The following is a 72,089-nucleotide window of genomic DNA, read 5'->3' as shown; positions in this document are numbered from 1 at the left end:
AATCTGAAATGTTCCATGGCTAAAACCCAATATTGCAATTGTAAAGCACCTACAGGCCAGAATCCCTATCCGTTTGTATTGAGGCCTCCCCCAGGAAAGTGGTTTCTCATAGAAGTCAATGTTATGCAAAAAAAAAAAATCATGGCAATATGTGATTGGCCAAATCACTGAAAATAGGTGGGCAAGGGAGGCCTGGCCTCACCATGCATTGAGTCCAGGGCTGAAAGATTGACATTTTGTTCGTCCAATCACATGAAGCCATTTTGAGAATTCGCCAGTCACTTCAGTCAAAGAAACACTCGCCATAGTGGCTACGAGTGTCCTATCAACTTGTCCTTTGCAGGACACGTCTAGAACACCCATGGCTATTATCCCTGAAAATAATAGCTCATTTGGCTTAAAATGACCTCGGAAGTCGGCGAGATTCTGGCGCGATTTATACACCGAATAGGTAGACAACATGTAGGATTTATTGAACAGTTTTATTTTTAATGTAGTCGATTTCGTTTTATTACAAGTCAATTTAATATTCTTCAATTTTTTCCAAGCGGAAAAAAATTGGCCTCCTCAATTCTGGAAGTCACCAGCCTCCACTGGTGTACAGGTGTGGTCAGAGTGAAGGTGTGGTCAGAGTGAAGGTGTGTAAAGGTGTGGTCAGAGTGAAGGTGTGTACAGGTGTGGTCAAAGTGAAGGTGTGTACAGGTGTGGTCAGAGTGAAGGTGTGGTCAGGTGTGGTCAGAGTGAAGGTGTGTACAGGTGTGGTCAGAGTGAAGGTGTGGTCAGATGTGGTCAGAGTGAAGGTGTGTACAGGTGTGGTCAAAGTGAAGGTGTGTAAAGGTGTGGTCAAAGTGAAGGTATGTACAGGTGTGGTCAGAGTGAAGGTGTGTAAAGGTGTGGTCAGAGTGAAGGTGTGGTCAAAGTGAAGGTATGTACAGGTGTGGTCAGAGTGAAGGTATGTACAGGTGTGGTCAGAGTGAAGGTGTGTAAAGGTGTGGTCAGAGTGAAGGTGTGGTCAGAGTGAAGGTGTGGTCAGAGTGAAGGTGTGGTCAGAGTGAAGGTGTGGTCAGGTGTGGTCAGAGTGAAGATGTGTAAAGGTGTGGTCAGAGTACAGGTGAGTCAAGGTGTGGTCAGAGTGAATGTGTGTAAAGGTGTGGTCAGAGTACAGGTGTGGTCAGATTACAGGTGTGTAAAGGTGTGGTCAGAGTAGTGATGGGGGAAACGAAGCTTTCGACGCAATTGACACGTTCGACACAATTGTGTCGGAAAAAGTGTCGATCTATCTATGCAGTCGATACAGCAGCTCCACAATGACATCTGCTGGTCAGGTCATGGTATGGCGGCTGTATCGACTGATTCACAAGTCAGGAATTTGAGGCAAAATACAATAAGCCTTGTTCAATAAAGGTGCTGTGATAAACTGTGTCAATGTGTGTGGCCATATATGCGATCTTAAATGTTGATGTGTCTAGTAGACTATAATAAATACATATATGAAAGAATAAATAAATAAATGCAAATGTTGTGTCCATTTATGATATGTAAAGATAAAAATCTGAACGACATTTAGGCATGTGTGGGACATGGCTGTTTGATAATTGGGGCAGATATAGATGGTCAACATGGCATAACAGGGGCCACAGTGTTGGGACGTGCTTGTGGAACAGGGAAAGAGTGCAAAACAAGGCTATATTGTGGGAACTGGACAGACATGTGCTTATGTGAACAATCAAATATGTATTGCTTGTTTACATGAACAGGCAAAGTGTGGGAGGGACATGGTTGTGTGGGACATGGTTGTGTGGGACATGGTTGTGTGGGACATGGTTGTGTGGGACATGGTTGTGTGGGACATGGTTGTGTGGGACATGGTTGTGTGGGACATGGTTCTGTGGGACATGGTTGTGTGGGACATGGTTCTGTGGGACATGGTTGTGTGGGACATGGTTGTGTGGGACATGGTTGTGTGGGACATGGTTGTGTGGGACAGATTAGTCTACACATTTTTATTAAGGAAAACGATTTGCTCCACAGTGCTGGGACTGAGACGGCTCCTCTTTTTGCTTACAATGTCCCCTGCTTTTGAGAAAACCCTTTCGCAGGGGACAGAGGTTGCTGGCATATACTGTATATTCTGTCCTGGAAGACCAACACAGCAGCCATCATTAAGAAGGCACAACAGCGGCTCTACTTCCTGAGAGTCCTCAGGAAAAACCACATCAGACAGGAGCTGCTTGTGACCTTCTACCGCTGCGCAGTGGAGAGCATCCTCACCTACTGCATCTGCGTGTGGTTCTCCAGCTGCACAGCCGCAGAGAGGAATGCGCTACAGAGAGTCGTGAGATCGGCCCAGAAGATCACCGGCGCTCCCCTCCCCTCTCTGGAAGAGCTGTACAACACACGCTGCCTCAGGAAGGCCTCCAAGATCTCCAGAGACCCATCCCACCCGGGGAACGAACACTTTGTTCGGCTGCCCTCGGACAGGCGGTTCAGGACCATGTTCGCAAGGACAAATAGACTGAAGCTCAGCTTCTACCCCAGGGCCATTCAGGCCCTGAACACAGCAAAGACCTAGGTTCTAGGCCCTGGACAATCTAGACAATTTGATGGCAGCTACTAGATTGTAATCAAGTGCAATACTGAAACACAACTGTGAACATTTCAAATCTGCAAACTGCGACACTTTAAATGAATGTGCAATAACACTATGTGCAATATGACAACCCTCGGGTACATAAGGTTCAGAGATAGGAAATGTTAGAATAGGTATAGCATAGCATAGAGTACAGCACAGTGTTTTATTTGTATAGTATAGTATAGTGGATAGTGTACATAGCCTTTATTTATGTAAACCAGCTCTTTTCCCTTCTTGTTTTTAGTTTTTTTCCTAGCACCAGGGGAGCCCCCCCTCCGAAATTTCGTTGTATGGTACCTGTACTATATCAATGACAATAAAGACCATTCATTCATTCATTCATATGTAGGTATTTGGTGGCAAGCTTGAACAAGTTCACATATATTGTCTTATGTGTGGCCCAGTATTTCAGCGGGTCCTCCCCTCCGGTGAGGTAGGGGTCGCTCAGGTACCGCTGCACCTCCACCTCTCCACGTCTGCTGTTGGGCTTTGGACATTACGGTATGTGCTGCACCTGCAGGGAACACAACGACAATTAGCCTAGTTGTCAAATTGACAGCTTTTTCATGTGATCCTCAACAATTGACTATGTTTTGCAACCAACCAACTCGAGTGTCCAGAAGCTCCCAAAAGTCGTCTGTCTCTTCGGCGGCAGGCATTTCCTGTCCCGAGGTTAGCTGCTGAGAGAAAGATAAAATAAATAAAATTAACTTTGTGGTCCTCTGGGAGGAATTTGTTCAGGACATACAATGTGCTGCTGTTGAAATACACAGTGCAAAGGAAAGGGTATTTACCTGTGAGGTTGAAGGTGCGTTCTGTGTGCTCTGAATAACTGATGCACACTTGCTAAACATCCAGTGCAATAATGCACAAACTAAGAAGTGCCACGGTTGCGCCTAAAGATGACTCCAGCCGAGACGAAGCGAACGAGGTGGCTGGCGCTAGTACTGGCCAAACTCACGATACAGCTAGTAAAGATACACGTGATGGCACCGTCCCTGGGGATGTACTCAGAGAGCTTGCCAAAATCACCGCACTAATCATGACCCACGATAAGAAGCTGGAGGCTATTCGGGTTACAACAAGTGCCACCGATAACAAATTGTCTGAAATCGTCAACCGCATTACTCAAGTTGAGAGCCGTCTATCTTTCCTGGTGGAGGCTAACGACCGCCAGCAGGCTAACCCCCCAGCGACAGCCACAGAAGTGGAGGCCCTTCGGCAAAACGTTGATGACATCGAGAACAGGGAGCGGAGGAATAACTTACGTTTCATCAGGTTTCCGGAGGGCTGCGAGGATGGGGATGCCCTCTCCTTCCTTGTTAATCGCCTACCGGAGATGCTGAACATCAACTTCCCAGGGGGACTGGAGGTCGACAGAGCACATAGGCTTGGGGTACTGCGCAAGAGTCCGGATAACCGACAGCTACCAGCGCGACCCATCATCGGCAAATTCCTGAGATTCCAGGATCGGAACCGCATCACCGAGGCTGCACGCAAGATGGGGACAGTCACCTGGAAGGACCACCGCGTTATGGTCTTTGCCGACTACTCCAAGCTGCTGATTGAGAAGCGCATGAAGTTCAACAAGTGCAAGAAGATGCTTCATGATAAACGCATCAAATTCTCTCTGGATTATCCAGCAATCCTCACTGTGAGATCGGAGCAAGGAAAGCGCCGATTTGACGACCACAAAGGGGCAATGGATTACATTCTGTGATGACTTTCGCCGCGTTTGTGTTCCTTTTTCCCTGGGTTCACGAGTAGTAACCTGCCTCAGAGAAATCACGGGGGTGAGGTTAGTAAACTCTTTATATGAGGCGATGTTAAGCTGATATCGTTACGGATTTACACTGTTAAATGTTAAATGTTAAATTCTGGATGTGAAACTTATCAACGTGTTTTATTTTACTTTATTTTTTTCTTCTCTTTCTTTTAATATATATACTATATACGTATATATAGGCCCATGCATAGAGTTATATAGCCTCTACTTTGCATACACAACAGGGTTGTGTGGGTTACCGTCTATGGATGTTAAACTTTGGATGTGAAGTTTGTTAATGTATAGCGTTATAGCCTATAGCCTATAACGGCGGCTCGCCCATTATACTGACTCCTGAGCAAGGGTGTTTTGGTTCCAGCAATTTGTTTTCTTCACATACCAGACCGTGTCAATGTTTAAAACCACCGCTATACAGTTTAACCCTTGTGTGATGTTCACTTTTTGGACCCTTTCGTACTGTTCGGGTCCAGTTGACCCGGGACATCATTGGGGTTTTAAAAGCACTTGTCTTGACACGGTGCTCCTAGTCCCAAGGGTGACCCGTACAAGGGGGTATACTCAGGGCGCAAGAAAGCCCCAAAATATCCCATAATATTAAAGGGCGCCTCCTGTGGGCACAAACAGGTACTGTACCCAATAATGCACAATAGGTACTGTGTACACATTCAAAAGTGCATATCTTTTGTTCTGGTGGATCTAGGGGGCTGCCCTTTGGAGAGGCTGGAGCAGAGGATGCTTTGTAACAACCCACAAAGTGTCAGACCCCTGGGCATAGGTGGGGCCGAACGACAGCATGATGAGTAGAAGCGTTTTTACGCACATGATGCCCCTAACTGAAAATGCAAAATCCACTATAATAAAGACCTGCGTGTCATAAATCATACTTATCTAGGAAAAATGTTAATGAAACAATGTTTTCATTGCTGTTTATTATTTTGAATTTATATTCTCAATTGAATTTCACATTTATCTAATTATAATCAAAGCTGTAAAGAAAATACAGGTGATGAACAAGAATAGAAATTAAAGAACCAAACTAAGATTGTTTTTGCCAATAGCTCTGAAATACATCTCTCAAAAATGTCTGCAAATGCTGAATCACAAAACACGAACGGAATGTACACTGTTTTCACTGTCACTGTCGAAATACAATATTATGTCTGAAAAATCCCAAATAATTCTGAAATACCACTGGCTACAATTGTGTGTGCATGGGTATGCTTGTCTACACAACACACGAAGCACAGAATGTGACAGTGCGTGTACCTCAAATGTACTTTTTGCAGTTGCTGCATACGTTCTGTACAGTGCAAGAAAATGTAAAAATGTTTACAATGTTGCACTTCAAAGGGTAAAAAGTGCGAGAGCAGACGGCTTCTTGGCGTGGGAAAGCCAGAGCAAAGGTGTGTGAGTGACTGAGTGAGTGTCAGTGTGAATGTGTGTATGTTTCTGTGTGTCTCTGTGCATCCGGGCCTAAATGACCCGAACATCCTATGAAGGACAAAAATTTGTTGGGGTATTGACGGATGTGTAAAAAAAAAAAAAACTTCACTTTTACATGTTTTTCATAGAAAATAAGCCAAGGCCATGGAGTTTCAGATTGATCAAATGTATTCTTGTACCATTTCTCTTTAAGTAAAAATGTAAAACGGGTCCGGTTGACCCGAACACCACACAAGGGTTAAGAGGTGTGTACTTTGTTATTATTATGACGTGTGATTGGGTTAGACAGGTAGAGAGGAGATGGGCTCGGCCACAAGCTTTGAAGCGGGGAGGGGCGGGGCATTCTGCGCAGCTGTTAGAGAGTCACGGACCAAAATGAGGGTGGGTTATGTGTCTGTCTATACAGACATGTATTTGTAGTGTTTATTGTATGTATAGTTTTATCCTGTTTGTTGTCTCTCATTATTTGGTGATGTCAGGAATAGAGTGGACATTAAAAAAGTTGTTATTATGGAAATTACAGCTGGACTTGTGTAACATTAACTTTTCATCATATCTAGGTTCTGGGCCCTGGACAGTCTGGACTGATTGATGGCAGCTGCTGGACTGAAAAAAAAAATCAGGTGTAGTGCTGAGGCACAAATATGTACATTTCTAGCCTGCAAACTGCGACACTTCAAATGAATGTGCAATAACACTATGTGCAATATGACAACCCTAGTCGTCTATCTGTACAGTATAGTATAGTGGATAGTGTACATAGCCTTTATTTATTTATGTAAACCAGCTCCTTCCCTTCTTGTGTTTTTTTTTCTTCTTTTTTTCTTTCCTAGCACCAGGGGAGCCACCCCTCCCAAATTTCGTTGTTTGGTACCTGTACTATAGCAATGGCAATAAAGACCATTCATTCATATCTGTTATAATGTGAGCATTATACCTAGGATTTATATTGAGATGCAATATCTATGTTTTCCCACCAGGGGGAGTTATGGGTTAAGGGATATTATTTCTAGGACTACAGAGATGTAGGCTGGATGTGTTTCCGTATCCGGTATTCAGAGATATAGCATTATAGGTGCGCAGTGTAAGACGCACAGACATGTATGTATGACTCCATGCTCCCGTTCTATATAAAGTACAAACCGAAAGGACATCAAGCGTCATGTGGCTTTATTACGTTTAAAGGTTACCACAATATCAGTTAGTAGTAAAAACGGTTTGAAGATCATGAGCTGGAATGTCAGAGGCCTTCATAATGCAGTCAAGAAAAAGAAAGTATTAACTTTTATTAAAACCAAGAAATGTGACATAGTATTTATGCAGGAGATCCACCTACTAGTACAAGAATCTCTGAGACTTTGTTGTGACTGGGTGGGCTATGTGGGGGCGGCTTGTGGCAGTAGTAACAGCAGAGGGGTGGCAATATTAATTAATAAGCAACTACAATTCAAATGTCTAAGAGAGAGTACGGATGAGGCAGGGAGAATTCTACTGATGCTATGTGAGATTCAGGGTAACTATATTATACTAGCAAATGTGTACGGCCCAAATATAGATGACCCTGCATTTTTTGGACTACTTGAAAAGAAATTGAATGACATGGGAGACTATCCCATTATTATGGGTGGCGATTTTAATGAAGTAATGGACCCGGTGTTGGATCGTAGCTCTTCATTAACCCGCACTTCTAGAGCGCATATGGTGCTCAAAGAGCAGTGGTCTCCACTATTTCTCTCCATGTGGGGCAAAGTAAATATAATAAAGATGACCTGTGTTCCTAAATTTAACTACCTGTTACAAGCTCTCCCAGTCCGAATCCCACTACACTATTTTAAACAATTTGATCAAATTTGTAATAAATTCTTATGGAACAACAAACATCCTAGAATGAGCCAGCAGAAACTGCAGAGGCCTGTAGACCGAGGAGGTCTTGGTGTTCCTAACCTGTTATATTACCATTATGCTTTCACTCTCAGGCACATGGCACACTGGACTCTGCCTCCAGAGAGACCCCCCCAGACTAGCCCGAGAATCGATCGCACCCAATTTTGTCCCATATACAATGGGTTTGGAAGAGAGTTGCTTACATTTTTAAATTTGACCCCTATCTTCACCAGTCTGCTGGGATCTGGTTAAACCCCAAGCTGTGTATAGATAAATCGCCCTTCTTTTGTGACTTTTTTTTTATGTACAAACACACAAAGGACAATGACAAAACAATTACCAAAATACACAACATTCATACCTACATACATTCCCCCTACCCACCCTCCCACACCAAGGTCTTACTCCGCCCAAAAACCCTCAAGAAGGATTTAAACCAGCTCAACATAAATGCCACCAAATAAAATAAATAAACATAATAGGATAAACATAAAACATTAAATACTATAATATTCAAATATCAATACCCACACCATTACAATTATTAATAGTAGCCTATTTAAGATTATTGTAATAGTATTTTAGTACTATAATGTTATAAACATAATGAATGGCCTTTGAAAGAAGAGAATAAATAAAGGAAAATGGAAGAGAAGGGGGAAAAAAAAAACGCCCTTCTTTTGGAAGTCCTGGTTTCAAAAAGGTATCGAAGTTCTAGGAGACCTATATCAGGATGGAACGCTAAAATCTTTTGATGCTCTTAGATGGGAATTTGATTTACCATACAATCACCTATTCTTACGGTAACTGTATACAGGCCGCCGAAACCAGCCCCTACCTTCCTACCTGACTTCTCTGAGTTCCTATCCATTATCCATCCCAACTATGATAGGATTATTATCACTGGTGATTTTAACTTTCATGTTGATAATGAGGCTGACTTGAGGGCTAGGGAATTTATTGACCTCTTGGAATCTATGGATTTTGTCCAACATGTCAATGAACCCACCCACAATCATGGCCATACCCTTGATCTTGTGATTACAAAGGGTCTTGAGGTCTCAATATCAGGTATCAGCGACCTGGCCCTCTCTGACCATTTCTGTATTTTCTTTACCATTGTAACACGTAAAGCTGAAAGCAATGCTGAACGTGTTGTTAAAAAACGTTATCTTACCCCTGCAGTGGCTGAACATTTCAAAGCTTTAATGAACAGTAATCACACAACTCCCACGTTATGTGAAAACGACTTAGTAATTACCTTTAACAATAAAGTAAAAATGGCCCTAGACTCCCTGGCACCTACCAAACTAAAAAAGGTTGGAGCCAAGAGGAGAGCACCATGGCGAAACAGTGAAATAAATCTCTTAAAGAGAACATGTAGAAAAGCTGAGCGCAGATGGAGAAAGAGCAAACTACAGATTGATCAGAATATTTTTAAAGAACATCTATCTGCCTTTAACTTGGCAATGCGAAATGCTAGGAAAAATCACTTCTCAAAGATAATATCTACAAACAAGAATAACCCCAGGGTCTTGTTCTCGACAATTGATTGCCTTGTAAACCCTGCTCCTAGGACTCTAGACGGCGCAGCCTCTGTCACCAAATGCGAGGAATTTGCAGCCCACTTCAGGGATAAGATAACAAATATTAGAATGTGTATTACTCAGGAAAGACTAGGTTTGTGTAGCACCACAGATCCGCCACCACAGAACATGACTATGAGCATGTTCACCATGATTAGTACGGAAACACTAGGTAAAATTGTGTCACAGCTTAAACCGTCTACGTGTCCTCTTGACCCTATTCCTACCACCTTTTTTAAGGACATTTTTGAATCTGTGTCTGATGACATACTAGGCATTGTAAATCACTCCCTACTTAAAGGGATATTTCCAGCGGCGCTAAAAACTGCCCTGGTTAGACCCACCCTGAAGAAAAGTAACCTAGATCCTTCTGATCCAAAAAACTGTAGACCAATATCCAATCTCACTTTTCTAAGCAAAATTTTAGAAAAGGCAGCGTATAGACAGCTTCATGAATTCTTAGTCCTAAATAATAGGTATGACCCACTTCAGTCAGGTTTCCGATCATACCACAGCACAGAAACCGCTTTGCTTAAGGTAACTAATGACCTTAGGATAAATGCAGACTCGAAAAAACTCTCGATTCTTGTACTCTTAGACTTAAGTGCAGCCTTTGATACGGTAGACCACTCCATACTTATTGAGAGACTTGAAAACTGGGTTGGCCTCTCAGGTCCGGTCTTAAACTGGTTCAGGACTTACCTGGCTGACCGTGATTACTTTGTAGCCCTTGGTGACCATAAGTCAAAAAATTATAGCACAACCTGTGGAGTTCCCCAGGGGTCCATTTTAGGACCGTTGCTTTTTAGCCTATACATGCTACCCCTCAGTTCTGTTATCAAGAAGCATAGCGTTAACTACCACAGCTATGCTGACGACACTCAGCTTTATATCTCAGTAACTCCCAACGACTACAAGATGATCGACCACCTGATAGACTGTATTGCCGATATTAATATTTGGATGACACAAAACTTTCTCCAACTCAATCAAGAAAAAACAGAGGTATTGATCATTGGCGAGAAAACTGGGAGAGAGAAATTATCTGCACACTTGAAAACACTAGCTCTTAACACTAAGTGTCAGGCCAGGAATCTTGGTGTCATAATTGACCCAGATCTAAATTTTGAAACTCATATTAATAACACTATTAAAACATCCTTCTACCATCTAAGAAACATCACTAAGGTACAATCATTTCTCTCCCAGGCAGACACTGAAAAATTAATGCATGCGTTTGTTACTAGTAGGCTAGATTACTGTAATGCTCTCCTGACAGGTCTCCCCAAAAAAATGATAAATAGACTACAAATGGTTCAAAATGCTGCTGCTCGTGTCCTTACTAGGACCAAACGGAGAGCGCACATCACACCTGTCTTGAGATCACTACACTGGCTCCCTGTCAGTCATAGAATAGACTTTAAGATCCTTTTACTAGTTTATAAATCACTTCACTGTGATGCACCCAATTACATGGTGGACATGCTCATAAGATACACACCAGCTAGACCCCTACGGTCTAGTGGCACGGAACTTTTAATAGTGCCAGAGGCTAGGACAAAGAGATTTGGAGGATCAGCTTTTAGCATATATGCTCCTAGATTGTGGAACACCCTACCTGAGGGCCTGAGGTTGTCTAAAACTCAGGACATTTTTAAGCGTGACCTCAAAACCTACTTATTCAATGTCGCCTTTTGATACTAAGGGAGACATTGGACATTATAGAACTAGGATCACTAGGCCATTACACCATACTCGTGTTTTTGAGATTTGTATTGACAGGAAAATGGACCCGGGTGCTGATGAGGCACTGTCAGCTCCAAATAGCACCTAGAGCAGTACTGGAACCGGTACAAGGGTGTACCAGGACCACCTTCAGGTTGTATTGCTGTCATCTTTACTGTCTCTATTGTGTTGTTGCATCATAAATGTGCTTAAGTTTCTCTTTTGGCAGGACCTGTGACCATACTGGATGCAGAACGATGCAAATACAACACAAAATTTATGGACAGTGTGTACGCCGATAATATGCAAGGAATTTTTCCTGGATACATGGTGTACAGGTTTTTGCCCTTGCTTGCTTGCTTTGTGCCGGTGGTCCTGGCCTCCCCTGGACCGCTGGGTACTGGTAAGCAAACTGGCTAGTAGTCGCTCTATTGGTAGAGGGCTGCAAGGGAATTTTTCCTGGCTACATAGTATACAGGTTTTTTTTACTTTTGCCTGCTCGCGGCTCTGTCAGTATTGATTGATTGATTGACTGATTGACTGAACATTTTAATTGTGTGAAGCGCATTGAGTTACATCTTGTAAGAAATGCGCTATACAAATAAAATTTGATTTGATTTGATTTGATTTGAATCAATTTTGGAAGTATTTACAGCTAAGACACTTATTGGTGCAATCATTTGGCTCCCCCACAATTGCCCCACCTAGTGGTGATACACTTGAATGGTTTCTGAACATTTTTGGACTAGGTCATGAAGCCTCTGCTTACTATTCGAGGATCCTTGTGGCCTCATACCCAAACATATGGTCCCTTAAACTAACATGGGAAACAGATTTAAATGTATCATTTAGAGGCAGAATGGGGAAGAATTCTTAAACATGGGAAAGAAATGTCAAGGGAACTCCGAACGAGATTGATCCAATTCAAGATTATATACAGAATCTACTGGACACCATCCAGGCTACATAGAGTAGGTCTGGTTGACAGTTCGGAGTGCTGGAGGTGTAGTGACAGGAATGGTACTCTAGTGCATATGCTCTGGGGATGTCCAAAAACCCAGGAGTTTTGGCTAGCCATACATGGTTTTCTGGAAAAAATTGTCGGCCTTGACATTCCGTTCACCCCTAGTCTTTTTATTTTGGGTGACCCCACAGCATTAGGTGAGGTGACTCCACCACTCGCCAATTGGATCCAGACTGCTTTAATGCTAGGACGGAAACTATTAGTTAAAGTGTGGAAGGCCTCATCAGCACAGTCTCTGTGGCACACTTCTCTTGGGCAGCTGGCAGCCCTAGAACAACTATCATATAGGCTGCTTGATAAGGTGGAGGAATACCGCTTAAAATGGGGGCAGTATCACTCATATATTGAGAAATAATGGCAACTCCAGCTCATGTAAATAGCTATATTTTTATTTTTTATAAATAGCAATATCCCAAATGTAAAACGTAAAAAATAAATAAAAAATAAGTAAACTGCTATAAGTATGACTGTTAGACAATGCTGTAGATCTACATTGCTGTACATCACCTTTATGTTTTGTTGTGTCTATTTTTTGTCTTTTTAATTTATTGTCCAATGTCAACTGTTACTTGTGATGGATGTCTGTTCATTGTCTGTTTATTTAAAAAAAAAAAAAAAAATATTAATCATAAAAAAAATAAAAACTGATGCACACTCAGCAGTCAACCTCTTCACCGCCTCCTGAGCGTGGGACGGGTTACCGAAGGCCAATGTTTTAAAACGGGGGTCCAACAGCGTGGCCAATGCCAGGACCCCAACGTTCTCCACACCGCACCTTGGCGTCAGGAGCCGGACCAGGTGCAGGCCCAGCTGTGAGGCAGCAGGGTTGGTCATCCGACCACACTTCTCAGACACCTTGTGCTGCATTATTCTTATTAAAGGTATCACCTTTGATGCAGACATGTTTGATAGGGAGGGGTGGGTGGAGGGGAGGGAGAAAAACAGAAAATATTCATGCATTTTTCAATGTACATGACATCTTCTATACTGGAATAAAAAATATTATAAAAAAATAAATATGGGGAGGGGATGGGGGAGATGGCTAGGGGTAGGGGAGGCTGTAGGCATGGGAGAACAGGTAGGTTTTGAGGTGGGATTTAAAAGTGAGGAGTGAGGGTGAGTCTCTGAGTGGTTGAGGGAGAGAGTTCCAGAGGCGGGGTGCAGCTCGTGAAAAGGCACGGTGACCGAAGCCTTTGAGTTTTGAGGGTGGGACAGTGAGGGGAACAATGGATGAGGATCGGAGGGTACGGGTAGGGCGGTGGGGGAGAAGGAGGTCAGTCAGGTAAGGGGGGGCCAGGCTATGGAGGGCTTTGTATGTGAGGATGAGGACTTTGAATTGTATACGTTCTTTGATGGGGAGCCAGTGGAGAGAGTGGAGGACAGGAGTGATGTGGTCACGGGAGCGGGTGTTTGAGAGGAGGCGTGCAGCAGAGTTTTGGACCATCTGGAGTCTATGGAGGGAGCGGGAGGTGATGCCGGTGAGTAGGGAGTTGCAGTAGTCAAGGCGGGAGGAGATGAAGGCGTGGATGAGGGATTCAGCAGCGGGGGGGGAGAGGCAGTGTCTGATTTTTGCAATGTTTTGGAGGTATATATATAAATAAGGTATCACCTTTGATGCCGAGACTCTTTTCTCCTCGGACAGCTCTAAGGTTGCCCGATTAAATGGTGACAATACATCAAGGCACTCAGCCATCAAATCAAGTTCCCCACTAGTCAAAGAAGGATGTCTGTGGTCAGACAGGCGCTGCTCCTGCATCCTCTGTAGCATCAGGTAGGTGCTGTTCCATCTTGTGTCCACCTCCTGGATCAGCTTATGCTTGGGGACCCCCAACTGGCCCTGAAAGATGGATAGTCTCTCCTTCGCTGTGCTACTACACTTAAAGTAGGCTACAATCTTTTTGGCTCTCAAACGTACTGTATGTCTTTCAGTTCAGGTGAGGTCCAGGCCCTTCTTCACGACCAGGTTGAGGCTGTGCGCGAAACACGGGACATGGCGTACTCCCAGCAGCTTTGCACACGAAATCATGTTGGAGGCGTTGTCGGTGATGAGGCAGTGAACCTTGTCCTTCAGGCCCCATTCCCCCAGCAGAACACTCTTGGCCTCCTTTATATGCTCTGCTGTGTGCGTTTGAGGGAATTTGGCCACCCCCAGTAGCACGGTGGAGAGCTTGCAGTCCTCACCAGCGATGAAGTGGCAGGTGACGGCAAGATATGAGTCCATATTCATGGATGTCCACAGGTCTGACGTTAAGCTCACTAACTGGGCACAGGACACCTCAGCCTTGGCCTCCTCATATCTGGAGGCCAGCTTAATTTTCAGCACCTGTCTTGTGGGGAGGATGTAGGTAGGGTCGAGTTTCTGGACAAACCCTATAAATCCTTCATCCTCCACCACTGAAAATGGCTGGGAGTCCTTGACAATCATGTCCAGTAGGCACTCATCCAGCTCAGCTTGCCGCCCTTTAAAATAAAACCACATAAATACAGGTAGTTATGTTATTGCAGAGAGGAAAGTGCTACAGAGAGTCGTGAGATCGGCCCAGAAGATCATCGGCGCCCCCCGCCCCTCTCTGGAAGAGCTGTACAACACACGCTGCCTCAGGAAGGCCTCCAAGATCTCCAGGGACCCATCCCACCCTGGGAACGAACACTTTGTTCAGCTGCGCTCAGGTAGGCGGTTCAGGACCATGTTCGCACGGACAAACAGAAAGTTCAGCTTCTACCCTAGGGCCATTCAGGCCCTGAACACAGCAAAGACCTAGGTTCAAGGCCCTGGACAATCTAGACAATTTGATGGCAGCTACTAGGGCTGCAACGATTAGTCGACATAATCGACGACGTCGATCATAAAAACTCGTCGACGTGGAATGTTAGTGTCGACTAATCGTATAAAAAATTTGTTAAAAAAAATAACGTTTTTATTTATTTTTTTATTTTTATTTTTATTTTACGGGAGCCATGCAAGAATCAGCTGGGTAAGTTTTAGCTAACGTTGTTAGCCAACTGGCTAACGTTATATTGTTAGGGTCGTAATGTTTATGTTAGCTTTACTGTTACATGTTGGAAAACAACGTCTCATGGACAGGGCTGTACATGCTATGAGCGTTTGTGCTATTAATTTATTTGCCCTGTGGCACGCGTGTGACAGACAGAGGCGCTTGTATGTAACGTTACGTAGCAGGGGTTTTCCATGTTGAAGCCAGGAGAACGCGAGATGAAATGAAGTGAGGCGTGGTCGCTATTAAAATACCAGGTAGTCATGGTGGATGATCATGAATGATGCTTGATAAGTGAATGCTATTTCAATTATGTTGAGTCCACCAGCGAGCTGTCTGTAAGATAAACAGCGCCATGCGTAGCCTACTAACGTGAGCTGTCTGTAGTCTAGCCAGCAATGCTAGCTAGCCAATCAACTAGCTCTGTGAGCAGCTGTCTTGGCGTAACGTTAGGTTAGATAGCTAGTTAAGCCGGATTTATGCTTCTGCGTCGCCATTTACGCTCAGCGAAAAGCCACACGACTAATCGCGACTTACCGAAAAATAATCGACAGATTAGTCGACTACCAAAATAATCGTTAGTTGCAGCCCTAGCAGCTACTAGATTGAAATCAAGTGCAATACTGAAACACAACTGTGAACATTTCAAACCTGCAAACTGCGACACTTTAAATGAATGTGCAATAACACTATGTGCAATATGACAACCCTCGGGTACATTTCTCTGTTGTGCCTTCTTGATGCTACAACCCTCGGAGTGAGTTTCATGTCATTTTATGCAGTACCAAACTTGGAACACTGCCACGTTTGCGGAACGATTGACGCACGCATCAGAGGTGCTTGTGTGACGTACGAAGCTTCGTTCGAGTAGTCACGTGGTTTTTGCCAATTTGACACGAGCATCGATACATTTGTATCGACGCACATTGTGTCGGAAGATCGACGCTGTGTCGTGACTACTGCGTCGAGCGTAACATCACTAGGTCAGAGTACAGATGTGTAAAGGTGTGGTCAGAGTGAAGGTGTGGCCGGTGGCGGGAATTGCCTAAAGGTTAGGGAGACCGGCTAACAATCGGAAGGTCTCTGGTTCGATCCCCAACTGAGGAGGGAGCTGCATGTGAACTGGTGATGGAGGGCTGCTGGCATTTTTGCTCAAGGCACAGGGTCAGCCATAGTCAGAGCAAGTGCCTTGCTCAAGAGCACAACAGCAGTGGTAGGCACCTTAGATATGATGCTGGTATCATCTAAGGTGTCCACCCCTGCCGTTGTGCCCTTGAGCAACCCCTAACTGTTCCATGTTTTGTTTAGATAGTGTCGTATATTTTTACACATATTAATAGCCTTCTTATATGTCGTATATTTTTACACATATTAATAGCCTTCTTATATAACGTATATCTTACACATATAACACACAGATATAACGTATATTTTTACACATTACATACATATTAAATTACATATATTTGAGGCCTACAAGGGCATTTGAGGACAGACGATCGCGGGGAGATTTGAGCAATTGTCGCACATGCGCTGACACACACACACGAACATGCACGCCCCCAAGGGTATAGGCCAATCAGAGGCCTAGAAGGAAGGATCACGATTGGCCAAGAACATACTGTGATGTGATTGGCTGAGGGCCGCTATAAAACCCTGTGCTGAGGAGGAGCTCAGTCTGTTTTTCTGTCTACCTCTCCCCACGTCGTGACTGTTTTGTGTGCCTGTAATCTGAGGATCCGATCTTTTTTGAATAAATACTCTTAAACTTTGGCCAGGAGTTTTTACCTCATTTTTAATCACTGAACAGAGAAAATATTCTACAATAGCTGAGACATTGTGTCATTGTGCTGATTGGTTGCCAATAGCTCAAATTAGCCTACTGCATAATCCAGCTATTATCTCCCTCCTTCGTTCAAAATGAAATATACTGACCCTTTAAACTTGCAATTGCCTTTGACAATCTGCTGACAATTCTGCAGACTGTGGACTTGTGAACTCGGAAAAAGATCCCTGTCTAACATTTCAAAACACCCTGTAGCATAAAAACTCAAAGCTACTAGGAGCTGGAGAAGTTGTGGCACAGCAGAGTTCCTCTCACTTCCATGCTTGATAGCTGGTCCAACCTTCCCATTGAAGTAGCCTAAATGACAGACTCTTTTGTAAATCTATACCGCTGGGAAAACTCACTATTGTTATGCAATTAAATTGGGTTTAATCTGTCTTGAGTTTTCCTACAAGAAACTCCCATCCAGCAAAGATATGCAGCCATTATTATTTGTCAATAAAACTGAAACACCCAACACCAGGGGAGGTTTACATTATTATTATTATTATTATTATTATTATTATTATTATAGTTTACATGATATACATACACTGTTAATCCATTTTCAGACTAGGTTTAAAACTACTGGTGCAACACACTTGAATTCAATCTAGGCTAGGTTGAAATGGAAATTACACTGAGACTGCCAAATGTTTAGATTTATCCAGGATTAATTGTAAACTACATTTAACATAGGTTTAAAGTTCAGTGCAACAGGATTAGTAAACCTGGATTTAACCCAGTTTAAAAGTGAAACCATGTTGATGCAACCCTGCCATAGTCTGCCATATTTCATATATGTATTTAAAGTGTATAAATATAAATGTATCTAGGCTATACTTAATTGTATGCATTTGCCTATGTGCACAGGAGAGCCCTACAACAATGCTTACCATGAGCTGCCTCAACAGACCACTGACATATACCAACAATACAACAGATATATCAAGTAGCCTAATAACAGAGCAGTGAATATAATACCAACAAAACAGGATATATGTAGCCTAATAACAGAGCTGTGAATATAATACCAAGGCAACAAAACAGCAGATATCAAGTAGCCAAACAGAGAAATAAAACGGCCGTTGGCTTCAACTAATCGCGCTAAATCTCTTACCTTCGGTCAGCACCTGCTAGCAGACCTGCTAAAACTCCTCAACTCCTCTTTCATGCCAAGCCTCTCGTAGTCTCCCCGATGTCTGACAGAAGTAGCCCCATAGTCTATTTACTAGTGATGGCGAGATGAAGCCGACGCTTCGGAGCGTGTATCGAGTAACAGAGGCAGAATTTTGTGAAGCGCGTACCGAGGCGTGTGTTGATGACGTACGATTCGGGAAGTGGCTCGGATTTGGCTCCTCCTCCTCCTCCTCCTCGTCATCACAGCCCCCCATATCAGAAGCTTCGCAGCCTGTGACTCAAGGTAATGTATACTGGATACATTCTAATTGTCTTATTGTATATATTCACTGACACTGACAGCCTGTTTGTCTGTTTTAGGTAACAAACTGTGGCGTCGTTTAGACACCACAGTCCTGCAGGCGAGGACCCAAAATGTAACTGCAGATGCAACAGTGGAGGTCCATACCTACCTGGCTGAACCAAACATCGAAAGGATGCAGAACCCCCTACAGTATTGGGAAGAACACAAACATGTGTATCCTAATTTGTATAAACTTGCCGTTAATTATCTATGTACCCCAGCTTCATCTGTGCCCTGTGAAAGGATATTTTCAAAAGCAGGTGAAATCGTCTCAAAAAAAAGAAACCGCCTGAAGCCCAGCACTGTGGGGAAATTGTTATTTTTTAAATAAAAATGAATAAAATGTTGTTGTTCCTAGTAACACAAGCACATTTATTCAATTCAAAGCTTCACACACCAAATCCACGGTGTCATTATCACTCTGCCTGCTATACATTTATTGTCCACTTGATGGCGCAGTAGAGCAAATGAAGCAACATGAAGCTTCGGTCCAAGTGTGACGCAATTTGATGGAAAGCTTCAACAGTTCAAGAAGCTTCATCTCGCCATCACTACTATTTACTGAAGGCTGAATGTTATTGAAAAGTTTACTTTTTCATGACAGAAGGCATAAGGCAAGTTTGTAATGAGGTCTGAGAAGAACAAGACACAGGCGGGACGCAGCTGCCTCTAATGTAAACCTGAAACAGCTGAGAGGTAATTAGTCTCTTGTGTAGGTGTGGCTGATGAATCCTATTGGTTGACACCTTAAACGACCGTCCTGATTGGATATCAATAATGATTGGTAAACAATTAGAATCGACCGTTGACCGAGGCTCAGTGTCCTCACAGCTTCGTATGCTAATATAATGGAATATAATACTTAACATTACTTGTAAAAAAAATAAAAATAAAAATAATTATCATCATCATCCTTCCTTCTTCTATAGTGACTGCCACCTTACATTAAAAGTAGTCCTAGGCTACTTTATACATGCATGTTGTAAATGTATTAATACATGGACAGCCTACATTAAGCAGGGCCGGCTCTAGGCATTTAGGTGACCTAGGCGAGAGTATGATTTTACCACATACAAACGTCCTATGTGCCACACACGTAACTTTACCGTACTTCAACTGTTGACTCTTCCCTGGCCTGGTGGGTTGGTGAAATGGCTGTGATTGGCTAGGTGGCCGTTCAATCAATCTAACTTGACCAATAGGTTTTCATGTGTGGGGAACTCACTTAGCTTTGCAGCTCATTTCATTTAAAGTAGAACCACTATCAATAATAATAGGCTTACGCAGAATTAATTTATACATGTATATATTCATTAAGTAATGTATAAATTCAATTTTATTATAATATGCATGACATGTTTATTTACAAAAAAATGTAGTCATTAATTTATACAGTCCAATCAAACATGCTTAACAAAAACATCAAACAGTCATCTTGACCATTTCCTGTAATATCTTAGCATAGACAGTCCTATCCTATCGCCACACACAACACGAGGCCTCTCTCTCCAGTGACTACATGATTGTCATCTCAAGCACAGGATTGCATTATCATTGCACATGTCAAGTTCAAATAACACAATACCAAGCATTCATATTCAAGTATAATTCCCAAATCGATGCACACAATAATAATAACAATATAATTTCTCAGACATGCATGACTGCCATGTTCTTGTGCTGGGGACGAAAGAGATTTCTTTAACCTTTCACTGAAAGTTTCACCTAATGCTGTTTTAGTTTCAGCAAACCCTAAACCGAAACTTGTCACAAAACACATGTAAACTGACAATAATGGAACAAAACAACAGCAAAACTTTAGCATGCCGCCATTTTGTCAAATATAACCCAACATTGAGATGGTTCTAAATGACATCAACAGACCAACAGTCATTGTACATCCATTGCACAATTCAATCAAACAATTATGGAGTCTTACCCTCGGTCCGAGAAATGAACAGATATATATATATTTATATATATTTTCATTCATAATTTTTAGGAAAACAAGACATTAAAGGATGACCCAGAGATAAAATAAAGATTGAAGGGAAAACATTAAGAACATCAGGAAAAGTGTAAAGACAGTTTCACGTTTCTTCACTGTTGCCTTTTTATTCCCTTCTGAAAATAACTAGTGCAACCTTTGCACTTGGTGGGAGTGTTTAAGTTAATCCAGCACTAGTTGCAATTAGAAATACAATCGCGAACCACATATTTGTAACGCTATCATATGTTTTACACCAACAAATGAGTCTCTGGAGTTACGATCTTGAACAGTTTTTGACGTGCCCTTGACGTCACATCTCTCTCCCATCGCTCCATGGTTGGGGAGGGCTGCTGTGCCCTTCATACAGTACCTATCTGGTCAGACCTATGCATGTATCCAGTAAGTGTGCTATTCAGTTACATGCACAGGCAGGTAAGTCACTCCTGTACTCTTCTATATATTTCGGTGTCTTCCAAAATCTTGTCTTCTTTCTCTTCATCACATCTTCATCACAAACTTTCTCCTTCCTGCTCCTCCTCCTCCTCCTCCTCATCTTCCCTCAGTGAGTGAGAGGAGTGGAGGGGATTGGCTCTTTTAACTGTGGGTGTCACAGTGTCTCCCTCCCCCCCCTTCAGTGGTGTCACAGTAAATATGTCCCCCCCCCCCCTCTGCAGAGGGGTCAGTAGCGTCCGCGGGTACTTCTGGACATAGTTAGCGGTAGCGTGACGGAGGAGAGAGAGGAGACCTCCCAGTACAGACTCCGAGACAGGAACAACTGGTAGAGGATCACCACCGATATGGACTGGCACAGAATCACACCGATGGTTACCACCTACAGACACACAAACACCAACAAAAATGGAATTAAATGTCTTGTACTACTAAACATACAAAAAACATACACCAATTCTTCCTTCTCCTAGCACGACGACCGCCAATGGCCCCAGGCCTGAGCATAGATTGCTTCTTCCTGCTATGACTGGTGGACAGATGATTCACTTACTTAGTCAAATGTATTTGTTGTAAGTCGCTTTGGATAAAGGCATCTGTTAAATGGCAAAGGTACAGTCAGTGTTGTGTGTGTATAGTGTGTTTTCATCTCTCACCTTTTCTCTCTGATGCTCACTGAAGACGGCAGACAGGAGCACCAGGACAGGGTGGCAGAGGAACCAGAGGAAACAGCCCTGAGAGAGGACAGTCAGGCAGATTGCATTGTTTTTTTGTTTTTGTTTTCTGAGTGGGGCAGTCCCACTCATATTTTTAATTTTTTAATTGATAGATACAGTGAAGATTTAGACAGGAAGGATGGGTGAGAGTTAGAGGAGGGATGACATGCAGGATATGTCCCCGGCCGGAACCGAACCGGGGACCCTGCGGTTACATGGTCAGCGCATAATAGTGATGGGGGAAACAAAGCTTTCGACGCAATTGACACGTTCGACACAATTGTGTCGGAAAAAGTGTCGATCTTTCGATGCAGTCGATACAGCAACTCCATACTGCCACCTGCTGGTCAGGTCATGGTACTGCCTATACTGCCATCTGCTGGTCAGGTCGTGGTACAGCAGCTCCACAATGACATCGCTGGTCAGGTCGTGGTATGGCGGCTGTATCGACTTATTCACAAGTCAGGAATTTGAGGCAAAATACAATAAGCCCACCGTCATCTGCGATGTCTTGTTCAATAAAGGTGCTGTGACAAACTGTGTCGATGTGTATGTGGCCATATATGTGGTCTTAAAAGTTGGTGTGTCTAGTAGACTATAATAAATACATATATGAATAAATAAATAAATGCAACTGTTGTGTCCATTTCTGATATGAATAGAATATAATTTGCCATTTAGCAAACGCTTTTAATCCAAAAGCTACTTACAGGGACATTCCCCCTGGAGTAATTGTAGTACTCAAGGGCACACTAGTGGTGGTGTTTCAGGCAGGATTTGAACTCACAACCTTCCGATCACCAGTCCAATTCACTCCACTATCCCCTTGACATGTAAGGATACAAATCGGAATGACATTTCGGCATGTGTGGGACATGGCTGTTTGACAATTGGAGCAGATATAAATGGTCAACATGTCATAACAGGGTCAACAGTGTTGGGACGTGCTCGTGGAACAGGGAAAGAGTGCAAAACAAGGCTACATTGTGGAAACTGGACAGACTTGTGCTTATGTGAACAATCAAATATTTATTGCTTGTGTACATGAACAGGCAACGTTTTTTTATGTGTATCTATCTGGCTAGCCTATGTGTTGCAATTATGAATCTATGACTATCTATCAATATCTACCAATCTCATGTCTATTTCTATCTCTATCTCTGTCTCTGTCAATAAATGTATTCTGTCTAGCGTCCGTATGTCTCCACTCTGACTACAACCCTCGAATATGAGTGAATATGAGAGAGTTCAACGTCATTTTATGCAGTACCAAACTTGGAACACTGCCCCGTTTGCGGAACGACTGACACACGCGTCAGATGTGCGTGTGTGACGTACGAATCTTTCTTCGAGTAGTCACGTGGTTTTTGCCATTTGACACAAGCATCGATACATTTGTATCGACGCACATTGCGTCGGAAGATAGACGCCGTGTCGTGACTACTGCGTCGAGCGTAACATCCCTAGCGCATAACCCGCTATGCCACCTAAGCGCCCCGATTGCATTGTTTTTATGTTAGATGTATGTTGTTGTTGTTGTTGTTTTTTAAATATGTTTTTACGGCATTTCTGCTTTATTGGGATAGAGAGGGTAGAGATTGATAGGAAGGATGGGTGAGAGAGAGAGAGAGAGAGAGAGAGAGAGAGAGAGAGAGAGAGAGAGAGAGAGAGAGAGAGAGAGAGAGAGAGAGAGAGAGAGAGAGAGAGAGAGGAGGGATGACATGCCGACGGCCAGAATCGAACCGGGGACCCTGCAGTTACATGGCTGACGCTTTAGTGTGCTACACCACCAAGCGCCCCCCTTTGGGTTAGAATGTTGGGTGCCTACAGTTTGCTTAACTCTGATCTGTGTCCCTAAATGGGTTCACCCATTTGTTGTGTTTACCTTGGCGAAGCTGAGGTAGAAGTCTCTCTTGAGGGCGCTCCTCTCTGAGCTGATGATGCGGTAGAGCACGGACGCCAGGAGCAGAGCCAGGCTGATACGTAGAGCTATGAGTAACAGCCCTGCTACGCTGCGCTGGGCGTGGTAGCTATGGTGCTCCGTCTCCTCATACTGCTCCCACAGCAGCAGCGCCCCCTGGAGGACAGACAGATGAACAGCCGGGGAGTCAAAAGGAGCATTGACCAATCACAAGAGTGCCCTGAGGAGGAACTAATCCAACTCACTGATACTTCAGAGGTTCACAACGGAAATAAATCCTAGGATTTTATTGTGTGGTCATTCCTCGACAGCCCATGTAAGAGTATGACATATGGCATTGATAATACCTTTTTATGATCTCATGATCGTCAAATAAAAACGAACTAACTACTAATCCTAATACTGATATAATAATATAATAATGTCCTTCCGGTCTTTTGGTTTTGTTAGAAATAATAATTTCTTGATGAGAGATTTTTTTTCCCCTCAGAATAAATGTACTTCAATTAAAGGTTGGATGTTTCTCTTACTCTCTATAACCCTTTTTACTCATCTTTACCAGGGGTGCCAATAATTGTGGAGGGCACTGTAGAATAATAATGATAACGGGGAGCATGTTGAGTGTGAGTGCCATGGATGAGAGTAGTATTAGAGTGTTGAACAGGTTAGGGTGTAAAGTGAGGGTTGGGGCTAGGGTTCAAAGGTCAGGGTCTAGGGTACGGTCTGACCTGTGTGGCGACCCCTCCCATGGCCAGGGCCTTGGAGGCGGGAGAGGAGTCCCACTGGAGGGGTCTGCTGTGGGGCTTCCTGCCCCTGCTGAGGGTCCAGCCCACGCACAGGCTCAGCAGCAGGTAGAGCATGGACACCTGGGACACCATGTCAGAGACTGCAGAGGGGGAACCACATCACATCACATTACATTACATTTACATGACATGTTTGGCATTTAGCAGACGCCTTTATCCAAAGAGACTTACTACATATACATTTGACTAAGTAAGTGAATCATCTATCCACCAGTCATCATAAGAAAAAGTAATTATGGGGCACTTAGGTGGCGTAGCGGACTAAGCGTTGACCACATAACCGCAGGGTTCCCGGTTCGTAAACGGTAAGAAAGACTCACACTCAGCCAAGCTGCCCATGATGGGTATGCCTACCCCGTCCCTGGCATACCTGTGAGGAGACAAGAGTGTGGTTATTCTCAACCTAGTCGCAAGGAGGCCCTAGAATGCATGTGCCTGGAATGCCTATGCCTAGATCCGGCCCTGAATAAGTCAAACAGTAGTCAAACAGTAGTCAAACAGTTCAACGCTTTCACTCAGTGACAGAAACCAAAGCAGGGCTGCTGTTACACGACCGTGTCTGTCTCTCTCTCACCTGGCCAGGTGTATGAAGTTGAAGAGGGAGGAGACCCCCTGCAGAGCCAGGGCCGTGGAGAGGACCTTCAGGACCGTGTGCATGGGACCACCCTTACGCAGCGCCTGCCATAGGGGCTGTACGTAGATACAGGACGCCACGAAGTAGGCCAGGATCAACAGGAAGTAGAAACTATGCAGGCCTGAGAAGAGAGGGGGGGGGGAGAAAGGAAGAAGATGGGATGGGGGGGGGGGGGGGTTGCAGAGTGAGGAGGGAGGACTCATACTTAGACTGTATCATACATACTATCCTATTAGCACAATTTTTTGGATGTAGTAGAATTGAGCTTGAAGCAAAACAGATCCCTTGCAATGTGAGGGATAGTGTGCCTAATTCCGAGTCAGTGTATGTTTGTTGTGTATGTATGTTTGTGGGCATCAGGAGGTTATTGGTTATGTTTGTGGGCATCGGGAGGTTATTGGTTCTATGTATGTTTGTGGGCATCGGGAGGTTATTGGTTCTATGTATATTTGTGGGCATCGGGAGGTTATTGGTTCTATGTATGTTTGTGGGCATCGGGAGGTTATTGGTTATGTTTGTGGGCATCGGGAGGTTATTGGTTATGTTTGTGGGCATTGGGAGGTTATTGGTTCTATGTATGTTTGTGAGCATCGGGAGGTTATTGAAGCCGGCAGGGTGTTGGTTAAGACTCTTGCTGACCTGCCTCCTCAGCGCTGAAGTGTTCCAAGGGGTTCCCTGCAGCGTCCGGGTTGAACAGCAGGAGGTCGAAGCTCAAGTCCCCCTGCGCAGGGATGACCTGACCCTCCTGGCAGGTGTAGCGGTCTGCGTAGAGGGCGTGCCAGGCCTGGGGGGAGGACTGCTGGGGGATGGTCTGGTTGTGCTCCTCCTGGCTCAGACGGACTGGACATAAAGAGGTACACTAGCTCATATAAGCATTATTTATACATCTGTACATACCATACTGTACATAGTCACCTTAACTGTACATAGCTCATAACTGTATACCTCTAACTTCCATACTTGCCATACTGTACCTATCACTATCAAGTTTTTATATCATGTTTTATCACTATTTGCACTTCTGGTTAGATACTAAACTGCATTTCGTTGTCTGGTAGTTGTACTCTGCAATGACAATAAAGTTGAATCTAATCTAATCTAACTGGGAGGGGCTGGTTGACACTGTGTTGTGTGGTTTCTGGTGAGACAGCTGTTACACACCCTGAGGAAGGCACTTGAGGTAACATAAGTGGTGAAGAAATGTCACAGCAACGTGAGAAGAGTGTGCGACTTTCACTTTCATGTCGTTTTAAGACAGCTGCTACTCACTGGATATAGGTGACAGCAATATCGTTCATGACAACATGCGTCAAAAAACACACACAAAGCAAAACAATATAGGCAAATGTGTGACTCCATTATGCTGCACACAACTCACTGGAAAGCTGAGCTTTGGAGAGGCGGTCAGGGCAGCTGAGGTTGTCGAAGCCTTCCTCCATGTCCAGGAACAGCAGCAGCCTAGACTCCTTCTCCACAGCCAGGGGAGCGTTCTCCAGCCGGCACACGATCAGCCCATTACCCCCTGGAAGAGAGAGGGAGGAAGAGAGGGAGAAAAACAAGAGATGAGAAGTGGGAAAAGGTTGCCTAGTATCATCAGACTTGGAAACGTATTCCTCTCAGGGCCACATTTGTATTTACTAGGCCTATATGATGGGACTCTGAACCATTGGTCTGGTCTGGACAGACAATTACTCCAATCACTGTGTGGTTTGAACTTTGAACTTTGATGTGTGGAATCTGCGGAATTTCCCATAATCTGTTCTTTTGCACGTAACGTGGATCACTCCACTTCCATAGTGAATGAGACTGTGGTCTGACAAGACAGGGTATGCTATACATACATATCAACTCTTGTAGACTAGAGCAGGTAACTCAAAGCAAGAAGATGTGCAAAAGGTGTGTTGCTTCTAAACTAAGCACTGACATCACAGATCCGAGCCTGGCATTTCTAAAATACCCTTCAAAGATCAGGCATCATCATCATCATCATCATCACAGCATTTCATTGATGTGTGCATATCTATCTCTGCTGTCGCCAGGCGCACACCTACCATGGTACATGAATCTGGTGATGTACTGCCCATTCTGCTCTCTCGCTGTGTCGCTCTTGAAAAGTCCCGAGACAGTTTTCCCCAACACACCCGGACTGCAGAGCAACACAGCTGTAAGTGTGGCTATTAACCGATACATAGTCCTACTAAATGCGTCTTAGCAATTTAGATAGAATAAACAAATATCATAGCTGAGATAATGAATCAATGGATGTGGGAAGAGTTCCTTCTGCACTGACAGTTTGATGGAATGAGGTTTTACCCAATCATCGACGGACCTCTGCCGTACGTCACACGCGGGAACCAATGAAAGTGAGGGGAAAAGCGGTGGGACCAACCCACCGCTGGCCTCTGGGTTGCTACGTGTCAACACTGCCGTATTACAGGGTGTGACTGTCGCGAATACGTGTCAACACTGTCGTATTACTAGGTGGGACTGTCGCAAAAGGTGTTCTAAGTTTGTCTGCCACCTAATCGTTAACGGTGCATCTTGTGTTTGATCTGGTAGGAATGACAAGATGACAACTTTGGTAGCTGTCTTGTTATGACATGATTATGTGTTCTCTCCATAGTCACTTTAGCCAGAAAGCTAGATAGCTATGTTTGGTTACTTGGACATGAAGCAAGGAAACAGACAGAAGACTGATGATCCTGGAGAAAAGTGCTCCATCTTCTTGTGCTGCTGAGAAGATGAACTTCAGTCAAACTGTCCTGGTGACTGGGGGGTCAGGCTTTATGTAAGTAACACACTGTACAATATGACTAGAATCATAAAACATCATGAGAAAAAATGTGATAACAATCATCATGGCATGTAAAGAGAGCAGATTGCATAACGGTCTCAACTCTTAATTAGAAGTTGTTATTAACACTGTTGCATAATATCATATTATTGTCTGGACAGTGGTTCCCACTTTGTCTGCTCCCTGGTCAACAGACACCCAGACTGGCACATCATCAACCTGGACAATGTGAGTGTTGTGTTGTTGAATCCTCGTATTGATCTAGATGTTCTATACCCACATGCCATAGTATTGATCTAGATGTTCTATACCCACATGCCATAGTATTGATCTAGATGTTATATACCCACATGCCATAGTATTGATCTAGATGTTATATACCCACATGCCATAGTATTGATCTAGATGTTATATACCCACATGCCATAGCCGGGTGCTGCTGGCCCTGGAACTGCAGGTACAACCAGTTGGTCACAGTGGAAAGGCGTGATTGCGTCTTCTTTTTTGTCAAATTGGATTACATGAAAATGTACGAGTGTAGTCGAAATTTGCGTGGTGGAGTTAGGCCAGCAAGCCATATCTTTCCTTGTTTTTCATTCAATATTGTGATTGTAAAATATATATATTTTGTTGGTTTTCAATTAAAAAACATATGGGATTACATGGTCCATTGACCACATAGGCTACTGTAGGAGCTACTGTAGGAGTGTAGGACTGATCTTGCACTCCAACATCCCATACACATCCGTTGTAGAAACAATTGACTGCATTAATTATGAGGTTTGTCACTACGATGTGGTTCTGCTGTGAAATTGCTTCATCCAGAACCTTTCCCATCCCTTACAGCTGGATTACTGTACCAATCCCAGGAGCCTGGAATGCGTTGAAGACAGGGAGAACTACACTTTCATCAGGGTGAGAACTGCCAAGTCATACACACTGTTGCGCAACACCGCTGTAGGCTATAGTGCCTATGTCAGTAATAATGTCAAGAGGGACTGACAGTGGCTGTAGATATGTCACTGGTGTCATGTTACTGAACATAAACAGAAATGTGGCCTGGGGTGGTCCGGTGGTCTAGCACCAATGTACAGTGCACACATATGCCCATGTCGGCATGGATTCGAGTCTGGCCCATTCCCTGCTGACATGCCCTCCTCTCTCCTTTCTTATCCTTACTTCCTGTCGGTCTTCAGTGTATCTGTCCAATAAAATGAAAAAATATGAGTGGGACTGCCTGAATAAAAAGAAAGTAAATAGAACACACCAAACACAGGCTGTTTTTTTTAGAACTCCTTCAGAGGTTGATTCCCACAACGCCCCAGTAGTCATTTGTATTCTGAGATATTATAATAATAATAATAACTTTATTTGTATAGCGCTTTTCCTGCAAACGTTGCAGCTCAAAGTGCTTTAATCATTATATAATCTGAATTTAATTATTTTGTCATTTAAATGCAATATTAAAAGGATGGGTTTTTATAATCTTAATTTAATTATTCTGTCATTTAAAGGCAATATTAAAAAGATGGGTTTTTAGTCTTGACTTGAACATATTTGCTGAGGTTGCATCCCTAATGTAAACTGGCAGTGCATTCCACAATCTGGGAGCATAAAATGAGAATGCAGCCTCACCAAATCTCTTCTTTTGTACATGTGGTACACAGAGAAAACCAGCGTCAGAAGACCTGAGAGCTCTATTGGGCTGATATGCTAGCAAAAGGATTAGACAAGATATGATCATATGATTAGACCAGATATGACTATGTAATGTAATGTGGTCTGTTTGTGTTCACAGGGGGACGTATGTAACCCTTGCCTGGTGAACCACGTCTTTGCTACAGAAAACATTGACATCGTCTTTCATTTTGCTGCAAAAACACATGTCGGTGAGAGGCAGTGGCTTTTAGTTTGTATATATAGTATATTATATTATTATCATGAGTATTATTAGTTTGTATTATAAATGTGTTGTTGTTACTACACCACACCTGTTGGAGATAAGATCAGTTGTCTTAAAATCACAATAGGCAGTGGCCAGGGGTTTGACAGTGTGTGAGCCCACCGGTGATCTATAGTACACTATACATATAGTACACTACACTATAGTTTCAAGTTTATTGTCACATTACATTATTAGTGTAAGAGAGTAAACATTTTAGGCTTCCGTTCCTGACACTGCAGCACAAGACAATAAGGCGAGATCAAAAAAAGTTACACTAGTACAGGACATAAGTGACAAATAAGACAGTATACAATTAGCAGTACAGTAAATAAAATAGATAGTTCAAGTAGTAAAGTGGCTGTGAGCTTAAGGTTTAGGTAGTCCGTATACATGGGGTGGGTGTGCTTGGGGATGATAGCCAATTCTACAGTAGGCTTGTTTATGAGCCTCTCTATGGTTGGATTGAGTTGTGTCTTTGCTCTCTCATCCAGAAACCTCCTTCATGTTCCCCTCCGTGTATCAGAGGGTGAACGTGGAAGGAACACGTGTGGTGCTGAAAGGAGCTTTTGAGGCCAAGGTGGAGAAGTTAATTTACATAAGCACAGATGAAGTCTACGGGGAGAGTCTGGATGAGGTTAGTTCTGTTTCCCTTCCACTGATTTCCTGCTGACAGAAAGGGGAAGTTGTGGAACATTCTTGGATCATTTATCTGGACAAAAGTCTGTCCTGTTCCCTTGAAATGAAGGTTTCATGATTTTAGGCTTTTTATAGAGTGTTCAGTGGTGTCATTGAAATGTTCCTCTCATAGGGTGGGATCCTAACGCGATATCCGCATGCCTAACTCCGACATTCACATAAATCTTGTGTTGATGTCAACAGGAAACGTGCGTGATGATTCAAGTTAGGATTCCACCTAGACTAGAGGGATGAAATCTAAAATATTTACTCCCACGTTTATTCACATAATACTGTAGATTTAAGTTCAACTAACAAACTTATCTAGAACGGTTTGTTAATGTGTAAAGTGTAAGAGACACAGCCTGCCGTCTCTCCAGGTGTTTGAGGAGACCAGTCCCAGGAGACCCACCAACCCGTACTCCGCCTCCAAGGCAGCGGCAGAGTCCCTGGTGCTGTCCTACTGGGAGAGGTACCAGGTAGATAATAATAATAATAATAATAATAATAATAATAATAATAATAATAATAATAATAATATATTATTGCTCCCCTGTACATGTGTTGATATTTGTTTTATTCTTTATTTCAGTTTCCTGTTATCATAACAAGGAGCAATAATATCTATGGGCCCAGACAGTATATAGAGAAGGTAATCCAACTTTCATGCTGTTTACATTTCGTGTGTGTGTGTGTGTGTGTGTGTGTGTGTGTGTGTGTGTGTGTGTGTGTGTGTGTGTGCGTGTGTGTGTGTGCGTGTGTGTGCGTGTGTGTTTGTGGGTGTGTTTTTGTGTCTGTGTGTGTGTGTGTGTGTGTGTCTTATGGATTTAATAAGACTCAAGATAGTAACCTTAACTCTAAGTATAGTATTTATTAAATGACTGGTCTTTTAGCAGTTTGCAAGTTGGACCTCAGCCTTCAAACCTCACACCAAAACGGGAAAGTTCTCAGACCGAAGTGCCAACTGCACACACAATCATCTCTTGTAGAGTGTCAAGATAGACACAACAGTGATAAGCTCACATTCCATAAAATGTTTATGCACAGCTAGGCACAGAGAAGAATTTCAACAAATCTCAGGGACAGTTTGCAGTCACTACATTATGAGCGTCTACATTCTATGGGAAATAGACATTTCCAGAATTCATACATGTTAATGTTAAAAACCTACCGCAGTGTCTCTACCCTCTTTAAGTTGTTTCAAAACCGTGTGTCCTGTGTTTATGTTTCCAGGTCATTCCAAAATTCGTATCCCTCCTTCAAGTGAACAAGAAATGGTAATGACCGGACTGCCTTTGATTCCTTTTTTTCACAAAAGATTTCTTATGTGAATTTTAATCTTGCTCTCGGCTACACAGGGATACCCTTTCCCCTTGATCTGAAGAGAGCAAGATAGCACTGCTATCATTTCAGACTATGCCCCCCCCCCCCCCCCCCCCCCACACACACACACACACACATTATCCCCTTGCCATTTTATCCTCATGCGTAACGCCTACATATCCCATCCTCCTCCTTGTCACAGTCCCATCCAGGGCAGAAGCCCTCAGTCTCGTCACTTCCTGTATGTGGATGATGTCATCGAGGCGTTGCTCATCATCCTGGAGAGAGGCGCCGTCGGGCACATCTACAACATCGGGAGCGACTTTGAGATTCCCATCGTTCAGCTGGCTAGAGAGCTGACTAAAATGGTAGGTTGTGTGTGTGTGTGTGTGTGTGTGTGTGTGTGTGTGTGTGTGTGAGACGCATAGTGGTTGCTTGTGTTTTTGCATGAATTTGAATGTATGCAGTCCTCCTCTGTGCTAATATCTGAGCCACTGAAAAATATCCACTTCTAGGCTGTGTTACCTTACCTTATACAGTACCTGTCTGTCTGTGTTACCTTACCTTATAGAGTACATGTCTGTCTGTGTTACCTTACATTATACAGTACCTGTCTGTGTTACCTTACCTTATACAGTACCTGTCTGTCTGTGTTACCTTACCTTATAGAGTACCTGTCTGTCTGTGTTACCTTACCTTATACAGTACCTGTCTGTGTTACCTTACCTTATACAGTACCTGTCTGTCTGCGTTACCTTACCTTATACAGCACCTGTCTGTCTGTGTTCCCTTACCTTGTACAGTACCTGTCTGTGTTATTGTTACAGGTTAGGAATGTACCTGACAGAGATTTGGACGACTGGTTAGAGTTTGTGGCTGAACGGTGAGTAAAGTAGAAGATCCTTGATACGGCGTCTCCGGTCCTACTCACATCCTTCCTCTCTCCATGCCCTGAGGGACTCACAGATCTTAATGTAGTTTCTCATATTTGTTACAGAAATGCAATGGGGTTTTTTTCTTCTTTATTTTCACCAATCAAATCTTGTTAGTTCAGTAAGAACTTCAATGCAGGAAGGAAGGTCGTTGGTTCAATCCCCACCTCAGGAGGGACCTACATGTGCCCTTGAGCAAGGCACTTAACCCCTAATTGGTCCATGGGCGCCGACTAATAGCTGACCCTGTGCCTAGAGCAAAAAAATACCACATTCCAACAATTGACTGACAAGTTGATTGCATGGTTGGTAAATAAAACATTCTTCTTGCCCTCCCCTCCCCTCCCCAGGCCGCAGATCGACCTCAGGTATCCTGTCAACTCTGAGAAGTTGCGGAGGCTGGGCTGGAAGCCTGCTGTGTCCTGGGCGGAAGGGATCAGAAGGACAGGTACATGAACCTCCATTTACTGTATAACACTGTTCCCTCACATACGTTTGTGACTTTTATTCAGAAAAATTAAAATAAATGTCAACGTTGTTGAAAATCAATGACACACTAGTCGCTAGTCAAGCCAAAACATTACAATGCAATGGATTTGGTGAGTAATCCCCACTACTCTACATTAACTAACAACGTCGACATTTATTGAACATTTTCAGAATAAAAGTCAGTTTTGATTTTTATTCCGATTGGTTCCCGCTTTCACCAGCTGTCGTCACATATTCAAGGTATCCGCGGTGTCTTGAAAAGTATTAAAAGTCTTATCACGATTTTATGAGGTCTTGAATTTTGTAGGTATTTTTCTGAATTAGACCCTGTCCAAAGAGTTTGAGTCCTAAAAACTTTTAGTAAAAGTTCGTGAATTTATTAGTTTTATTAAAAAACAAAGATGAACCGGAAATTCTGTTGTATGATAGTGGTCTAGTCTATTGCAAACTAAAACTGTTAAGTTAAAGGTGTCACTGATGTCAACGGTTACAGCTCGAAGTGGCGGTGAGGTCTGGAAAAATATTGACAAGGCCTTTAAAAAGTCTTAGAAAGGTATTGAAATTAACCTCAAGATTCCTGTATATACTGATATTGTTCTCTCACATACATCTGTGTAGTACTAGTGGTATACAGTGTGTAGTACTAGTGGTATACATCTGTGTAGTACTAGTGGTATACAGTGGCCTGAGAAAGTAATCAGACAGTGAAGGACACAAGTATTATAGTACTTGGTCGGAGTAACTCGAATTGAATTGCGGGGCTACTGTTGATGTCCGTTTCCCATATTAGTTTCACCTGTCAGAAATTACAACACTTTTTACATTTGGTTCCACCTGTTTCAGGGTAACCGTCAAATAGAAGCTGAGAATTTCTACTTTAACCTCACAGCAATTGTTCGTTTTCAAATCCATTACTGACGCAGGGTGTTACTGTATGTCGTCTAAATGGTCTTTTATATCTGTCTGTGTTACCTTACCTTATACAGTACCTGTCTGTCTGTGTTACCTTACCTTATACAGTACCTGTCTGTCTGTGTTACCTTACCTTATACAGTACCTGTCTGTCTGTGTTACCTTACGCAGGGTGTTACTGTATCTGTCGTCTAAATGGTCTTTTATATTTCCTAGTCAAGTGGCACCAAGAGAACCCAGACTACTGGGCCGATGTACCAATCAGCTACGACCCTGACCACAAGGACCAATAAGCACACAGGTCCCTGCAGAGTTGCTGTGTACGAACAGTCACACAACTCCGAGGGCTGGTGACCTCACCTCATCTACTCCAACAGTCACTTTTGTAATCATTTTTGTATTTATTCTTACGAAATGTAGCTTTTTTCCATTCTAATGTACGACCAATGTTGAATGTATGATGATATGTGCAATTGTTTACAGTCGTTGTGAGTACAATAATGTCGACTGAATCTGTTGATGTACTCAGATGATAGAGCATAATGAACAAATAAAAATTAAAAACCATTCCAAAGCCAGCATGGATAATTAGCTTTATTTGCTGTCATACTGTACAGTGCCTTCAGTAAGTATTCACCCCTCCTGGACTTTTTACAAATTTTATACAAGATAAGATATTTAATATGTATTTATTACTGATCTACACAAAACAGTGTAAATGTAAAAAGTCAATGTCAAAGGGAATTTTTTATAATTTAAAATGAAAAGCTTAAATGTATTGAGTCAATAACAATTATTGTTGTAACAACAATGTGGAAAAGGTCCAGGGTGGTTCATGGCCAGTACGTTGTAGCTAACATACTCCGTTTTTTGGATTGTCCACTTCATAGTTATTCCCTGGCAGCATTAAATCTGACAACAGCTAATACATTTCCTGGTTTGTGTGTGTAAATATCTGTAACAGAGCATCCAAATAACACAACACACAAAGTCAAGATAAAGAAAAAAACAGTTGGTTTAAGTATTTGCAACTTCAAACTTTTAATTTTGGTAAAATCATACAATAAATGCACAGATAAGTCTTTTCTCGTGCAGTGCACAGCCTCTAAACTAGTACATAAAGCAAATACTAACTAACTAACAGGCTTCTCACTGAGTTCAGGGGAGCGTTTGACAACCTGGAGCTCTCCAACTTCTCCCATCAGCTACAGGTTCCTATATTTCACCTTTAAAATTCATCCCAATGTATACACCCAGTCAACCAGTCTCTATTAAGGTCAGACCAACTGCCAGTTAGCCAAACACTCCACAAGAACAACACAGAGGCCCAAATACGCAAATACAACAAGAGCAGAACCACATGTTTTTTTTTTTTTAAGATTGCCATGTGCCAGACATTCGCTGGGGAAAGGAGTAGGAAAAAAAACTCAAAAACAAAGAAAATAAATGTAATTGGAGAGAATCTGGACACTTTTCACACTAGTACATGTTTTATTAGAAAATGGTTTTGATCATTTTTTATCCAAACCTTGGCATTGGTTTGTTTCAAATTTTGATCGCCAATTTAACGTTTTATCACTGTGATTAGACGTTGCAGGCCATGAGACCAGTATTAGTAGTAGTAACAGGTGTGGATTTTGATATTGAGTCCATTATGACTTTGACATTAAAAAGCTCACACTACCCCGAAAAATATAAATTTCCACGCATACCGGTGACATTCAACATTCAAGTGCCAGTGTTTTTGTACTGTCTTTTGGTCAAGTTTCTTAAACTATCACTTTAGGCTTATAAAAATAAATATTTCTCAAAAATGCTTAATAAATTACACAAACTAGCAGCAAAAGTAGAATCTAGAAATCTGTGTGCAAATAGCTAAATTCTGAGACTGCTACTGTACTAACCCCCTGGTCCCAAATAAATCCTGGTTTTAATAGTGATAACCCTTCCCCTTTCGTAAACAAGCTGCGTTTCACAATCTCCTCACACACAAAATTCGGAAGCTTTAAGGACACGCACTGAAGACATTTATATAAAACTAAATGTGCGATAAAATAATACCTTTTTTTTCTTCTGTAAAACTTGATGGGTGTTAAGTAACATCACAAAGGGGCCTAGACCTAACTTCAGTAGCACCATTCAATCTTTAAAGTTACCACAATACTGTCAGTGCATCTGCTTCACAACCAACCACCATGTCATCGTTATTCATTTAAATGTCAAGGCACGACACACTTCGTAGAATATATATTTTTATCTATCGCACTTAAAGTTAAATGCCATTTTTTTCCTGCCAAAGTTAGGCCTTCCTCGTTACAAGAGAAAGCCCTGGATGCCAGCATTAGAAGATTCTACATAATACACCAAGGCAGCCAACCTTGACCCACAGAGGGAAGAATAGCTGCATTTGTTCTGTCAGGAATAAAAGACAGAGCACACCCCCATCTTTGGCCAGGCTGCGTGGGAGAGACGCACCAGCCAACCCACACTGGAAACCTCATTGCCTCTTTTTTCCCCCAGTTAGTGTACTGGAAAATAAACAGCCCTTCCCATCACCCCTTGCTACATGTGTGCAGTTCTTCAGTTCGCTCATCTGTACATTACTGACCCTCTGCTGATCCCTGACCCTTGACCTACCCGCCCTACACTCTCTGAGGGGAAGAGCTTTGTGTCGTTAAACAGTTAAAACCCGAGAAGGTACTTTTCGGATTTGAACGCAGCTTGAAAAAGAGAAAGACGAAAATAAGGTGTAAGAGAACGACGTTTGTAATTAAATAAAAGCCTGCTGCAGAATTTCCGTTTGCTTATTTTAACTCCTTGACCAAAAAACAACAACACTTGCATGCGTATTTCGTCCCAGGACAGCCTTGACACGCAAAGCCACCCAGGTACTGTGTGGTCCTATGGCAACCATGGCAACCATTCCAACTTAACTTTCAATATGGCAAGTGTTGCTTGTTGAGAATTGAAATCAGTTCAATACGTTTAAGAAACATTCTATCAAAAGATTGATGGAGTTTATCCATATTTATCAATTGCCATCCTCCAAAATGGTTCAAGTAAAAAACTATATAAAAATCAAATTACTATTCACCCACTAGGCAGCTAGGATAAGTTGCTTTAACTAGCTGCCACAAAGTCAAGTCAGTTTTGCGAGTGGGATTTGAACTTCAAGCATAGAGTTGTCCAAATACCTTGCATGCATGGACTTTCCATTTAGATTTAAACATCCCATTTCCAAATATTAAGATTGTTGAACTGGAATGACTTATTTAGTGAAGACTACCATAATTCCTCTCCAGGATAGAGTGAGCGAGAAAATTTTGAACTCTTTTCTCCTTAAAATGCGCTTTGTCACACAAAGGTTTGAAAGCCTGTAGTGGAATTCTCCTTTGATGACTCAGACTGGCAGATGGCGCTAGTCTGAGTCATCTGAATACCCTGTGACAAATTTTAAGCTCAAATGGACGAACGACTTGCTAAAAGTCATGTCATCTCGGTGTTTGCCAAGGTTTGATTTAGTTCAAGCTTATTTTGTTTTCCTTCCAAATAAAAACAAAACAAAAACACGTTTAAATTCAAAACTCAACAAAGAAGAAAAACATAATTTAGTTCTTTTAGGCCAACTTTCAGCCAGTAATGATGTTTTTTTAAATAAAATGAAGAAAAAACAAATCTAATTGTTAAAGGCACAGTACATTAACAAACAAATGATCCTCAGTTTTGTTACAAAGAAAGAAAATGCAGTTGTAGTGAAGAAAAAACTACAAGTCCCAAGATTCTAAATTTCCTATTGTCGCTATGGGCGACCATCCAATAATTCTGGAGCCTGGCGTTGCTAGGATACGCTCTGTGGCCTTGGCTCTCCTTCGGTGTCCCCCCGTCTCTCTCTCTCTCTCTCTCACTCTCTCTCTCTCCTTCCTAGTTTCTCTCAGCTCCATTTTTGGAAAAGCGGTCAGAGAATCACAGCTGGTAATGTACTGCAGAGTCTGTTTGGAAGCTACACAGGGGTCTATATAGTCTGGCTTAAGTTACACATGTGGTTTCCATATCAGTGAGTTGGGTTGGGCGTGGCGCGACCCACTGCAATCGTGGGGTGGGGGTGGGAGGAGGTGTATGGGGGGGGTGGGGGGGGGTGTTTAGTTGCCCCACCAGTCCACCTGGGAATGGGAATAGTTGCCTCCGTAGCCGTCGCTGCTGTAGAAGTTCCCAAAGCCGCCTGTAGAGGGGGGAAGAGGAGAGGAGGGCAGTGTAAGGAACAGGGTTTGAGTTACACAATAACTATTAGGTTTGAGTGCTTTGACCAACGTTATTCCTTGTTTATATTGATGTCCATGTTACCCATTGGCTGTATATGAGAGTATATGAGCTGTATATGAGAGTGCTCAGGCAACAATGTAAGTAAAACCTTATTCACAGTCACGTGTGTTGCAAATATTTACATGCAGGCAAAGCAGTCTGGAAGTAACGGTAGTGATCCTCCATCCTTCTTCCTTGATCAATATTGATACGTCCTGTAAGGTCTTAGCCCATGTCTACATTCAATAGGTGAGCGAGGGAGAGGGGGAGGGCGAGGGAGAGGGACAGAGAGGTATTGAGAGGTACTGACCACCACCGAACCCACGGTTCCCTCCGTGCCCACCAGGGTTGCGTCCCCCACGGTTGCCGAAACCACTGGTGTTGTTGCCGCCACTACTCTGACGGTAGTCCCTGGCCCCGAAGCCACCAGAGAACCTGAGAGAGAGAGAGAAAGAGAAAGAGAGAGAGAGAAAGAGAGAAAAAAGAGAGAGAGAGAGACACACTGACTATCAGACTATTGAGTTAACGTTAGAATTGGATGCTCTGTATATGACGTGATGGTATGTGTTGTGTAAGTGCTCATACTGTGACCTATTAAATAATACTGTAAATACTGTAATACGGCGACCTATTAAATAATACTGTAAATACTGTAATACTGCGACCTATTAAATAATACTGTAAATACTGTAATACTGTGACCTATTAAATAATACTGTAAATACTGTAATACTGCGACCTATTTAAGTTATTTTCAGTACGCAAGATTCGAGAATCTGAGTATGTAGAAATACGTCACTTACTGCATACATTTAACTAAACAGTAGGCTCTGAATAGTGTGTAGTACGGCAGTATAAGCTTTTCAGTCACAGCCTAAGGGTGTGTGTGTGTGCGCGTATGTGTGTGTCTGCGTGCGTGCGTGCATGTACGTCTGCGGTTGGTGCTCTTGTGCTGGTGCTCGTATGCCAGAATCTCCAGCCAGGAGTGTGTGTGTGTATGTGTGGGTGCGTGTGTGTGTGTGTGTGTGTCTCTCTCTGTGTGTGAGTGTGTGTTTGTGTCTCTCTGTGTGTGTCTCTGTGTGTGTGTGTGTACCTCTTAGAGCGTCCTCTGTTGGTGCTCTTGTGCTGGTGCTCGTAGGCCAGGCTCTCCAGCCAGGACGGCACCTCCTGCTTGGCCTCCACCAGGATGTCCAGCAGGTCCTTGGTGATGTTCCCGTTCTTATCGTTGAAGAACGACGTGGCCAGACCTACACAGACACACACACACACAGACACACAGACACACACAGACACACACCACGCACACATACAGACACACGCATGCACACAGCGATACACACACAGAGATGCACACACGCAAAAATACATTAAATTCATTAACACAAGCTCGTATGAAGTTAAAGAGGTAGGTCCAGGGGTGCAGGTCTTATCAAAATGTTGTTGGATGTTGGATGGTGTCAGTTTCTTAGATTTGTGGTGTCATGTCAACACCAGTGGTCCTGGACCCTAGAGAGTAGTGTGTTGTTGAGCTCAGCTCGTCATCCTGGGTGCTCAGTCTACGGGGTCTTACCCAGGTTCCCCACGCGTCCCGTACGCCCGATGCGGTGGACGTACTCCTCGATGTCGCTGGGGAGGTCAAAGTTGATGACGTGCTTCACGTTGGAGATGTCCAGGCCACGGGCCGCCACCTGTGCAGGAGATACAAACAACATAAAGTTGTATATTTTAAATATTATATTTTATAACACTCTTTTTGGGGGGCAGTCCCACTCATATTATTCATTTTATTGGACAGATATATAGTGAAGACCGACAGGAAAAGTAAGGAGAAGAAGGGAGAGAGGGCATGTCAGCAGGGCACGGGCCGAATTCAAACCCATGCCGACATGGGCATATGTGTGCACTGTAGACAGCGGTGCTAGACCTACTGGACCACCCCAGGCCACTCAAGCGGTATTTATTAATTGTGTACTTTGTCGATGTTTCGTTTTGTCCTTTCCCCTTCCCAAAACCATTAAGGTTTAATGGTCACAAAATGTGGAACTTTTGAAAAATCATGTTCCATAACCGTTTCAGAACTGCCCCCCTTTGATTGTTTGGTTATGTTTAAATGATTTGAAAGTAGGGACTTGTCTACTGGCGGAGTAGGTTGCATTCCGGGAGAGCTCAAAGTTCAAATGTATACATAGTTGCTTTATTGCTACCAGTAACCTGTGCTAAAGGCTAATAATCATGAAGGAAAACCTTCTAAAAACACAACCTAGCCTACAGACGGACGAACAGTCTTCTGAAGGTAAATGATTTTGAAAGAAAAAAACTAAATGGCCGCTCACCGCCGTCGCCACCAGTATTGGGCAGCGTCCCGAGCGGAACTGGTGCAGAGCCTCCTCGCGGTCTCTCTGGGAACGGTCGCCATGGATACTGGTGCAGGCATAGCCCTCTCGGTAGAGGAAGTCCTCCAGGGCGTCTGCTCCCTTCTTGGTTTCCACAAACACCAGCGTCAGGGAGTCTTTACCTAGGGAGGGAGGGAGGGAGGGAGGGGGTTACAGCTTAACCAGGTAAGACATTCGCGCGAGGTAGATGTTGCTCAAAAGCAACAGCTTTTGCTGTTCATCGTTAAAGGTAATATATATGTGCATTGTTGCAATACTGTGGGATGGGAGCATCAACATCCAATTGGGTGACATTTGAACATGTGATGGAGCCCTGGTTAGGGTGGGTGGGGGACTAATGACCCAGGTGGATCAGGGTGAGACGAAGCATACAGGAAAAGCGGGAAAGGGAGCAACAACAAAATGGCGGCCGGACAAGGATGAAGCTGAGCTCAGTTCCTCTGTCTAACAGAACAGCAGCTTGACACTGGGACCTAGTCTAGATGCATGATGACCCACATCTCACGTAAATCAATGAAGCAAAAGGTCAAATTCTATGATGTGTGCATCCCCCATCCTTCCCTGCTTGAGTTCCTTACAGAGCTAACATGCCTGGATGGTTGAAAGCTGTGTTGTGGAACCATCCAAACATGTTAGATCGATAGTTGCGTCAAGAAAGGGATGAGGGAAGCGTTTTAAGTGTTGGAACTGGGCCCAAGAGACTAAATTCCAGTGGTGGATTGGAGTCACTGGGCGGTGGGTGTTTGAACATGCTGGCCATCATGGCAGAAGCAGAAGCAGAGGGGAAGGCTGATGTAGCACGCTAACAGGAGGAGGCACACAACACAACTTTGTCACTGATCACAAAATAATTAGTCTCAATCGAACCCTCAAAACAAAAGAAATCCTTTCAAATAATACACAAGAACACACACACACACAGCACATACGTCACAACGCGATGATCAAAACTAACACCACAACTAAAAGACCTCGATGTCTGAAAACAAATGAATGGCTAACATGAGTCAACTTAGGCCAAGCAAAATCAATCAAATATGAAATTACATATGGGCTTTAACATCCACTAAAGTAATAATAAATGATAAGGCTTTTCACTACAGTAATAATAAATGATAAGGCTTTAACATTCACTACAGTAATAATAAATTATATAAGTTTAACATCCACTAAAGTAATAATAAATGATAAGTTTAACATCCACTTAAGTAATAATAAATGATATACGTTTTAACATCCACTTAAGTAATAAATGATATAATTTTAACATCCACTAAAGTAATACTAAATGATATAAGTTTAACATCCCCTAAAGTAATAATAAATGATAAGTTTAACATCCACTTAAGTAATAATAAATGATATAAGTTTTAACATCCACTAAAGTAATATATGATATAAGTTTAACATCCACTAAAGTAATAATAAATGATATAAGTTTAACATCCACTAAAGTAATAATGAATGATATAAGTTTAACATCCACTAAAGTAATAATAAATGATATAAGTTTAACATCGACTTAAGTAACAATAAATGATATAAGTTTAACATCCACTAAAGTAATAATAAATGATATAAGTTTAACATCCACTAAAGTAATAATGAATGATATAAGTTTAACATCCACTAAAGTAATAATAAATGATATAAGTTTAACATCGACTTAAGTAACAATAAATGATATAAGTTTAACATCCACTAAAGTAATAATGAATGATATAAGTTTAACATCCACGTAAGTAATAATATATTATATATGGCTTTAACATCCACTACAGTATTAATAAATGATAAGTTTAACATCCACTAAAATAATAAATGATATAAGTTAACATCTACTAAAGTCATAATAAATGATATATGTTTAACATCCACTAAAGTAATAATAAATTATATAAGGCTTTAACATCCACCAAAGTAATAATAAATTATATAAGGCTTTAACATCTACTAAAGTAATAATAAATGATATGTAGGCTTTAACATCCACTACAGTAATAATACATTATATATGTTTAACATCCACTAAAGTAATAATAAATGATATAAGTTTTAACATCCACTGAAGTAATAATAAATGATATAAGTTTAATATCCATTAAAGTAATAAATGAGATATGTTTTAACATCCACTAAAGTAATAATAAATGATATAAGTTTTAACATCCACTTAAGTAATAATTGAGATAAGTTTAACATCCACTACAGTAATAATAAATTCTTACTCACCAGGTCTCTCTATGGTTTCACCTGCATTCTCCTGAACCTCGCTTGGAATGACTTTGGATAAAACCAAACCCGCGATAAACTTATTACAGTTTGAAATCAGGCTCAACAATTCATAAGTCACATTTCAGTAGGTGGTCATGATAAGACTTAAAGGAGTCGTAGACCAGCAAAGTTTTAGATTTAGGGTTACAATTACAGTAGTATTGTTGTCTTTTCATTGTATTGTTAAGCACCTCGTGTGAATATTTTGCAGGAAAGGTGCTATATAAATAAAGCCAGATCTGATTTGAATGGTCACCATGTAGGGAGTCCAAGTTCAATTTAGAATGTTAGTCATTGAAGGTTTGGTGCCAAGATAGTGGATGGCCAACCAAACTCCTCTGCTCAGGACTATCTGGAGGTTGGTGGGGTCAGTTAACGGCAGCCATCTTCTCTAGTCTGAGACCTCGCCAAGAAAGGTCACAAGTTTGCATTCATTGGGCACAAAATGGTTGACTTGTTTTCAAACAGAAAGAAAAAAAAAAAAAAAGGTTTTAAATGTATCGCCTGTGTCCCATTCCCTGCCTACTGAATGCAAACAACTAGGATGTTCAGGATAACAGGACACACCTAACGCAGTCAATACTGGACCAACACAACTGAATGGCTACCCATCATCTCTCTCTAACAAGCTTAAACTATCCTAACACAACATAAGCCAGATAGAAATCTGCACTGCAGGGAGGGTCGATCAGTAGCCATTGCCCAAATTCACTTAATAAAACACTAAAACCTATTTTTACTTGGTAGCAGCGTTTAATTTAATCAATTCAACCAATTCCACCGTTTGAGGAAAACTCAAACTGTCAACTGTCATGGCAGGTTCCACTTGGCCCTAACACATCTTCACTTACATTAGCAACGGGGGCCACACACACACATTAGCAAAGAGGGGGGGCCACACACACACAAGCAACAGGGCCACACACACACACACACACGAGCAACAGGGCCACACACACACACACACACACACACACAAGCAACAGGGGCCACACACACAGTAGAGCAGTAATAGTTAGTAACCAGCACCACACACCACCAGAGAGGGGGGGCTGGGGGCAGGTGAGTTACCTGTGGCGTTGAGCAGGTCCAGGAGGAAGGACCTCTTGTCGCCCTCCTCCACCCACACCACCTTCTGGGTGATGTTCTCTGAGGTGGAGCCCACCCGCCCCACCGCCAGGAAGATGTACTCCTCCAGGAAGTCACGGGCCAGGATCTGACAGGGCACACACACAGGAGAGAGAGTCAGGGTGTGTGTGTGTGTGTATGTGTGTATCTGACAGGACACACACACAGGAGAGAGAGTCAGGGTGTGTGTTGTGTACCTGTGTGTGTGTGTGTGTGTGTGTGTGTGTGTGTGTGTGTGTGTGTGTGTGTGTGTGTGTGTGTGTGTGTGTGTGTGTGTGTGTGTGTGTGTGTGTGTGTGTGTGTGTGTGTGTGTGTGTGTGTGTGCGTGCGTGCGTGCGTGCGTGCGTGCGTGTGTGTGTACCTGGATCTCCTTGGGGAAGGTGGCGCTGAACATCATCGTCTGTCTGATGCCCTTGGGGGGCATGGTGTCCTGCTCTACGATGCGTCTGATCTGGGGCTCGAAGCCCATGTCCAACATGCGGTCAGCCTCGTCCAGCACCAGGTAGCTGACAGAGGGGGAGAGAGGGAGGGAGGGGGGGTCAGGCCTGCAGGCTTATAGGAGATCCTTTGGTTATTCTGAGTGTTAGGAGCAGGGCCCAGTTTAATCTGGATCAGAATGATCCTGATTCTTTTCTCTGATCCAGCATCAGATGGAGCTGGATGATGTCCCCTATACCAGTGGTTCTCAAACCTCTCCTCGGGGACCCCCAGCCGCTCCACATATTTGATCTGTTCCACCACCAGCACACCTGATTCAACTAATCAATTACAAATTTGTATCAGGTGTGCTGGTGGTGGAACACATCAAATATGTGGAGCGGCTGGGGGTCCCCGAGGAGAGGTTTGAGAACCACTGCCCTATACGACTCAAAATCAGCCAGATAGATCTGATCCTGGATAGTAAAAAAGAATCAGGATCATTCTGACCCAGATTAAAGGTTCTGAACAACTGGGTGACCAAGGGGTTTTCTCTCGGATCTGAAGAGGCTTGGGGGTGCAGACCAGTGTTCCCATGGGGCACCTTTCTCTCAACTGTAAAAAAATTAAAATAATAATCTAACCACAAGGCCACTGAGCTGGTCACTTTCTCACAAGACTTATCAAAAATAAGCCTGGATTTTTCCTTTAGCGACGTTGATGGAATATCCCCCTGAGGGTCTGGAAGGGTGAGTAGATGGGGGCAGTGGGGCGGCCGTGGCGGAGGAGGTCGAGCCGGTGTCTAATGATTGCAAGGTCGGTGGTTCGAACCCCGGCTGGCCACATGTCGAGGTGTCCTCGGGCAAGACACCGAACCTCAAATTGCTCCCAATGAGCAGGCCGGGGCCTTGCATGGAAGCTTGCCGCCATTGGTGTGTGAATGAGACCATTGTAAAGCGCTTTGGAATAAGGCGCTATATAAGTGCAGTCCATTTACCATTCAGAGGGCCTCACCTGCAGAAGTCGAGGCCTATCTTGCCTCTCTCCATCATGTCCACCAGGCGGCCGGGCGTGGCCACCAGCAGGTGGCAGTCTCTCTCCAGCTCCCTGATCTGCTGGCCGATGTCCGCGCCTCCGTACACCACGCAGGGACGCACGCGGGAGCGGTACGCCACCTACAGAAGGAGGAGAGGAAGAGAGGGATGAGGAGAATTGGAGAGGAGGGGGGGTGGGGACACACACAGACAGAGGGAGCAGAGGAAGAGAGGGATGAGGAGAATTGGAGAGGAGGGGGGTGGGGGGGACACAGACAGAGGGAGGAGGAAAAGAGGGATGAGGAGAATTGGAGAGGAGGGGGGGGGACACAGACAGAGGGAGGAGAGGATGAGAGGGATGAGGAGAATTGGAGAGGGGGGGGGGGGTGGGGGGGGACACAGACAGAGGGAGGAGAGGGAGATGAGAAGAATTGGAGAGGGAGGGAGGGAGGACGGAGGGAACACAGAGAGGGTAGAAACGTGTTTTTTTTTTAACAAAAAAAGTGGGAGACAAGAGAGAGAGAGAGAGAGAGAGAGAGAGGGAGGGGGGGTGAGAGCGAGAGAAGACAATGGTTGTGTGTTACACTGCAGTTCCGTAATCCCAACCTTGGCTGTTTGGCAGCGGACACAAAAACACAAAAACACAGACACAAAGAGGCCAGAGGCCCCCTGCCAGACAGCCACTGGCCAGCCTGCTACTGCTGATGGTGGTGGGAGTGTATATACACAGCTGATGGTGTGTGTGTGTGTGTTGCTGTTGGAGAGTGACATTGCTGACAGGTGTGTGTGTATTACTTGTGGGGGTGGTGAAGGGGACACACAGAGGGTGAGTGTGTGTGTGTGTGTGTGTCTGTATACTGTGAAGGGGACACATAGGGGAGTGTGTGTGTGTGTGTGTATTGTGAAGGGGACACCCAGGGGAGAGGTGTGTGTGTGTGTGTGTGTGTGTGTGTGTGTGTGTGTATTGTGAAGGGGACACCCAGGGGGGGGTGGTGTAGTTACCTTCCTGGCCTCCTCGTAGATCTGCAGGGCCAGTTCTCTGGTCGGGGCCAGGACCAGAGCGATGGGGAACTGCTTACGGCGGCCATATTTACCATTGTCCTGCAGAAATAAATACATCAATAAATAAATCCATAAATAAATAAATAAAAACATAAATAAATAAATATATAAATAACAAAAAACATTGAATATTTTTACTGCTTGAAGGCTACATGCTGTTATAACTAAAGATGACGACGTCTGTCTCCTGGCTACATGACACACAGGTGTGTGTTTACCTGTCTCCTGGCTATAAGACACACAGGTGTGTGTTTACCTGTCTCCTGACTATAAGACACAGGTGTGTGTTTACCTGTCTCCTGGCTATAAGACACAGGTGTGTGTTTACCTGTCTCCTGGCTATAAGACACAGGTGTGTGTTTACCTGTCTCCTGACTATAAGACACAGGTGTGTGTTTACCTGTCTCCTGGCTATAAGACACAGGTGTGTGTTTACCTGTCTCCTGACTATAAGACACAGGTGTGTGTTTACCTGTCTCCTGGCTATAAGACACAGGTGTGTGTTTACCTGTCTCCTGGCTATAAGACACAGGTGTGTGTTTACCTGTCTCCTGGCTATAAGACACAGGTGTGTGTTTACCTGTCTCCTGGCTATAAGACACAGGTGTGTGTTTACCTGTCCCCCAGACTTGGCAGCAGTCAGGGCCTCCCCCGGCCCCTCAGAGAAGATCTGACTCAGCACAGGCAGCAGGAACGCAGCCGTCTTCCCCGAGCCTGAGAGCATGACACACACGCTTATATATACACACTCACTCTGCCTGCAGGCAAACAACATCCAGATGTGTCTGTGGTAAATAATAAAATATAAAAATAAAACTAGTTCATATTATTAAATCATAAACATTCACCTTCCCCCACCCCCTCGTTAAGTAAACATTCACCTTCCCCCCACCCCCTCGTTAAGTAAACATTCACCTTCCCCCCCCTCGTTAAGTAAACATTCACCTTCCCCCCCTCGTTAAGTAAACATTCACCTTCCCCCCACCTCCCTCGTTAAGTAAACATTCACCTTCCGCCCCACATCCCTAATTAAGTAAACATTCACCTTCCCCCCCACATCCCTAATTAAGTAAACATTCACCTTCCCCCCCCTCGTTAAGTAAACATTCACCTTCCCCCCACCCCCACTCGTTAAGTAAACATTCACCTTCCCCCCCCACCCCCCTCGTTAAGTAAACATTCACCTTCCCCCCCCTTGTTAAGTAAACATTCACCTTCCCCCCACCCCCACTCGTTAAGTAAACGTTGGCCTTCCCCCCACCTCCCTCGTTAAGTAAAAATTCACTTTTCCCCCCACCTCCCTCGTTAAGTAAACATTCACTTTCCCCCCCCTCGTTAAGTAAACGTTGACCTTCCCCCCCACCCCTCGTTATGTAAACATTCACCTTCCCCCCCTCGTTATGTAAACATTCACCTTCCCCCCCCTCGTTAAGTAAACATTCACCTTTCCCCCCCCCCCTCGTTAAGTAAACATTCACCTTCCCCCCACGTCCCTCGTTAAGTAAACATTCACCTTCCCCCCCACCTCCCTCGTTAAGTAAACATTCACCTTCCCCCCACCTCCCTCGTTAAGTAAACATTCACCTTCCCCCCACCTCCCTCGTTAAGTAAACATTCACCTTCCCCCCACCTCCCTCGTTAAGTAAATGTTGACCTTCCCCCCTCGTTAAGTAAACATTCACTTTCCCCCCCACCTCCCTCGTTAAGTAAACATTCACCTTCCCCCCCTCGTTAAGTAAACATTCACCTTCCCCCCCCTCGTTAAGTTAACATTCACCTTCCCCCCCCTCGTTAAGTAAACATTCACCTTCCCCCCCCTCGTTAAGTTAACATTCACCTTCCCCCCCCTCGTTAAGTTAACATTCACCTTCCCCCCCCCACCCCCTCGTTAAGTAAACGTTGGCCTTCGCCCCCACCCCTCGTTAAGTAAACGTTGACCTTCCCCCCCACCTCCCTCGTTAAGTAAACATTCACTTCCCCCCCACCTCCCTCGTTAAGTAAACATTCACTTTTCCCCCCACCTCCCTCGTTAAGTTAACATTCACCCTCCCCCCCACCCCCTCGTTAAATAAACGTTGACCTTCCCCCCCACCCCTCGTTACGTAAACATTCACCTTCCCCCCCCTCGTTAAGTAAACATTCACCTTCCCCCCCCTCGTTAAGTAAACCTTCCCCCCCTCGTTAAGTAAACCTTCCCCCCCTCGTTAAGTAAACATTCACCTTCCCCCCACCTCCCTCGTTAAGTAAACATTCACCTTCCCCCCACCTCCCTCGTTAAGTAAATGTTGACCTTCCCCCCTCGTTAAGTAAACATTCACTTTCCCCCCCACCTCCCTCGTTAAGTAAACATTCACCTTCCCCCCCCTCGTTAAGTAAACATTCACCTTCCCCCCCCTCGTTAAGTAAACATTCACCTTCCCCCCCCTCGTTAAGTTAACATTCACCTTCCCCCCCCCACCCCCTCGTTAAGTAAACGTTGACCTTCGCCCCCACCCCTCGTTAAGTAAACATTCACCTTCCCCCCCACCCCCCTCGTTAAGTAAACCTCCCCCCCTTCGTTAAGTAAACGTTGACCTTCCTCCCCCCTCATTAAGTAAACATTCACCTTCCCCCCCACCCCCTCGTTAAGTAAACCTTCCCCCCCCTTCGTTAAGTAAACGTTGACCTTCCTCCCCCCTCATTAAGTAAACATTCACCTTCCCCCCCCTCGTTAAGTAAACATTCACCTTCCCCACCCCCCCCTCGTTAAGTAAACATCCACCTTCCCCCCCACCCCCTTGTTAAGTAAACGTTGACCTTCCCCCCCCACCCCCTCGTTAAGTTAACGGTGACCTTCCCCCCCACCCCCTCGTTAAGTTAACGTTGACCTTCCCCCCCACCCCCTCGTTAAGTAAACGGTGACCTTCCCCCCCACCCCCTCGTTAAGTAAACATTCACCTTCCCCCCCACCCCTCGTTAAGGTCCTGACCTGTTTGGGCGCAGGCCATCAGATCCCTTTTCGACTTGATGATTGGAATGGCGTATTTCTGGACTGGGGTGGGTCGAGTGTAGCGGCTCAGGGCAATGTTACCCATGATGATGTCTCCCATATCCACATCTTGGAACTAAGAGAGACACACACACAAACAGAGAGACACAACACAGAAGATTCAAATCAAGTGCACCGAAATCAAACACTACTGCTTAAATCACATATCTACAATGGTCTTAGAACAGTGCACGTTAACCCTGGTCCAGAGAACAGGTCTCTTTTGATCTCATCTACTTACCCTCTACCCCCCCCATGTACTGTTTCTCCAGTGCCAGAATGAAAAGAAGATCAAATAAAATCTTTCTTCTTCTAGCACAAAGACTGCCAGCATAGATTACTTTTTCATACTATGACTGACGGATAGATGATTCACTTAATCATATGCATTTGTTGTAAGTCGCTTTTTTGGGGGGGGCTTTCGCCTAGTACTGGAACACCTGATGCAGTAACCAAGGGCTTGATTAGTTGATCAGATGAATCAGGTGTCTTTGTACAGAGAGGAACAGACCACCATGTCTCCTTTTTTGCCATCCAGGATCAGATCCAGCTTGCTGATTTCCCCCCTATACGACTCAAAACCAGCCAGATAGATCTGATCCTGGATAGCATAAAAGAATCAGCATCATTCTGATCCAAGTTTTTGAACCAAACTGGGCCCTGGACCAGAGCTGAAGAAGTCTTACGCCATGCGAATGGAATCATTTATTCAACGGATTTCCATTTTCAGAAGAGTGAGGAGAGCGGAAAAAATAACGATCATTTTAAAAATACCCCTTTAAAAGTCGGAAAAACAACCCGTGGCTGCATTGATCGATGTAGTCTGAGGTTTTATAGGCCACAGACTCTCTGCATACCACCACACTGAGCCACCACCAAAAATGTAACTGACAGAGAAACGGCATTGAACATGCAAACAGCACTTTTTATCCCCCCACCAAGAAATAAAATGAAGCAGGCATTGATTTAACAGGCGAATCTCTTCGCATAGCCTTACTAGCAGGATGAAGGGTCTCTGGATCTGATCATAGCACTGTTTGAAACTCACACTTTCAATGTGATGGGGGACGTTTTGACCAGTGGCCTCAACAGGAATGTCGTCATATTTCTCAAAGTTAATTCCTGTGTTGCTTGCAGAGAACAGCTCCCTGTAGGGGGAAAGAAAGACACAAACATGGCAAGTCAGGGAAAGAAAAAAAAGATTGTTTTACAGTTCATTTCAAATACCATGGGTATTGTGTGCTCAAGAAACAACACATCATGGCCTGGGGTGGTCCAGTGGTCTAGCACCATGGCCTGGGGTGGTCTAGCACCGCGGTCTACATTGCACACATATGCCCATGTCGGCATGGGTTCGAATCCGGCCCATGCCCTGCTGACATGCTTTCTCTCCCTTCTCCTTGCTTCCCTGTCTGTCTTCACTGTATCTGTCCAATAAAAAGCAAAATATGAGTGGGACTACCCCACTCAGAAAAAATAACTCACGCTTCCAGACGCTCGTTGGAGGGGACTTGTTTGGACCAGTCCTCGTCGTCCCTGGAGTCCTCCACCCAGCGGCTGTTGCCACCTCCGCCGAAACCTCCACGCTCGTACCTGGTCACAACACACACCAGCACAGGGTTCAGACACACGCTCGTACCTGGCCACAACACACACCAGCGCAGGGTTCAGACACACGCTCGTACCTGGCCACCACACACACCAGCAGGGTTCAGACACACGCTCGAACCTGGCCACCACACACACCAGCGCATGGTTCAGACACACGCTCGTACCTGGCCACCACACACACCAGCAGGGTTCAGACATTCCTAACAGACATTTCGGACATTCAAAGCCGTATTCCAAAGTGGGAAAACACCAAACAAGATTCTGGACTTCATCGACCCGTTCACTGGCTGATCAGAAGGCGCCGAGCGGGTTTCCGGATCTAGATGGTTCAATGATTGAGAGGGAAAGAAGCATTACCAGTACAGTGTTTCCCCTAGGTTTGCTGCCTTGGGGGGGTGGCATTGACCGTGGCATGGACCCCCCCCCCTCCCAGGGGGTAAGAACCTGCGACATACCAGCGTCATGTCCAGGGGGTGTACTAACTTGTACATTAAGCCGCCTCACGCTACGGAAACAGGAGATAGGCTCCTGCCCTATGGGCCATTAGGCTTGAGAACCATCGGTTCTCAAGGCTACTTACTTACAGTATGTGGTCTTGACTACCTGTCCACTTTCTCACCTGGTTCTTGCTCTCTCTCTCTCTGGTGCACCATCCTGCTCTCTCTCCTTTTCTCCCCCTCTATCCTCCTCTCTCCCTCTTTTGTTGTCAACCAAAAGGCAAATATAACAACCAGAGTATTTCTAATCTAATAAGAGGTATAAATTGATCCATATCAATTTAAAACATAATTATAATTGAATATTGGATTGCTGTGGGCAATGCAGTCAGATAATGTCATTTTGACTTTACTCTCTCACCTGAAAAAAAATCGTATAAAAAACAGACATTTCCAATGCTTCAATCCACTGTCCATGTACTGTAAATATGCCATTATGGTATTACCATAAAGCCCAATTCTAGCAGAATAAGAAAGATAGTATATCTACTTTAAGTAAACTAATAAAGTGCATCCAGTTAGCTCTTTAGCTGGCATGTGTGCAGCAGACTGGCTCATCTCATCACCTCTGAGCTAGCTAGTTCTTTGACACTATTTTACATACCATGGAACTATAATCAGACACTTTCTAGTCACAATAATAACGACCAATTTGAACCAACTTGCTCTGTTAGAACACTCAGCAATTATATTTGCTAACGTTTCAACTTGCTTACGGTACTTTCCATCTGCAGACATCTCACCCTGCAAAAACTCTCTGTCCAGCGCGAAGCGAAGTGTGGAGATAGATCTCGCTATGCGAGACTACTGGCGGACTAACGTTACCAACGAGCCCATGGGCTTGCCACTCGCCAGATTCAGGTTGGGTGCGTTTAAAAAAGCTGATATTTTAGCCTGCTTGTCAGATGTTTGGTGTCTACGTCCGTCCCGTCTATGTCATTTAATTTCTACATTTTAATTTAATGTCATTCCAATGCATCATAGAACTTTTATTTACAACAAGCATAGAAAAAAAAAAACGCTATTATGCCGCTTTGAGTAGAGCGCCCAATGGAAGCGTCAGGCACAGCCTTCCCATAAGGAGCGCGATTCACATTTACGAGATGTATGTTAAGTTAAGTTATCTATAATAACTGTGATTGGTCCGCTTGGTAGCGTCACATTCCGACTCTCTTGTAAATGCGGAAGTCATGACAGAAATGTCATTTACTTTTTCTGTAATTACTTATTAATAAAGATTTGAAAATGTATGATAACCACCTTATTATCTTAGTTTAGTGTCATTTCAATGCATCATAGAACTTTTATTTACAACAAGCATAACAAAAACAAAAATCGCTATTATGCCGCTTTGAGTAGAGCGCCCTATGGAAGCGTCAGGCACAGCCTTCCTATAAGGAGCGTGATTCACATTTACGAGATGTACAATCCTGTTTATTTAGAAATAAATGATTAGTTACAGGGAGCCCCATGGCTGTTCGTTGGGTTTAAATTATATTTATGATAGACATATTTAATGTTAAGTTATCTATAAGAAATGTGATTGGTCCGCTTGGTAGTCACATTCCGACTCTCTCGTAAATGCGGAAGTCATGACAGAAATGTCATTTACTTTTTCTGTAATTACTTATTAATAAAGATTTGAAAATGTATGATAACCATCTTATTATCTTAGTTTACTGTCATTTCAATTAGGGATGTCCCGATCCCATTTTTTCACTACCGATACCGATACCTGGGCTTCAGGTATCTGCGATACCGATAAATCCGATATTTGTATTTATTGTTTTACTCCTGAATAATAACAAATACTTCCCCAGTATATAGTCCACAACAACAGTTGGCTATTAAAGACTGCCAGCCTTTATTCAAGCAACAAAAACAGTACTCTGCAGTACTCAGTGACCAACTGGTTTAAAGTTAAAACTATTTAAACTGCAGCATTCAGCATTGTAAAAAAAAAAAAGAGTTACTGTCTGATTTCTAGTTTTAGTGCCTTCATGTTTGTATTCTATTTATCTTCTCTTACAAATGGCAAATCAATTATAGCACCCTTTTTAAAAGTGTAGCCTAGTGACGCTGCTGGTGAGACCAGAAACCAGTCCCAGAATCAAAGGGGTGTCAACAATATCTGCTTTTCGTTTTTTTCATAACAGGCAACTTGGAAGTTTTAAAGTACCACTCGATATAATATACAACAGTTTAACGATCACTAAATACTTATAATCTGTGGGTTGGATTCACTGTTGCCAGAGGCTACCGGTAAGTGATACCTGGCTTGTAAACATAGTGTAGCAACCCCAGTGTTTCCTCTACATGCATTTCATCGTGGCGGTCCGCCACGATGGAATTTCCTCCGCCACCATGCAGATTTCTCAACCAAAAAAAAAAAGAAAAGATTTAGGCCGCTTTTCAGACCTTCACAGCGCTAGACACACCCACAAGCGCGAAGCGACGCGCTTGCAAAACTGTTTTGTGATTCCTCATTTAAATTACGTTGTACCTGTTACAATGACAATAAAGATCATTCATCTTCATCAAGATGAGAGATGGAGCGATCCGCTCACACAGCTGTCCCGCATCCGCTAATCAGCGCAGCACCGAACCGCCGGGCTCGTTGAGCGGATGCGAGGCAGCTGTGCCCGGGACCGGCCACTTCACATAAAGGAAGGAAGGAAGGAAGGAAAGAAAGAAAGCCGTGCACAAACGAGAGCTAAGTCAGACCGGGACGCTGCCAGTATGTGTGAGAGCCGGACTGCCGGCGTGAACATTTGAACCGTGTCATTTTATTTAATGGACCATTTCGTTGTCTGGTACCTGTACTGTAGCAATGACAAATAAAGTCCATTCCATTCCATTCCAGAGAGGGACGGACGGACGGACTACCCTTGTTTTTAATTTACAGGAAAACATTTTATTTTCGAGTTTTGGCTGAAATGACGTCGTTGTTTTGAGCGCGCGTGCGCGTTTCATGCGCGTGCACGCGAAAAATCGGTCAGCACTACCCGCCACCATGGTAAAAATTCCTGGAGGAAACACTGAACCCTGTTCATTAATGTTCATTAATGCTTGAGTTCATGTTCATGTTCGCACTGTTACTGTGTTGTGTGCCAATGCACCCCTGTGATTGGTGGAGGTCACGGGGGGGCGGGGGGGGGGGCTCTGGTGAACTAAGAAAGTTGTGTATGAGATAGTTTACAATTAAACGCACAGATTACATGAGAGAAGCTATCTGTCATTATTTCAACCACTGTCCAAGTGGGGACGTTACAATACTTTCGTTTTAGCACGAAACGTTAGCAGCGTTTTTAGCAGTCACCATTCTTGAGCAAAACATTGATACAAACAAACATTCAAATACTTGTGTCGTCTTGAATTTTTTTCCGCATCATTTGAAAGCTTACCATCTGTAGTTTCAGACTATGTAAACAAACGAAAAATTACGTAATGACCACTGACTGACTGTTGTCATCACGTGAGTGACACGCCGGATCGCGAGCCCCAGATCGCAGCCTATTTTTTTTCTGGTGCGATCTGCGATCCAGCATTCAGGACCGATATCGCGGCGATATGCGATATCAATATCGGAACATCCCTAATTTCAATGCATTATAGACATTTTCTTTACAACAAGCATAACAAAAATAAGTTTTTTGATCACTATTATGCCGCTATGAGTACACCGACCAACGCGACGCGGTCCGCGGACCAACGTAGAACTATAAACTTGGAGACCCCTTACGTAGGCTACGGCGTGCGTAAATTCGACGCAGAAGCTTAAATCGGCCTTAAGGACCACAAGACGACTTGCGTTGCCCATCCCTGGACAACAAAAGGGTTCAGTTGGTTTAGTTCAGGAAGTGGGGAAGATTAAAAAACACCAGTTTCCTCACCGTCCTCTCGACGCAGACCCGCGGTCGTTGAAGAACGCAGACTTCCCCCTGTTCTGTCCGCCGAAGCTGTTGTAGGCGTCTTTAGCCGCGTTCCAGCCGCCGCCGATGTCTTTGTTCTCGTAGCCGCCAAACCCGCCCACGTTCTGCATGGGCTGGATGGGGTTGTAGGACCCTCCGCCGCCGCCCCTGTTCCCGCGGTAGCCTCCGCCCCCCCGGCCCCTCTCCATGCGAGGGGGGCCGCGCACGAACCCGTTGCCGCCGCCGTTCATGCGGTTGTCGTGGTAGCCATTCACAAACCCGTTGCTGCGTCCGCCGTCCCAACCTCCCGGGGCATCTTGGGTAAAAAAAAGAAAGAAAAGAGGAGATATCGGTTGCTGTCGGTTACAGTCCTAAGGACAGCATTGTGGGTGGAGCCTGTGGAGATATCTGGACCCAGTGAAATGCTCCAGGTGGAGGTGGACCACAGGTGTGTAGCGTCAGCTTAGTTGTAAAGTGGGCTAGAGAACAAAAAAACAAGCAAGCCAAACTAGACGTTGTTGGATTCTTAGGTAAATATGCTATGTTGCCATCCCAGATACCCCCACTCCTTACCGTTTGGCTGCCTCTGGAAAAAGAGATTGTGCATGTTACTATGGCAACGTCAGGCCTATTATGGCTGGTGCAAGTTGCTTTGTTTGGGTCAGGAGGAGTTGCAATTACATATCCAAACATTTTGTCGCTGGAAAAATAACAATAACAATAAAGAAAGGTAATCTGGGCAAGTAGTTATCGAGCCTCTAAGAAACACTCATTGGAATCTAACTAAAAGCGCAGCTATGGCAAAAACAACTCATAGCTCAGAGTAGGCAATGGGAGTGCGTCATCAACCTTCTTACTCACACTGTGTGAATGTTGAGTAGGATGAACTATTAAATAATTTATTTTACTACATATGTTGAGCCGCAAACAACATTTAGATGACATTCCTGTTCGTTCCTGAGTCGTGGGGGGGGAGACACTCTCTAAATTAAAATGACATGAATCTACCTATGGTCCTAATCCATGGTTTATTTTGGTAAAGACCTAATTATCATGGCATCACAAAATGGTTATTTTCGGATGATGTTTGGTGCTGTAATTACTTAATGTTTGAGTTACTGAGCTGGTAATGGTTGTCTGTGATCGACCCAAATCGTTGCTATTGCACTGCTGCATTTTCCCTGATGCCAAAAAATGTTTTTAATTCTCCAAAGAGGCCAATAGACTTTCCCGTATATGGAGAAGTGATAAAAGGGATGCCCTCTCTATCCAGTATATTTTAAGGAGCGCAGAGGTGCCAAATGTGTCTAAAACATCTCTATATCCTGCAGTGTGTGCTTACCGGGAGTGCAGCCATCTATCAGTAACTCAGAACGGGATACGCCACCACTTGAGGACAGCTAAATGCTTCTGTTACGATAGCCTTTTAGTCTAAAGACTTGATACCTAGCTTTTTAGACCGAAGACTCTAGATAACTAGCTTTAATTCATAAAGGTTGGACCAAAATGTGCATCACTCTATGAATTTTTCAGCACTTATGAGCGCTTTACTACTCAGAGGCTTGACACCTACCGGCCCTGACCTTTCCTTAACAACCAGCTCACAAGCTCGGTCCCAATCAAGGGCATGTCAGAGTTATGCAAGCAGCATTCATTTCATACAATAATAACCATCACAAGGCCATACAGAAGATTGAAATGTAGCCATTAGGAAGAGTGCCAGATCCCCCTCAGTCCCATAAGCGTTAAGTTACTGTGACTGGTAGACCTTCTGTCTGTGATAGGCCAATAAAGACAAATCTAAGAGGCTGGTTTTTGGTTTAGGTAAGCAGTTGTGAGCAAATGCAAAACACTCTTGATGCAGAAAAAAAAAGCCAGTCATATCTTGGGTTGGTTCCACCAATCAGAATTAGATTTCCCCTCCCCCCCCCCCCCATCACACCCGTTCCCCAATCCCATTAAGACCACTGTTGTATTAGTAATGAATTGAAACATGCAGGGTGAAGAAAAAAATCAAATAAATAAATGCTGAAATAAATAAAAGAGAGAAATTGAAAACAAGATGCCAGAGCTTCCCCTCAGCCAGGTATCTGTCTAGAAAGGCACTTACAGCTCATTCCTGGTGCCATTGTGTAAGCGTTCTGTCTACCAGAGGTATACGAATTTCCTGCTGCAAGAAAAAAAAACAACGAACAATGTCATGGGGAGTGTAATGACAGAAAACCAACGGCTTCATGATAAAGAAGGAAAAATAAGTGTTGCTGCCAGTGCAAGTGTTGGCCATAAAGAGAGCATGATGGATGGGTTTGTTGTTGTTGTTGTTCTTTGAGTTTGTCGATGCCATAATCCCTCCACAAAAAGGGTCTCCTGGGTCCTCTGTATAAGGAAACCTAACCTCCGTCAGATTTCATTTCAGTAGTGAAAAATGCATTAATCTTGAACTTTTCCTGAAGCTTGTCGCCTAATTTTGTGTTTGGAGGGGGGGGGATTTTACAGCAGTGATGAGAGCGTTTGGTTGTGCAATCAACTGAGTGAATCATGGTTCCTGTGAGGGGGGGGGGGGGGTCACTTTACACTGCGCTATCACACCCGTGACCACCAAGGGGCAGGGTTATTTTTAACGTTATTTTTGAGTCCAACTGGTACACCTCAGAGAGCTGGGGCTGGCCGGGACTTACCATTTGAGGAAGCCTCGTTGTTCCGTAAATGAGGAGGAATGTAAGACCCTAGAGAGAGACTGTTGTGAGAACAGGGGCAGCACTGCACACAGACTGACAGGCACTTTTATGAGGGAAGCTATTGGGCGTCTCAATCTTAATCTGAGATCCCTCAATCCCATTATTAATTAATTCAATCTGAATTAAATTAGGCTACTCTAGTCTGTCTATCTGTCTTCTTGACCAAACAAATATAAACCAAAATAATATGGACATGGCCAAATAATGAGGAGTCTGACTGGGCTAGTGTCAGGTATGGTATTTAGTAAATAATAAAAGCACACTGAAAATAAATAAAATAATAAAAAGCCTGTTTGAGTCCCAATAGTTTAAAGTTTGCTCTGCTCGTCTCAGTTCCATCAACCACCACTGATAGGCCCGGAGGACACGACTAAAATGACCTCCAGATAATTCATATTATTACAAATTAATTTAAAATTAAATTGAATTTGGGGACTTAAAGGGACACTTTTTTTTTACCTGGAAGTTGCTGTCCTGATCACGAACATATCAACATGTGAAAACAGCTGCCGAATGCGATCTGATGCAGATTAAAATCTCTAGTTTGGGGATTTGACCCGTATTTGAGGTAATCACATGTTTGTTTGGTTATTTTAAACGACGGAGGCGTGACGTTAGCGCTTCTGAACTAGCTACTGCCTGGTTTGTTTATGTCTGTACGCACCACGCTACATCTAGGCCCGTCACCTGTGTTGGGGTTCTAGCGTACAGGTATAGTGTCTAGAGCTATCGTCAGCCAGGCTGCATGGGGCCAAGGAGTCAACATCAGTGAGGTGGACCTCCATCTCTGTAAACCTCAGTAGTCTTTGAGTCTTTGTGGGAGGGACACTTTTGTTTTTCGGCTGTTTTGTATTGTATTTGTTGTTATTGTGTTTGGTTTGTGATAAATGATAATATTCACTTGTGTTTTACTAAAGTGCATCTTATCTTAAGACAGGCCTCTGTGACTGGCTGGGAGGCGCAACGCACCATGGGAGTTGTAGGCTAGTAGTTCATCATTCGGACACTAATAACTCACTGCTGCGTCGGTGGACAATCGGTGAAATTTTCCTTTAAGATAATTTCCTAATATGAGCAACGGATTCTGCGCAACGGATATGGACAATAACCCAACTCAGGTAATCGTTAAGACAACAATAAGGGTTAAATGAAGACACCTGGGTGTGGGAGTTATGGGGAGTTCTATCCAATGGCTCTAAGTGCGTGTTGTGGTGGATGGTGGATTAAGTCCCTTCACGACTCAGTAGGGCCATGAAGGGAAGGAGAGAGAGAAGAGGCTTCAGGCTGTTGGGACACCACCAATGTGTGCGGGGTGGGGGTCGGCCCAAAGAGGAGAGGTTACTTACTGCCAGTGCCCCCTCCCTGGCCGTCTGCAGAGGTCAAGTCTAGGACAGCCAGCTGCAAGAGAAGGAGAGGAAGTGTCAAGTATCACCTGAAACAAGCAAAACATAGCCTACGTCTATCTGCCTGCCTTACTGGAAGATCACACAGCTCACAGTTTTTAAACAGTCAACACAGTCACATTGACGAGCCTCCAGGTCGCCCTGGCAACACAATCTGGTTGTCAGCCAATCCAGCTAGCTAGCGCGACATAACATTCCCTCCCTCCCTCCCTCACTCCCCCGTTTTGGACATAATATTCAGAATCGACAGATGAGATCGGACAGACAGAGAGACAAACAGACAGACAGAGAGAGACAGAGAAACACACAGAGAGAGAGACAGGCAGACAGAGAGACACACAGACAGACAGAGAGAGACAGAGAGACACACAGACAGACAGAGAGAGACACAGGCAGACAGAGAGAGAGACAGAGAGACACACAGACAGACAGAGAGAGACAGGCTAGACAGAGAGAGAGACAGGCAAACAGAGAGACAGAGACAGGCAGAAAGACAGACAGATAGACAGACAGAGAGACAGGCAGAGAGACAGGCAGACAGAGAGACAGGTAGACAGAGAGAGAGACAGGCAGACAGAGAGAGAGACAGGCAGAGAGACAGGCAGAGAGACAGATAGGCAGACAGAGAGGGACAGGCAGAGAGACAGAGAGGGACAGGCAGAGAGACAGACAGAGAGACAGACAAGCAGGCAGACAGAGAGACAGGCAGACAGAGAGACAGGCAGACAGAGAGACAGGCAGACAGAGAGACAGAGAAACGCACAGAAAGAGCGCCACCAGACAGAGACAAGCAGAGCGAGCGACAGACAGACAGACAGGCAGACAGGCAGACAGGGAACACAGGTTCTCAGGTTCCCCAACGTGGCTTGGCAGGCTGTATCAAAGTCACGGTGCTCTGTAGGGATGCTCCGATTTAATCGGCCACCGATTTAAATCGGCCGATTTCACTCCAAATGACTCGATCGGTGATCGGCAAAAATGGCCGATCGCAAAAACCGTTTATTTTATTTTATTTTTCCTGGGGAAGACAGATAACTGAACAGAAAACATAGGAGGACGTAACAGTATGTAAACCATGAAGGCCACGTTTATGATGTCTTTTATACAGCCATATCGACTGACTTGGGCTTCAGGCCCTAACTGGGTGATAGGCCAGACCTTTACTATGCCATAAAAATGGGTCTGCGTTTGCTTGGTGCCTAATGGATCAAAACTTTTGTCTAAAAAGCTAATAATATGTAGGCTATCCAGTCAGTAGGCCTACAGTTATGTATTTAAAAAAAAATCGGTATCGGTATCGGTTGATCTTGAGGAAAAAAATCGGTGATCGGTATCGGCCCCAAAAATCCAGATCGGAGCATCCCTAGTGCTCTGTAAGAAACAGACCTGCCACCCCAGCGGCCCTTCATTTGGATCCAGGGGTGATTAAGTCTCCTGCCCCGGAGGACCACGGGCGCAGACCGCTCTGGGGTTGAATGAGATCAGCCACCTCGGGTGCTGCCAGCCCATGAAGGGCTTTAAATTAGTGTTGTTCCGATACCGATACTAGTATCGGCATAGCCACCGATACGCACAAAAATGCTGGTATCGGTATCGGCGAGTACGAACAAATAATAACTCCCGATACCACGTTGCGTTTTTCTCAGCTTGTCTGTAACCTGACACCGCCTTCCTAACACAGACATGCGCAGACATGCCCAGGCATGCTCCTCCCAGAGCAGCTGCTCTCAACCAATGGCGTGGCAGCTTTTGTTTTCACTTCACTATCGCGGAAAAACAAACACGCATGCTATAGAGGAAAACATGTCGGCGGTTTGGAGATATTTCAAGGTGGATAGTCCGGTGTGTACAACGGCTAAATGCACAATTTGCGGTCTCAATGTGTCGAGGGGTGGCACTAAAGCTGCCCGTTTCAATACTAGCAACTTAATTAAGCATTTAAAGCTAAAACATATTAAAGAGCACGACGAGTTTCTGTCATCTACTGCAGCGACAGCGAGCAAGAGAACGGATGGACCTAAACAACAAACGCTGAGTAGCGCATTCCATAAAAAGGACCAGTGGGACGCGACGAGTGAAATGGCAAGAAATATGACTGAGAAAATGTCTGAAATGATTGTGCTCTGTGACCTGCCCCTCTCCTTTGTTGACAATGTGGGATTCCGCCTTTTTATGGCTCACGCGGTACCTAAATACAAAATACCAGGTCGCAAATACATCACGGAGACGGCCGTCCCTGCCCTCAATAAGAAGGTGACTGAGCATGTTTCAGATAAGCTAGGAAAGGTGCAGGCCATCAGCTTCACTACGGATATTTGGACCAGTGACTTCTAAAATAGTATTATTCCCTCAGGTAGGCCTACATCTTATGTTAGTCTCAAATGGGCCTTATTTTGTTTGTAAATGTTTACTTGCTGTTGCACTACTTGTACGGTTTTATATCTTAAAGTTATTTTGTTTGTAAATGTTTACTTGCTGTTGCACTACTACTACGACTGTTTTATATCTTAAAGTTATTTTGTTTGTAAATGTTCACTTGCTGTTGCACTACTACTACGACTGTTTTATATCTTAAATGGATATTGCACTGATTGGCATCTGTGAGAGCCACATTTCAGGTTTTATAAGGGGTTGATTTTCTTGTCACCATACCAGGTAGATAATAAAAAAAAGTTCTATAGCATTCACTCTCTGTTGGTCTTTTTTCCTGTTTTACAAAGGTTTTGAGCAGTGCCAGACTAAGTGTTAGCAATAATTTTACATCGAGGTGAGTAAGCGTTTTTTTTTTTTTTTTTTTTTTTTTTTCCAAAACGCCGTGGTATCGGATCGGTACTCGGTATCGGCAAGTACTGCACGGTCAGGTATCGGTATCGGTATCGGGATCAAAAAATGGTATCGGAACAACACTACTTTAAATGTGATTAGGAGGCACTTTGAAATCAACCCTGCCCTTTATACTACAAAGCCAGTGCAGTGACTTAGGAACAGATGGATAACATGATGGCCAGTGCCATACATCACAGTTGGCGTCAATTCTACCTGCAGTGTGTCACATTTGCCGTTAACCTCGGTACTGTAGCCAACTGAGACCGTGCATAAAGCCCCTCGTATGATGCGTGTGTAACCCTTTTTAGTGTATTCAGTGTAACTCATTGCCAAACACTGTAGAAGCCATTTACAAAAGACTGCATCTATCCTGACCTGGGGTAATGGGATAGTGTTTACTGTAGGCTTAAGCTCGCCACTCTGCATTGTGTTGTTGCTGGGCTGGCTGCGTTGGTTAGCTGCCTCGTGTAGCCACATAGTCTAGTGATGGTCAAAAGGTGTTGCTGTTTATTGCTCTCAAACATGCACATTGGATTATGTACCCTCAAACAAGCACTGTGGATTCTGTACCCTCAAACAAGCACAGGATTCTGTAACAAGCACTTCAGGTTATGGAGGGACACAAGCACGTAATCAGAAATATATCCAGAACATTCCCAGGCTTACATCAACATGAAAGTGTAGTACAGTAGCTGGTAGTTGTACAGTAGCTGGTAGTTGCATGTTTTCTATAAGCTCTCGGGCTAGCAACTCTTAGCCTAGTTTACGATCAATTTGTTAATTCTCCGGAGAGCGCAAACAAATATAGCAAAGTTCTATAACAACAAGATCCGATATGTGACATCTCAGGCACATACACCATAAACTAAAGAATGTAAACATCAATTAACTGGAGACATCATGTTGGGAGACGGCAGTTACACCAGTGTTACCAGGGGGGGTATACTCGCAAGACTTGGATTTCCCTTTAGCAACATTGATGGAATACCCCCGAGTCCTACTCACTTATGCTAACAATCATAACATTGCTGCCTGTCTCCATAAAGATTATACGTAGCAGGGCTCTACAGTGCGACCATTTCACTCGCATTTGCGACTAAAAATACATCTGTGCGACTAGAGAAATAAATTCACGAGCACACGTGCGAGTACCGATTTGTAAATTTATTTTTATTTTTTTTATTCTAAAAATAAATCTGCGCGAACCGTGTGGCCACATTTTAAGCCATCAGCCAGCCCGCTACGACCACGGGAAGTCATGTTAAAAGTGGAGTTACTTCTGTTAAACTGGCGCTAAGCTAACATCGCTAATCGCTAACTCCCTCCTGGGCCTTAAAGAGACAAGCGCCCTTTTCTCATCTCAAGCTTCATTAGCTTCATTAGCTCACCACATCTACAGATTTGGTCCCACACACTCCAGATTTGAACCCAAGGTTACAACCAGGGTTAACTACCCAGGGTAAGAAAGTAGAAAGCTCTCAGACCTTCAGAACCCATTGAAAGTAGTGGAGGTACTCCAGAAGTCCAAATGCATCTCTAATCCTAGGAAACCCTAGGAAGCAAGTTGCCTAATGGCATGAAAATGCAACATGTTGTACTTGAGTGTGGCAGAGAGGTGGGACCCCCGGGGATGGTGGTGTGCTAACAGCTAGCCGCCGCAGAGGCACCGTGCTGGGCTGGCCACCTCCACATGTCACCACCCCGGGCAGCATGGGGCTGGGGACTGGTCATCTGGATGTGGGGTAGTTTAATACCCCTAGATGTGGAGTTGTCTGGCCACCGTGTGTGACTGATGTAGCCTGACCCAGCAGCAGGGAGGTGGGCAGCATGGAGACAGACCTCTGCATGGCCTGGCTGGGCTGCTAGCTGACAGACCTAGCCCTAAAGCCTGGCTGGGCTGCTAGCTGCTAGCTGACAGGCATGACATGGATGAATGAATGAACATGCTGCTAACCAGGAGAACTTGACACAGCTAGTTACCATAATACAATGCCATCAACTCTGCGTCTAGTAGGGCTGTAGGCATGGGCCAATGTGTGATTTTGGTGCAAAAATTGCAAAATCACTAATAAAAATGTGTTATAATTACATTTTTCACTGTGCTCCTAAATTTCTTTGTGTGCCCCTATCCTAGTGAAAAAGGTTAGCGTAGAGCCCTGCGTAGACAAGCATGCATGAATGAGATCCCAGGTGGAGTCATTGGCCACACACACACACACACAGCAACGCCCGTTGAGCCAAACAGCATGAAAGAGTCCCCATCATTCAGACGTCACGTGTCAGATCTCTCTGCATGCGATTCTTTCACACGCCGTGTGAACAGACTCTAATTTGATTGTGTGTGTGTGTGTGTGTGTGTGTGTGTGTGTGTGTGTGTGTAGACGACAGAAAGCATCAGGCTTGCACAACCTTGCTCTTATATCAATCCTATATCTATTTGTGCTCTTGATTTGCCATTCAATTTCAGACAGTACAACATCACAATATGGAGTTGATGATGGTAGCAGTCCAAGAAGCTCTGCAGATTGTGAGTCATGGCAGAATATATTAGCTAGAGGTGATGGTTGCATGGCCAAGAATATATGCAATTTTCTCTAGATGTTCAGGGCTAGTTTACAAGGTATTGGTAGCATGTTCAGGGCTAGTTTACAGGAATCAATTAACGTTTAAGACGTTGACCACTGAAAGTGAGTCTATCGGAAAAGGGATCTGGATTGATTTTTCTTAAGCTGGAGGACTGCTTTTAGAAGAATGGTAATGTGAGTTACAGGAAAATATTCTTCATTAGTCAACAATTGTACAACATTATGCTTATAGCTCGTAAACACCTGGATGCTAGATGAGTCATTTATATGCATTACTATTATATATACATTACTGCCTGTATGCACACAGTACATGGTAAGCTGTAGCTCTGATGTGACACTCCATATCACTTCATAAACCACGTCTGCATTCTAGTTGAAGCCCTTTGGCTAGTTCAATTGAAATTGGCGAATAAATGCCAATTATAGTAAAGTCTCCACTCTGCAGTCATTCTTTTAATTGTTAAGCATTAATTATTCTAGCTGCAAGGCTGTAAGGAATATAGCTGTCTCCAACAGTATAGGTTAGTTAGTTGTTTACCAGTGATCACAGCCAACTGTAAAGTATATTCTCAGGCAATTTATCTAGTTGTTATTGTTAGTGCAACTTGTGATCTGACCACTGGTGCCGTATCAGAGATAGCCTAATATAGCTAGACATATTAAAGAGTGGCATGTTTCTATGATAGAAAGAAAATACATTTTTTAGCAGAGTTGGACATTATGTGTGGATGAGATAACCGTTGTCCTTAGCCCTCCAGATAAATAAATAAAAATGTGACTGTTCACAAGCTATAGTAGTGTCATGTGATCAATAAGGAAGTAAGTGTCCATCTCACGTCTTTCCTAAAATGTGATAGATAGATAGAGAGAGAGATAGATAGATAGATGTTATAGACAGATAGATAGATGTTATAGATTAATAGATAGTTGTTATAGGTGATGAAATGTATACCGGCACGATTGACATGACAATTGCTTACACAACAAGATTTTGTCAACAAATGCTAAGGCATAACTATTTACCGTCATCTTAATGGGTATTGATCATTTGTTGACCATAACCGTCCTAGACTAATAAAAGGGGGCACATTGACGACTGGAAGGTGGGACGTTATTGACTAAATAGCTACAATGTGGCCACAATCCCGTCGTTACTGACCTCACACACACACACACACACACACACACACACACACACACACACACACACACACACACACACACACACACACACACACACACGACAGTGACGCAGAAGAAAATGTGCAGCTAGGCCAGCTACCCAGCACCTTGCAGACTCCTAACTCAGGTATAATCAGGTACCAAGCAAGCCGACAAGTCACAGACAGACTGCAGTGCAATGGCACTCCAACCAGACAGGGTTAGTGAACGTGAATCAATGTAGCCAAGCTATTCGTATTTATTCCTGTTTTCACGATGAAGCAGTGAGCATGGGGGATACAGTGGGATTATAGTGTTACTGAGCTGCCTTAAACCCTAGCATGATGCAATGATGCTGTGGCTCAGGAGGCAGAGCCGGCGTCTTAATGATCGCAAGGTCGGCAGATCGGCGGTTCGTTCCCCGGCTGGCCACACGTCGAGGTGTCCTTGGGCAAGACACTGAACCCCAAATTGCTCCCAATCAGCAGGCCGGCGACTTGCATGCATGGTAGCTTGCCGTGAACGTGTGAATGCGAGGCCATTGTAAAAGCGCTTTGGGAATATATAAACCAGTCCATTTAACAGAGTGGGATTATAATTGTTATTTCGCTGCTTTAAACCCGAGCATGCAATGAGCTCACTGTGTCAAACGCCGCATTGTTGGACGTGAAACACCGCCGTCGTCACTATTCTCCCCCACGACACCACCAGCAGTCACCGCCACCACCGACCTCCATTTTAACCAGATTAGACAACACACGCAGACGGTTAACTAGCTCGGCCCTCCACGACTGGCACATTTCTAGACATGTCACGAACACAAATGGCCCAAACCAAAAGGCCCTCACCTGCTGTTCCAGCCCGTGTATGTTCTCCACGGCCACATGACTCATAACTAGAGGATATGGAGGGAAAATGTTGTCGACTAGAAAGGCTTTCTCTTTGTCTGCCGGCTCGCTGTGTTCTCTGCTCGTCCTGGCGCTTTCTGCTCGTCGTATTTCCCTTATTCCTTTATCGAATCGTGAGTCGGATGGTAAAGGAAGAGTTGAAATTGTCAATAACTTAAATATGACGGCTTATTCTTGTTTTGTTGTATGTATTTAGCGAGCTACTGTGCTGCCGAAGGAAGGCCGTGTCTGAGCTGGACTGACTGACACCGCGGACTGCTGCTGCTGCGTGGTGGTGGAGGGAGCAGGGTTGCCAGGTGGGGTTGATTATTTTCCAGCCCGACCACAGTCTAAAATCCACCGAATCCACCAAAAAAACACAGCCCAAATGTATCTGTCTCTGCTAAACGATTGACCGTAGACTTGCAAACAGGCCTCGAGTGTTATGTTCGTCCTTCCACTGGATAACAAAACGGCGTAGGTTCTGAACGTCTTCAACCTGGCAACCCTGGGTGAAGTGGGGCACTGACAGTGAGATGTTATGCAGGGTTGCCAAATGGGATGAAGGATTTCCAGCCCAAACACAGCCTTAAAACCGCCGAATCCACCCAAAAAAACGGCCCCGATTTTGGGGTGTCAGTACAAGGATCAATCATACACTTGTAACCAGGCCACAAGTGTTCTGGCCATCCTTCCACTGGATAACTAATTGGGCGTAGGTTTTGAAAGGCTTCAATCTGGCAACCCTGGGAGAAGTGGGGCCCTGACAGTGAGATGTGATTGGTCGAGCCGTTTCGAGGTTTTGCGCATATCGCGACATTTTTGTGCGCAAGTCCTTATTACTCATCATTAAAAGTCATACAAACAGCACAATGCATGGCAGGTAAACACTATGCAATATTTTTTTGTCAGCATTATTTATTTTTATGAACATATTTAGTTAGCTCACCATCGCCATTCTTTATAGTGGCCTGAATACAAGGTCAATTCCCACTACCCTTGGATTGTATGGTTTATTCTTATTTTATTATGTAGTTTATATTATTGCTGTTGTGTGTTTTATTGATTACTATTGTTCTATTATTATTGTTATGCTATGTGGATATGTTACAGCACTTTGAACGGCAACGTTTGCAGGAAAAGTGCTATACAAATAAAGGTTATTATTGTTATTATTATTATTGTACACGTGTTTCTCATTCCTCATAATTATGACATAAGTTAGGCTACTGACAGACACTCCCAAGTTATGATTTCAGTAATAATAATAATAGGTTTATGATTATTTCGTATCCTCCTGTGATGTGACTAGAAAACATCATCCTAGCCTGGAAACCCCTTACGTCACAGAGAAACATCTGACTACAAAGATATTGTAAAGTCATAATTATGAAATACATACAAAGTTATAATTAAAGGTCAGTCATAATCATGAACTAGTCATAATAACAATAATTATGATTACATTTAGGCGATATGTATCATAAAATGTGCACTTTGCATTAGGCCCTCCTCCACTTTCATTAGGCTACTGGCTGAATATCTGAACTATAACCTTCCAATTATCTATAATACATCCTTTAGTCAATCACACTGTGAGTGGTGTTTGTGTGTGCGTGTTTGTGTGCGTGCGTGTGTTGCCTGAATACTCACTAACTCTACTAAGACCTTGTTGAATACAGATTACCAGGCTTTCTATTTCATAAACAAACAATAACATTAGGATGAATTGCATAATGGACTGAGGGTATAGGTCTCTTCAATAGTTACCCAACCAGGCTGTGCAGATCTAGGACTCCTGTAGAGGGGCATGAGTCTTAGGCTACATCTAACTAGTAGACGCGCATTAACATAAGATGTTTGTTCATTTCTTATCTATCTGGCATCAGATATGTTTACTAAACTATCAACAAGGACTGTAGGCTAATTGCCCCCATTAACAGTGATTAATTGCATGTTCTATCTTGGACTGAACCAAAGCTTTGCATAGAATGAATGAATTAATGAATGAATTAACTCTATTATTTGCAATCAGAGATTGTTCGAGACAGTATGCCCAGACATGCATATCCCCAGAGACATCTGAGAGCCCCAAAGCCTGCATTCCTTTCTCACCATCATACCGGTTGTATTTTTGGGTTATTAATGTAATAACCTTACAGCAGCGTAATCTACTAGTTTAGTTGGTGTGCAGGATGGATGATGTGGTGTAATCTGATAAATCTCATAATTATGATTTACTATCGCATCATCATGATTTACCATCTCATAACGTGTAGTCAGATATATTTTTAGGGTGGCGAGAATGGGTTTCCATATTGGGAGTCTTTCTGGCCTTCTGGATACTAAAGCCAACAACAGATGGAGAAAGGCCGACTGTGACACAATGAACTCCTGTCTGGAAGCGCCAAAATCACAATCCACAATCCAGCACATTGCAGGGCATCAGTGGTGTTTGTCAGAAAGAGAGGAAGATGTGCCATTTAGGACACGGGTGGTGAACAAACTATAACGGATAATGGTGCATAGAGACACTAAATCTTAGTCATTGCCTCATTACGGATACAGCTGGAGACATTTAGGTCATACTCATACCAGCACTGTGAACAAATCACGCTGGACAAAAATAGTCCTGAGCTGCTGGATTCATGCGTGAGAATAACAGCCTCTTATGACGCTGGTCTCCTGCCCCCCCCCCCTACGTCTGCGAAATGCCAAAAATGTACAAATAAAAAACGTAAATGTTGACGTAAGATAGAACAATTTTACATATCTAATGGAGCAGATGCTCAGAAGCGATCAGCCAAAGTGAGCCGAAGCGTTGAGGTTGTATTGTAAAGCTGTGTTTGATTCCTTAACTGGGACGGGGACACGGCTATTGTAAAGGAGACAACGTCAGGCATTCCTCCCCTTGCTTATCTCCACTCTGCTGTGATGAGGGCAGACGCTCATGTATGTTCCGTCGGTACAGCTTTCATCTGTGCTGACAGGGACAGACTCTTCATGGTCTCATCATTCCATCCACCGCCAGCCAAACAAACACGACAGAGCTGAGCTACATTCAAGTTATCATCTCGTATGCCGTTTGTCCGCATTGAGCCATGCAGATCTCATCTGATACACACCATGGTACCTACGTACATGATAGATAGTGTTACCTACATGATAGATAGCGAACATGGAATAAGCTCTACTTGAGGCCACTTTACATTTGCATTTTAACCATTTAGCAGACGCTTTCATCCAAAGTGATTTACAATTTGAGATTGCAGGGAGTCTCCTTGGAATAACTGAGGGCTAAGTGCCTTACTCAAGGGCACACTAGTGGTGGTGTTCCCATGTGGGATTTGAACTCAGGTCCTTCTGATCACCAGTCCAACTCACTATAGAGGAGGCCACCACTACCCACCATTTTAGAAGACAGAAACTGACAAATTTGATCTTGAGGTCAACTCTCCCTTAAATCAGTTCGGCTACAAAGACAACCACAAAATCACTGAAAAAGATACAATAGTGGGCCAATGAGAGGATACGTACCACAGGAAATAATTATTCAAATACCATTTATTCTTCCTTTTCTTAAAGTATAATTTTACAGTGTGCTGGGTTTGTACAGTGCTCTAAGGCAGATCGGGGGGGCTTAATAACCATCCATGCATGTTTCTCGAAAAAAGAGCTTTAGAATTATTCAAACAAAATCAGAAGAAGGAAGATCTGATCCTGAATTGACACTTTACAAAAAGAAAACAAACATAAAAAGAAAGATAATTCTAGACGTTGCGGTCTTAAAAACGATAAAGCATTCTTAAATTGAAGATTTCATGAAGAAGTGAAAGGAGAGATGTAGTGCTTTAGGGCAGGGCCTTCTAATCATGCCCACTTATAGGTTCTAGACTCATCAGGTTCTAGACTCAGGTTCTAGATTCTCAGGTTCTAGACTCATGAGAACCACAGCCTTGTCCTTTCCTGTTGTGAGGGTCCGGGGCTGCCTGTTTTCTCCCAGGATGCTTTGGGAGGTGGTGGTGGTGGGGGGGGCAGTTCACTCTTCACTCTTCGTGCTTCCACAGCTTGTCTGTATAGGCCACAGTTTTGGTTTTGGCAGACATATTGTCAGTCCCTGGGGAAACACCATTTAATGTTGGCAATTAACACTCAACAAGATCTGGTTTCTCTACCAGGAGATCTCCTGTTTATGACTCACTTTTTTTTTGCGTGCATTACGTATTTACAATGTACCATAGATGAAGTATCAGAAAAGCTACAATGTCAAGATTGCTTTTTCCATGCATTCTTGGTAGTGGGCGCACTGCTGTACTTCTGTGGCGAAAAAAGAGCAAGAAACGTTGAAGTGTCAACCGGAGTTCAACATCACACCGTCGCCCAAACTATAGTCAAAAAAACAGTTCAGGGCAGATAGAACTCAGAACAATTACTAAGTCTTTAAAAAAAAACAATAGACAATAATAAACAAACCAAAAAAAAGTTCCTCTTCAAGTCATTTCTACTCCCTTTCTTCTGCTCAGCAACACCAACATCTACGACATTCAAATAAAACAGCCTAAGAGTCTTCATATCCTGGGCTTATATCTTTAGCAGGGAGTTTGGTAAATTTCAGACAACATTATACACCCCAAAAACAGAAGAATTACAAACAAACCACACATTCATGTTGCCAAGGAAACACAGTATCTACTGGCGTTGACCAATGGGAACCTGGAGAACACTAACAAAGCACGTTTTGCTTTAGCGATTCAGTTTACCAGCAGGTATCCGCGAACACAACCCTGCTTCGTACGTTTCGTCTGTTAATTATATCCAAACTGACAAAGAGTTGTAAGACTGTAGCTGTGTTCAAGTAGGA

General features: G+C 43.8%; 3 protein-coding genes across 5 annotated transcripts; 1 reads left to right on the top strand and 2 right to left on the bottom strand.

Annotated features, from left to right (window-relative positions):
* Positions 1-21,053: 21,053 nt before the first annotated feature.
* Positions 21,054-27,091, bottom strand: gpr180 (G protein-coupled receptor 180; the record flags this gene model as incomplete). The annotated part of the gene is made up of 9 exons (XM_080527856.1): positions 21,054-21,206; positions 21,481-21,558; positions 23,426-23,617; positions 24,190-24,347; positions 24,588-24,637; positions 24,842-25,022; positions 25,541-25,741; positions 26,280-26,423; positions 26,953-27,091. 9 exons carry the CDS (start codon positions 27,089-27,091, stop codon positions 21,054-21,056), a joined length of 1,296 nt encoding a protein of 431 aa, XP_080383982.1.
* Positions 27,092-27,461: 370 nt separating this feature from the next.
* Positions 27,462-34,504, top strand: tgds (TDP-glucose 4,6-dehydratase). 2 transcript variants are annotated; one of them, XM_080526864.1, is made up of 12 exons: positions 27,462-27,689; positions 27,890-27,923; positions 28,542-28,610; positions 29,494-29,584; positions 30,132-30,274; positions 30,696-30,794; positions 30,908-30,967; positions 31,549-31,592; positions 31,841-32,006; positions 32,466-32,521; positions 32,921-33,018; positions 34,188-34,504. In XM_080526864.1, the coding sequence occupies exons 1-12, from the start codon at positions 27,598-27,600 to the stop codon at positions 34,262-34,264; spliced, it is 1,029 nt and encodes a 342-aa protein (XP_080382990.1). In that variant the 5' UTR covers positions 27,462-27,597; the 3' UTR covers positions 34,265-34,504. The 2 variants fall into 2 exon arrangements, with proteins under 2 accessions (XP_080382990.1, XP_080382989.1); XM_080526863.1 differs by having other exon boundaries at positions 27,857-27,923.
* Positions 34,505-35,992: 1,488 nt separating this feature from the next.
* Positions 35,993-67,658, bottom strand: LOC308152962 (ATP-dependent RNA helicase DDX3X-like). Of its 2 annotated transcripts, none has more exons than XM_080526032.1 (17): positions 67,190-67,658; positions 59,710-59,761; positions 57,736-57,795; positions 55,608-55,941; positions 51,092-51,199; positions 50,655-50,754; positions 49,547-49,682; positions 47,195-47,292; positions 46,519-46,617; positions 45,497-45,657; positions 44,427-44,571; positions 44,009-44,153; positions 40,604-40,785; positions 39,841-39,958; positions 39,364-39,517; positions 38,581-38,705; positions 35,993-38,190 (listed from the first exon to the last, which is right to left on the bottom strand). In XM_080526032.1, the coding sequence occupies exons 1-17, from the start codon at positions 67,232-67,234 to the stop codon at positions 38,111-38,113; spliced, it is 2,142 nt and encodes a 713-aa protein (XP_080382158.1). In that variant the 5' UTR covers positions 67,235-67,658; the 3' UTR covers positions 35,993-38,110. The 2 variants fall into 2 exon arrangements, with proteins under 2 accessions (XP_080382158.1, XP_080382159.1); XM_080526033.1 differs by having other exon boundaries at positions 57,736-57,792.
* Between the last annotated feature and the right edge of the window lie 4,431 nt (positions 67,659-72,089).

The sequence above is a fragment of the Nansenia antarctica genome, assembly GCF_963989245.1.
Source record: "Nansenia antarctica genome assembly, chromosome: 3".
Taxonomy (NCBI): Eukaryota; Metazoa; Chordata; class Actinopteri; order Argentiniformes; family Microstomatidae; genus Nansenia; species Nansenia antarctica.
This window is presented reverse-complemented; position numbering and strand designations above follow the sequence as displayed.

What these genes read in the sequence shown, in the direction of transcription:
- tgds (XM_080526863.1), top strand. Translation starts at nt 27,598, where the DNA reads ATGATCCTGGAGAAAAGTGCTCCATCTTCTTGTGCTGCTGAGAAGATG. An exon ending in ACTGGGGGGTCAGGCTTTAT is followed by an intron (nt 27,690 to 27,856) that starts GTAAGTAACACA and finishes TTGTCTGGACAG; the next exon opens with TGGTTCCCACTTTGTCTGCT. An exon ending in ACATCATCAACCTGGACAAT is followed by an intron (nt 27,924 to 28,541) that starts GTGAGTGTTGTG and finishes CATCCCTTACAG; the next exon opens with CTGGATTACTGTACCAATCC.
- LOC308152962 (XM_080526032.1), bottom strand. Translation starts at nt 67,234, where the DNA reads ATGAGTCATGTGGCCGTGGAGAACATACACGGGCTGGAACAGCAG. An exon ending in GATGGCCTGCGCCCAAACAG is followed by an intron (nt 47,293 to 49,546) that starts GTCAGGACCTTA and finishes TCATGCTCTCAG; the next exon opens with GCTCGGGGAAGACGGCTGCG. An exon ending in GAACCGTGGGTTCGGTGGTG is followed by an intron (nt 38,191 to 38,580) that starts GTCAGTACCTCT and finishes CCCCCTCTACAG; the next exon opens with GCGGCTTTGGGAACTTCTAC.